The 72,089-nt window shown below is 35.8% G+C and overlaps 1 protein-coding gene across 3 annotated transcripts; it reads right to left on the bottom strand.

Moving 5' to 3' along the window:
- Positions 1-12,163: 12,163 nt before the first annotated feature.
- Positions 12,164-71,523, bottom strand: MTF2 (metal response element binding transcription factor 2). Of its 3 annotated transcripts, XM_034653922.1 has the most exons (16): positions 71,248-71,523; positions 39,193-39,209; positions 39,011-39,112; positions 38,806-38,887; positions 34,868-34,963; positions 34,531-34,631; positions 33,991-34,139; positions 31,367-31,462; positions 30,175-30,243; positions 29,233-29,356; positions 22,227-22,294; positions 20,530-20,700; positions 16,507-16,612; positions 16,334-16,386; positions 16,118-16,222; positions 12,164-14,594 (listed from the first exon to the last, which is right to left on the bottom strand). In XM_034653922.1, exons 5-16 carry the CDS (start codon positions 34,941-34,943, stop codon positions 14,237-14,239), a joined length of 1,476 nt encoding a protein of 491 aa, XP_034509813.1. In that variant the 5' UTR covers positions 34,944-34,963; positions 38,806-38,887; positions 39,011-39,112; positions 39,193-39,209; positions 71,248-71,523; the 3' UTR covers positions 12,164-14,236. The 3 variants fall into 3 exon arrangements, with proteins under 3 accessions (XP_034509813.1, XP_011221612.1, XP_034509814.1); XM_011223310.3 differs by having other exon boundaries at positions 39,011-39,209; positions 71,248-71,521; XM_034653923.1 differs by lacking the exons at positions 39,011-39,112; positions 39,193-39,209; positions 71,248-71,523 and having other exon boundaries at positions 38,802-38,887.
- Between the last annotated feature and the right edge of the window lie 566 nt (positions 71,524-72,089).

Below are 72,089 nucleotides of genomic sequence, written 5' to 3'. Positions count from 1 at the left end.
ACTAAGATAACATTTTTGTATCAACAAAAAATTTTTAAAAAGTTACCTAATGCTGGCAAGGATGCAAGAAAAATTAGATCACTTATACATTGTGGGTAGGATATAAAATGGTAGTCACTGGAAAATATTTTAGCAGTTTCTTATAAAATTAAACATGCACTTACCATGCAACCCAGCACTTATACTCTTGGGACACTTATCCCCGAGAAATAAAAGTGTGCACGTAAAAAGCTATACAGAAGTTACATGTAACAGCTTCGTATCTAACTGCCTCAGACTAGAAATAACCCACATGCCCTTCAAAGAGTGAATGGTAAGGGGGTGCTTGGGTGGCTCAGTCAAACATCCGACTCTTGATTTCGGCTCAGGTCATGATCTCAAGGGTGTGAGATGGAGCCTCACATCAGGCTCATACACTGGGCATGGAGCCTGCTTAAGATTTTCTTTGCCCTGCCCCCCTAAAAAAACCCAAAAAGTGAATGGCTAAACTTTCATACATCCATACCACGTAATACTATGCAGCAACAAAAAGGAACTATGGATACATGTAATAATTTGGATGGACCTCAAGGAATTTTTGTGGGGGAGGGATCTTAAAAGGTTACATACTATATGATTCTTTTTATGTAATATTCTTAAAATAACAAAATTAGATGGAAAACAGATTAGTGATCGCCAGGTGTTAGGAATGGAAGGAAGAAAGGGAAAGTGGCAGCCTTGTGATGAAACAATCATGTATCTTGTGTTAGTTGCACAAATCTATGTATAAAATTACATGTAACTAAACACACAAATGAATGCTTGTAAAATTGGTGAAATCAAACTCTGGATTATACCAACATCAATTTTCTGGATTTGATATTGTACTATATATGCAAGATGTTACCATTGAAGGAAACGGAGGAGTACACAGGGACTCCCTGCATGTCTGTGTTTGTGTGTGTGTGTTTTGCAACCTGTGAATACGTATTCCAAAATTAAAATTTGAAACAAAATGGCACAGATGGATATTATACCTGAAACAGACATTATTAGTGTGTTGGTATATATCTGTACATATTTCTGAATGAAGCCAGGAACGAGTGATATAATTTAACTCCTTTTAAATAAAATAAAAATATTCTAAGTTAAAAACAGATTGACATTTCAGGTGTTACTTCAATCCTTCAGAATTATTAGTAGAAAGGGGAAACACTATATATTTCAGGAAGCTTAAGGAATTGAACTTGATTTTTTTACATGAAATATGAAAGAAAAGTCAACCTTTTTCTTCTGGAATTCTATATTCTAAAACAGTGTCCAGAGGTTATACTACAATGAAGTGGTTATCAGAATACCGCCAGGGGAAAACCGCATCTACTTCCCAATGTTGCAGAATCAGCATTCAGTGAATCTCAACAGAGAAGCTTGCCTTTACTTTTTCAAATGCTGACTTTTCAGTGGGCAATCCAGGTATACAGGTATATAATGAAAATCTTGAACAGAGAATGACTGATTCCTTCACCCATAAAAGTAACAAAGTCTTTTTGCCATAAAGGATCTTAGAATTAAGGCATATGTGGCAGATACAACTGAGAAGCAACTTACTGAATATAATATAAGCTACTGTAAATTCTTAAATGCCAAAGGGGCATAAATTTAAAAACGTGCTAGCAATTACTACTCCACTATCCCTTAGACATACAGCAAAGGAGAAAGGATGAACAAAGACCAGTCTGTAAGACAGAGAAACTGGGAAAGTTTAAAAAACATTATGCAAATGGCCCATATATTATCAAGGAGAGTGTTTCCTTTTTGGCACCCAAGGGAAGATCAGAATGCAATACTTTTATATCTTCAAAGCATCTAATACAAGTTGCAATTATAACAATATTCTAGGGCAAGGTTTAATACTTTAAAATAAGAAAAATTTGAGCATTACTATGTCTAGTACTTTGGACACAAAGCAAAAAATCTGCCCATCGAACTGACAGAAACGGGAGAAAGACTAGTATTCAGGACTCATCACTCATTTTTCTAAGTCAGCTTTGTCATTCATTGCTCCAGGAATTTAGCCAGATCCCTCAAACTTAGGTTGTGTCCTCCTTACGTGCTCTCTACACGTCTGTTTCAAAGCACTGACCACAATGTATCACAATTAACGTATACAAACCCTCTACTAGACTCTAATCTCTTTAGGCAGAGAATATGTCTATTCTATCCACCACACGCAGCACAAGACCTAAAACACAGTATTTGCTAATGTAAAGATGAGGCCCACTGTTTTATTAAGTGAAATGTGAAGTTTCAAAACATGAATGATCTTTTAGTAAAAATAAAAAGTTTACAAGTTTAAGGCTATATTTGTATATCATTATCTCTGAACTGTAGAATGGAAGATTTTCAGAGTTTTGTGTTGTATGAATTTTTTATTAAAGTATTTGTATATCATAGTTAGAAAATAGTAAAGCTTTTCCTTTTAGGAAAAAAAAGATTGATAAAAGATTTCCTCCCTTGTTTTTCTCATCTACCACCTCCAATGCCCTTTTCTTCTAAACCACAGCTTCCTTCTCTTAGGACTGCTTCACTGATTCTCCCTTTTGGTGCCAGATGAGAAACAATTTGGGGTTAAGCAGAAAAGCAATATGTTAGGGGCGCCTGGGTGGCTCAGTCGTTAAGCGTCTGCCTTCGGCTCAGGGCGTGATCCCGGCGTTCTGGGACCGAGCCCCACATCAGGCTCCTCTGCTATGAGCCTGCTTCTTCCTCCCATTCCCCCTGCTTGTGTTCCCCCTCTCGCTGGCTGTCTCTCTCTAATTAGTAAATAAAATCTTTTAAAAAAAGAAAAGAAAAGAAAAGAAAAGCAATATGTTAGAAACATTAGCATTATTTCCTCCAAGTCAGGCTTAGGAAAAGGAGTACACTTCACCCCAGGTGAGAATAATTTCTATAATAAGAAAATGCAGAACTGGACGCTACTGCAGGTTACTTATAGAAGGGATGAATTGGGGCGCCTGGGTGGCTAGGTCAGTTAAGAGTCTGCCTTCAGTTCAGGTCATGATCCCAATGATCCCAGGGTCCTGGGGTCGAGCCCTTTGTTGAGCTACCTGCAGGGAGCCTGCTTCTCCCTCTCCCTTTGTGTGCTCTCTGAAATAAACAAATAAATAAATAAATAGGATGAATTACTTGTTAATTGTAATATTTAGTTAGTTTTCAAGGTTCCCAATACCTGGCTATAGCAAAATGCTTGTCATTTTCTAAACCTAAATTTATACTTTTTTTTTTTTTTAAGATTTCATTCATTTATTTGACACAGAGACAGCCAGTGAGAGCGACAGCCAGTGAGAGAGAGACAAGCGGGGAGTGGAAGAGGAAGAAGCAGGCTCCCAGCACAGGAGCCTGATGTGGGGCTCGATCCCAGAACGCCGGGATCACACCCTGAGCCGAAGGTAGACGCTTAATGACTGAGCCACCCAGGTGCCCCCTAAATTCATACTTCTTAATACCAAACACAAAATAGTGTAATTTTTCAATGAGGTCAGATTCAGTAATTACCTGAAATATTCTAATGCTTTTTTAGTGTTAGCCAAGAAAACCACCTGACACTTTACTATCACTATGAATATCTTAAGTGTTATCATTATTATTTCTTTCCAGGACAGTCTTTTCCTCATTCATTTTAAAAATCAAACTATCTGCACATTATTTTCAATATTCTTCTCAGAAATTATTTCCAATTATGATTTTTATTACAACTTGCTTTTTTATGCACCACCACTTTGGAACACAAAACAGACTTCTGAATCCACATTATAGTGTCTTCCTAGAAAGCCCCACAAGTATTCTCTTGGAAACACCTCCAAGTGCTTTTGCTTCAGAATAAAACACAAGTTTCCCAGGATAAATACAGGTATTACTTGCTTTTGTTCAGCTAACACCATAAATTTGCTCTAAACTATTTCTCTATGATAGTACCAAAGACAGAAAACCCTCATATTTTTATTGAAAATTTTCTACACATCTGCCACAGTACCACTACGAAGAAACTTACTCAAGTTTTAGGTCTTTGATTAATGAATGGTGATGAGCAAATTTTTAATAATAAAGAACATAAACTTCTGGGCAATGCCCAGCAGAAGCAGCAGCGATTAACTGCTATTCTTGCTCGGTAACATGGTCCTACTCCATCCACTTCTTTACTTCTTCCATTACTGTCAAGCATGAACTTTTTATTCCAACCAAGCCTATCTTCCGTCTTTACTGTTCTCTAAGTAGGCCCGCTCTTCTTCTGCTCCACTTAATATCACTAGCTTCCCAGGTTCTCAAAACTTAAAAGACCTCTTACCTGCTCAGTCATCAAGTACTGTCAGCTCAGCTCCCTAATCACTCTCATATTCCCAACACTCCCACTGCTTCCACTACCTCAAATTTACCTACATGTAAATCTAGGTTTGGCACTCACACCATTTCTAAGTGATCCTACATGCCAGCGCCAAAGTAATCTCAAAACACACTAAAGCATGGCCAGTCCTACCACAGCAGGCCCATCAGAATCCTGATCTTTTCCAGCCTCACCCACCTCACATCCCAACAGTTTTGAGTAGGCTTAATGACCTTGCTTCTCCTGCACTCTGCAATGCCCGCTCCCTTCTCTACAGGTTCATACCATTCATGTTCCAGTTTAAACCCCTTCAGTGAGTCTTTCCTAATAATTCTTTTCTCTCAAATGTCCTCGAGAGCCAGGCCCCAGGAAAAAAGTTAACCTCTCCCTTCTCAAATCCTCTTGCCACTCTGACCCCTTTAAATAGCTGAACATAAACATTCTTATCTTCCCAGCAAAGAGAACACTAAGGGATGAAGGCAACTCCATTTCACATTTTCCTCCTAGTAGCCTCTTGGAATTAAACAGACACCAAAATACCAAGTGAAGTGTTCAGTGTCAACTCCAGGACTATTCTTCCTCTATTCCTTCAGTTTGAACTGAGCTTTTCTCTCCCTTAGCCAGTATATTTAAGCTAACCCACTCTTCAAGGTACAACCTAACAATTACTGCAGTCCAAAACAATCTCATTTCTCTGATGATATATATAGCACCTATTTGGATACCTGTAGTCATGTTTTCCAATGTTTATTCTCATGTTTATGACCTACCTCCACAAACTGTGCCATTCTCTGTACCTCTTGAACTTCCCCTTAACCAAAGTCCATCTCTGAACTTATTTATACTGTTTCTTATCCTATTTTTGCCACTCAAAAGCTGATCCTCCTTCAAATGGAAATCCAAATGACATTCTGTTCAATAAGTCTTTCTCTAATGCCTCTCCAGGGTCCTATGGAACTCTGACAAATATTCCATAGTACTTACCACATTTCAACTTAAATTTAGCTGTATTTATGTCTGTGCCCTTCATAACTTAAGAATTCAGACCAGGGCTCCCAGTATTTGATCTCTCTCCACAGCAACTTGTAGGTATTCCAAGAATGACTGTTACATTTGAATAAACAGCACAAAATGGTTTGAAACACCATTTTTAGGAACTGAAACATACCAACACACACACATCCTGTAATAATACTGAAGTGGGTTGAATTGTATCTCCCCCCTCCCCAACCAATGTCCAAGTCCTAACTCAAGTACCTGTGAATAGACCTTATTTAGAAATAGGGTCTTTGCAGATGTAATTAAGTTAAAGATCTTGAGATGATATCATCCTGGCTTTAGGATGGGCCCTTAGTTCAATGACTGCTATCTTTATAAAGAAGAGAGATTTGACAGAGGGTAAAGCTATCAAATTAAAGGCAGGAAAGGAAGTGGTGTATCTATAGCCTAAGATTGCTACCAGAAGGAATCAACCTTGCCATCACCTTGATTTCAGACTTCTAGCCTCTAGAACTGTGACAGACAAATTGCTGTTGTTTTATGCTACCAAGTTTGTGGTAAATTGTTAAGGCAGCCCTAGGAAACTAATACAAACACCTCAGTAGAATAGCATTTTAAACATCCAGAAAAATAAACTTTGTTCAAAGATAAGAACAATAATGAGGTTCTTAGGAAACAGATTTGAGTTTTATTTTACTAAAACTATATTTTGCCTAAATTTATTAAACGAATTTTATTTTATAAATAAGTAGTGGCTTATCTTAAACTGAGCTCAGTGCTGGAGGGCCTGGGTGGCTCAGTCATTAAGTGTCTGCCTTCAGCTCAGGGCGTGATCCCAGAGCCCTGGGATCAAGCCCCGCATTGGGCTTCTCTGCTGGGAGCCTGCTTCTTCCTCTCCCACTCCCCCTGCTGTGTTCCCTCTCTCGCTGGCCCTCTCTCTCTGTCAAATAAATAAATAAAATCTAAAAAAAAAAACACAAAAAACCTGAGTTCAGTGCAACCTCTCAATATCAAATGTCCTGTGTTAAGGATACAATTTTAAAAGATGTAAAACCAAAGTTATACTCCTAATACGCTGTAATTAAAAAAATCATGCTGTTTCTAAAGCAAATAATCATGATGAATAGATGAAGTTCTATTTTATCATGGTATTTTCACTGCAATATAAATCTTAATTTTCTTAATAGTGAAGGTTCATATTTTCAACCTAATCTGGTATTAGGTATGGATCAGTATTTTGTTTATTCTCTATTAAAGTTTAACCCAGCACTTCCCTTTTAACTCTTATGCCACATTTTGAAGTTATCCAACTTTTACTTTTTTAAGTCAGTGTGCTTAAGGTACACAAAATTAATTTCAGTGAGCCTAAACCAACTATAAAGCCCTCAGATTCCAGATATACGTATGACTGGGTATTTTGCTAATTTTGCTTATCTAAGACACTGGCATCTTCCATTAGCAGATAAAATCTATTATAATAATATGGCTGACAGCATATACATTTTGTCTAGGAAGGGCCCCCAAATAAATGTAAACTGTATTTTAAAGAGCATGAGCCTTTATATTAAGTACTACTTTCTAAGTACAAACTTAGTTTTAAAATATTTTCAAACTTTTGAAAATCATTTAAAAAATAATTTTAAAAAAATCAAGAGTTTAGTCCTACTGAAATGTTTTAAATTATACCTTCCACATAAAAAGAGTAACAAGCACAGGTAACTTAAAATTTTACACATTTTCCTGACTTTACCAAGTTCATAAAATAAACCAAATTTAGTCTTTCTTCCCACAGGTCCTGTCCCTGTGCTTTAATAAACCACCCTTCTGCACCAAAAACAAACAAAAATAAATAAATTTAGCTGACAAACATTAGTTTACGTGAATTTGGTAAAACAACTATTATCTTAGAAATTATGATCCTCAGAAGCTTGACATTTTAACTGCAGTGATTTCAGCACTTGAAGTACTAAAAAGCTAAATTACTAATATCAATTCTTGCACTCATTTAACCTAGAAAGTCATGGAAATTAGTAATTACTATTCTAATTGAAATACCATCTCCTCTCTGTTCCTTTAAGCTACTTTAAGACCACTACGTATGTGCATATAATAAATCCATGTCAATTTGCTATTCTTATATGACAAGTCCACACCGGACAAGACATGATTTTCTCTTTTCCATAATGCAAAGATGGCATAAGCCACTGAATCTAACACCTTATTGGAGAGGAAAAGCCACCTGGCTCAACTATGAGCCATGGAGGCACAGTTTTGGTTCCTCTGCTCTGTTTTATCACCAAATCTCTTCCAGAATCCAAGAGTAGATTTATAACTGGTCCAATATTTTTTTGTATTGCAATTTTGCTTTTATCTTATTCCACTTACTAGTTAATAGAAAACAATGGTGCTACGTTTTCCAAGAAGTTTTTGCTATTTTAAGGTAATCTGAAGACCGACTGAAGAGGCACAAAATAACCTACTCTAGCCTACATTACAGTCTGATCTCACTCAGCTGTCAGATTTCTAAATATCTCAACCACTTACACATTCTAAAACAAGAAGCAAGAAAAACAAAATGAGAAATTCTTCTGAGTAATGAGTATTTTAAAAGCCGGCTACTTTTACAAAGGAAATCACTCTTGAAAACTCACTCAAGAATCTAAAAAAAAGGGGGGTGCCTGGGTGGCTCAGTCATTAGGCATCTGCCTTCGGCTTAGGTCATGATCCCAGGGTCCTGGGATAGAGCCTGTGTCAGGATCCCTGCTCAGTGGGAAGCCTACTTCTCCCTCTGCCTCTCCCTCTGCTTGTGTTCCCTCTCTTGGTACATTTCTCTCTGTCAAATAAAATCTTTAAAAAAAAAATCAAAACTTGGGTAAAATGAAGTTTAAAATTTTATTTACATGATTATCTCTTCGTTCCAGAAAACCTTGCTTAATTTTATTTCCATTCTATAGCAAATTAATGTTTAGAAGCTAGGTGGGAGAAAGCAAGGGGAGAAAGCTACTCAATGCACTGTAAATAAATGTGGTTTATTAACATGGGCACTGCCACAGAAGATATGTGTGAAGCAGAAAGTATAATATAAAAGCGCTACCTAGCCTAAGTCATTAAGAATAATGACTACCCACATATAGACTGCTGAGAGTACCACCATATTATATAAAATATAAAATATAATATAAAATAAATAAATGTTCACAATCTCCCAGTAATTAGGAAAAGGTTAACATGCTAAAGATAGGTCTTAAAAACATGAAGTACTTAATACAGTCTAGAAAAATCTTCAATAAAGTGGCATTTTAAATATTTCTGGTCTCATTTTATGGCTTAAAAGTTGCTTAAAGGGGGCACCTGGGTGGCTCAGTCAGTTAAGCATCTGCCTTCAGCTCAGATCATGATTCCAGGCTCCTGGGATCCAGCCAGCTCCCTGATCAATGGAGAGCCTGCCTCTCCCTCTCCCTGCTGCTCCCCCCCTTGTGCCCTCTGTTAAATAAATAATATCTTTTTTAAAAAGTTGCTTAAAGAACATACTATGTTTTATAAAGAGGTATCAAGAATGAGTTTCTAATGACAAAATTCTTCACTGAAAACTTTATATCCAAAGATAATAACATAGAAAGTCTAAAATACCAGGTTATGCAAAATTATAATACAAAGAAAAAGACAGACCTGTTATAGATCTGCTCTTGGATTCTGGAAGGGATTTGGTAATAAAAGAATACAGGAACCAAACTGTGCCTCCACAAATCTTAGATGAGCTAATAGGCTTTCTTTCCAAAACCCTATCCAATATGCTTCATCCTCAAGGAAAAGTTTAACTTCACAGATACCTAAGCAAGCTTTATATATTTTGCAAAGGGGACCCAAATTCTCACAAAATCTTGTTTTTAAGATTTTAATTTATTTAAGAGAGAGAGAGAGAGAGAGAGCAAGTGAGCACGGGGTGGGGGGCGGACAGGGAGAGAGGGAATCTCAAGCAGACTCCACACTAAGTGCAGAGCCTGACGACGCAGGGCTTGATCTCAAGCTTGATGTCATGACCCTGAGATCCCAACCTGAGCTGAAATTGAGTCAGATGCTTAACCAACTGAGCCACCTAGGCGCCTCACAAAATCTTGTTTTTGTTTCAAACTCTGTATAGGCAAAATTCCTTTACAGTCCACCAATAGTATTAAAGATAAAATATGTAAGAGGTCAATTAACGGCCAAAACAATATTAATCATAATCCTTCACTAAGCATATATTTATACTAGATGTTATTAACATTTAACTTAAATTTACAACCTCATTTTGAGTAAAGTTTAATGCAATTTATTTACTTACATAAATTGTTATGTATTGAAAACTACATATGCAAATTATTAATTTATAGAAACACACTCTAATAGTAACGTAATTAAATTTTAAAGACTTTCAAAACATTTGAAAAACTTGATTTCTTAAAAGAATTGTTTTTGGTGAGCTTACTTTTAACTTCTGCTTGATATGAAAAACTTATTTTTAATTAGCTGCTAGATATTCATTCAGATATTAACATTTTTTTCCCCAGCACTTGACATAATTAATGATGGGTTAAATAACTTGGTAGAATTCAATAACAAATGTAAGCTAGTTTTATTTAATTCCTAAGCCTAGGCCACACACAAAAGCGCTAAGATTCAGTTATCTGTTTTGTAGCACCGATCTCGCATATATGTTGTTCCATGAACTCAATGTCACTGCTATTCCTGTGATATGCAAGAAAACCCAATGAAAGTAATTAAATACTAAGGAATAAGATTTTTGTTGGGTAGAGTTGAGCTCTGGAGGGCCACAAACCATTATCTAAGACTTTTTCTGCCTTCTGCTCCCCATCAACCAATCTGTGTCTGTTTTCAAACTCTATCATCCTTACGTGAAAGCACAGAAAGAAAAAGAGAGAAAAGATTGAATATCTTTTGGTAAATATGAGGAACAAAAATTAGACTAATGATTTTAAACAAGATATAATTTTGTTTTATCCACTAAGTACATTTTATCATCTATGAAGATTTTGTTCATTTGTTTTTTTGCTTAAATCCAGTGGAATTTTCTTGAACGAGATATCACATTCCTTGAAGATGCTGCAAAAGTGAGGAACTTTTATTACTAAGCATATAGTTTCAATACTCATCATCTCTAACAAAGAGAAAATGCAAGGGGAGCAAGCAAAGAGGGATTTTTTTTTTGGGTAGAAGTGAGGGAAGGGGAGAAAACCAGAGTGAGCTGGTTTATTTGCAGTCTTATTCTAATTTTATTTTATTTATTTTTTTAAAGATTTTATTTATTTATTTGACAGAGAGACAGCCAGTGAGAGAGGGAACACAAGCAGGGGGAGTAGGAGAGGAAGAAGCAGGCTCATAGCGGAAAAGCCTGATGTGGAGCTTGATACCATAACGCCAGGATCACGCCCTGAGCCGAAGGCAGACGCTTAACCGCTGTGCCACCCAGGCGCCCCTGCAGTCTTATTCTAATTTTAAACACAAAGACAGTATAATATTTTGATCTAGCTATTGCTCCAAGACATTGTGATATAACTTAAAAATTACAAATATTGTACTTACTCCCATTTTATTTGTTGATATTCAGAGAGCCAGTTTGCTTTCACAGCTTCTCTCATCTCTGAATTTTTATCAGTCTGACATCTGGTTTCTTAACTGCTACTAATTAGAAGAGAATCCATGACTAGATAAAACTCTCACTTAACTGTCAAGTTTTTATTTTCCTGAGGAAAGAAGATGACTGATCAATTGCCACAGAAAAAACCAAAGGAAACTTTTGAGAGTGGGTATTTGTAGAAGTACTCAAATATAAAGAGGAAAACTTCCCCACGTTACACAGAGGTTTTGTTTTGTTTTGTTTTTTAACTATTTCCCAAAGTTGCATGGACATCTTCCTTTGCCATCACACCCTCATTCAAACAACTCTATAACCACATTATACAAGTCTACTATAACTATGCAAGTCAGATCGTGCTCCAACCAAAACTTAATAGTACCTGGTAGAAACTCAACCAAGTAGTCCAAAAGAATTAGTTATACCCCCAACACGGATAACAGAAATCTTCTGAATATATACACAATAGAAACCAATATGTACAGTTGGACATAACTTGCAAAATATAAGGGGAGAGGTACCCTCAACTCACATATCAGTGTACATTCACTTGTTAAACATTTAGTAACAAAAGATGACTAGCAAGATCTGACTTCTTCACTCCTACATTAGAATTTATAGAATAACTCTAATACGCTCATATTTTCATCTATCTAGGTCATACAAGAATCCATATTTATCATTTATTATTAGGAAATTTATAAAAATGCATTTGTTTTTAATAAAAACGTAATTAAAACAAGTAAGTCATACTATTTTTACATCTTTTCCTTTTGTAGTCTAGGGGCAAAGCTTTTAAGGAAAAAAAACTAAAATCTTTTGATGTGAACCTGACACCTCCTACATAAGCAAAAAGAAAAAAACAGTTGAAAAGTCTGAATTTTTTTGAATTTTGGGGACAAGGCAGATAGAGAGAGATACATTATCTTTCAAGTAGGAAGTGTACGAGCTGACTAACAGTTTATTTTTTAAAGGATCATTTTAGATGAACATGCAGTAATTATTAATATTATTTGAGGGACAAGCAGAAAATGAAAGCCAAGTTTCATAAAGATTAATTCAAGTGAACATATTTACAATGGAATTGGAAAATCCTTAGCTCCCTGGCTAAAGAAAAGCAGTCATCTACTGCATCAGTGTGTATTTTCAAGCAAATACAGAAGCAAAACTCATTAGCTCTTTAAAAAATACACACATTTAATGTTGGTCTGTTTTAATTCTAAGTAAAGCAATTCCAAAAATACAAACTGAACATCAGAGCCATGTGGAACCACCATGATAAAATAAAACAGACATTCACAATAATTACGTCTAAAGACAGTTCAGCTTAATAAATCATCTTCCAGGTATACTAAAGAAAGAGTTACTAAAATACTGCTGGTGTTCAGTTAGAATTAAAGGACTTTGGGGAAAATGAAATAATATGATACAGGTGGCGTGAATAAGGTTACACGGGATTTACATTTTCCATTACCCCTAGATATAAACAAACATTCAAAATCAACACAAACTCTGTGTGTTATTCAAAATATTGCAGCTGCAGGAAAGGCAACTTTAAATTAATAGCTAGGGGAAAATCAAGTTTTGGTGGAGGTAAACAGAAGTGACAGTTCTTAATTTGCACTTTTGTAAAGCTCATTTATACCTGGCCAACCAGGAACCAAATGCAGGACAACGAAGTTCTCTGCTTCTTTTGGCTATAATGTGACAAGAAAAGGTCATCTTTTGAAGATGTTTAAAGAAATAAAGCAACTTTCTTTATAAACAGTCAAATAATCAATCAATGGAATAAATAAGTACTAACCCACATTTTTACCGCTCTGTAACCGCTACACTTTACATATTTTTCATTTTGGTGGCAAATTCCCCAATTTTTAGGCAAAATCCACCAATCACTTTTAAGTAAAATGAAAGCCACCAAAATAAGAATATTCTTCTGTTTACTCTTTGGCTAAAAAAGAAAACAAACAAACAAAACAAAACAAAAAGAAACAGAAGACGACTCTAACACTGGTGATAAAAGAAACTGTTTTTTTACATGTAAAATAAAGTTATCAATTTAAATCTTGGTACATTTTATAAAAACAAGAGGTAATGTTGTAATAAAACAGCAGTAGCCTTGTCAGGCAACATACTGTTTGTCAACCCTGTGCAATAAAATACTTTGTTCATACTACACTTATTCAACATGACTAACAGTTACTACAGACATTTCAGGAATCTTCACGGGACTCCTATAGACTTACTGTTAAAACTGAGAGACATTTACAATCATAATGTGCCATGAAAACTTGAAAACGTTACTTCTAGCAGGAGATAATGTTCATATTATTTGAATTGGTTTTAGGTACTGAACAGCTGAGTTACAAGGACTGAAAGTGAAAAGCATTCTAAAAGCCCATGAACACTGTTGTTCACACCCTTCTTCAGAACACACTAAACTTTAAACTCGTTTGACACATTTCTCTTCATACATAGCAAGCAACAGCACCCAATAAAAGCCTGAGAAGAAATGCTGCTGTGTAAATACTGCAACTATTCCTGAAAAAAGAATTATGGGATATATACTCCAAAGCTGCCCATTCCCATAATTTGTATTGCATAGGTCACATAATCACACACATATATATACACATTTGTGTATATATATGCACATGCAAAGAATATATTAAGACGACAATGAAGTCTAGTCACAGAGCAATTTACAGGCTCAATATATTTTTTACACTTTGCTTGAAAGAAAATTTCAATATTTTACAGTCTTTTAGTAGGCATTATATACACTGCACTTTATGAAATCTGAAAGGTATTGAAATAAATTTTCTCCAACATTTTGGTAACAAAACAAACAACGTTTCTCCAAATACTTGTGCTATCTACATGATCTGTTTGATCTGATAACCACTAATCACAAAAACTGACTCAATGGAATAATTAGAAAAATTATCTAACACCATGCATGGATTTGAATCATTTTTAATATCCTATCCTAGAAACATTCTACAAATCTTAAGATTTAAAAAATTAAGTCTCTGTTCTGATTTTTAAAAGATATATTTTTATGACAATATCCATAACATCGACAGGTACACGTTAAGGCTAGTATCATCTCCTTTTGTGGATTTTTTTGACTTTTTTTTTTTTTTTAAGAAAGATAGTAAAAGCCAGACTCCTTTATCCTTTAGGGCTTTGAACTGTACCTACAGAAAATGAGAGTGCAGTGAACATAATGTTCAGTCCTACAGTCAGGATGCAGTTGCTCCTTCCCATTCCACAAGATACTGCACCTTTCCATCAAGTGTCACCCGACGAGCCAATACTCGGTATTTTTCACCACATGCTATTCTACCTGCAGCACCAAAATAACTGGTAATGGAGTTTTTTAGATGATTGAGTTGCAACTCCTGATCTGCTAAGTTATTCAAAATCTCTGTGTTGAGTTCATCAAATTGGTAATCTTCTTTGCCTTCATCATCTTTTACAATTTCTGAGTTCTGAGTCTGGAGTGCTCTTCTTGGAAGACGACCCCTTCTCCTCCGTAAATGTGGTATTGCAGCAGGCCAAGATCTTCCTGTACGAGTTCTTTTTCTGGAGTCAGATAATCTATAGAACAAGAAAGGCCATAATTGTCTACTGAGTTTATAAAGCATCCTTTGCCCAAACAGTATGTTCTCAGATTTTTTTCTATCACTCTACTGTATATACCCTTGCTGACATAAAAATCAGCCAAACCAAAACAATACATGCTATTTTTATAAATGGATTATCACTCGCCTTCGTTAGATTCCATCACCTTCTTGGGGCTGACCTTTGAAGAGCTTTTCTTCCTTAACAATGTACTATTAAGCTTAAAAGAATCAGAGGAAGTTTTTAATTACGAGGCCAATGAGACAAATTCTTACCAAGAAGAGGCCCTATTCATTAGTCAGATATTGTCAACAGTCTTATCATTAAAAAGAAGACAGTTCATTCACTCATTCAATGCAGTAAATACTTAATAAGCACCTATTCTATAAACAACATTGTTCAATGTGCTTAAATAGATGGTAGAGCTAGAATAAATGTTCTTTCATTACCAGTTCTAGGCCTAGTGAAGTAATGTAACGAACTGGAATAAGCATAAACTAGAAATCAGGATACTCTGACTCTAGCTCTGTCATATTGGCCAAATTCAAATCTTGTATCCTCTGTATTCTCTTCTGTGAAGAGATTAAGTGAAGGGGTTGAACTGGATCATCTCTGAGGTCCTTTTCAGCTCAGGAATTCAATGATTTTATAATCTTATTACAAGGGGAGAATACAGCATAACAGCTAATTTACAATCACACTGCTCAACTCAACATCCCAGCTCTGTTAATAAACATGCTAGTCTGGGCTTGTTTCTTAAAACCCTCTTAAGTTTCAGTTTATCTTTAAAATGAGAATTACAGGACGTACAACTCAAAAGATTGTTTTAAGAATTAAATAAGACAATGTATGTAGGAAGATTAACAAAATGCTTGGGTAAGGGGCCAAAAACAGTTCACATTATTATTCACAATTCATTTAAAAATGAGCTACATTTTAAGCTTTTTAATATTCTGAATTTTATATGATTTACATGAGCAGTTTCTGAATTGTGAACAAAAATTAAACTAAGGGAAGTATAAAACTTGCAAGCTCATAGTTCTGACCCCAAGTAAACTATCTTTTCATACCTGATATAGCATGCTTTAAGAAAGGTATCCTTCTGAAAAATCAGGTTAACTAAAATATTAGAGGAGAAGTCTGCTACTGATAGAAATCTCGAGTTTAAGATCCTTTTAGTAACAAAAGGATGTGCATGACTGATTCAGATATTTTAAAAAGTCTTCCTAAAGCAAGGCATACCTAAATATTATAAGCATTAAAAGGTCTCAAGGAAAAGAACACAGCCTATAAACACCAGTATACTTTTTTTCTATGCACACAGCAAAATTTCCTGATGAATATTAACAACCTAAGGAATCTACATATAGATTGCTTCTCGAACACTGAAAGGCATACTTATATCACTTTCGATTGCTAAAAATTTATTTTATCATTACTTTACAAAGAAAAATTATCTATAAGAAAATTAATAAAGAATAAGAATATAAAATATCTACCCATAATGCCTGGAAATGCTAGACGAGGTAGTTTCTTTTGCACTGGAAGCACCCGTGAAATCCACATCTGAGGTATTGGATGAATGTGCAGTTCCCTCAGTTCTCCTGAGACAAAAAAATTTAAATGGTATAACGACTATATTACATAACAATAGAAATACTCATTTCCCCCCAAAAGAAAATTCCTAGGATAGGAGAAAATAACTTTCTATTTACCCTATAGAACAAGGTAAATCCAAGGTAGGATTTTCTGAAATTGATTCCTTATCCTGGAAAATAAAAAATAACATTTAAAGCATGGTTCTAAAGTAAATGGAAAAGATGTTCATTTCTCAGTTAACTTCAAGCATCCTTCCTCTCTGAGAACATATACCAACACATCCCCTTACCAAAGGTGGCTCAGCAGTTTTCTGAATCATTTTTCTTGTATATGGGCCAGGTGGACGACCTACAGATTTTTTCTTTCCTTTTTTTTCTATGCCATTGCTTACTTCCCTGAAACATAAAACCATTATGTATTTAATCTCTGCATTAAGAAAATAAAAAGACAATGGATAATATACACTCTACTTACGTAATAATTAGGTTATACTTATATTTTTATATTAATGGTAATATAAAAACAAAAAAATTAAACATAAGTTGAATCTACAAGTTTAGTCAAGTGTATAGATAATACATTCTAAATTATACATTTCTTGACTTAATATTTACGTATGAAAGATTTAAGAAAAAAAGTACTCTCTTTACTACAATTCTGAAAAATATATAGCACCTAAAAGTTAAAAAGGAAAAACAAAACAGACTACTATATTGGATGGAAGATTTCAAAACTCCCAGAAGTTCAATTATTTAGTTTAGGTTCCTATGTGGGTACTTGGGAGGTATTTCAAGAATTTATAACTAGAAGTGATTACGAATTTAGTAGTTACCCACGTGGAGCCAGGAAATATCTATATTAAAATATAGTAGTTAAAAACACAGGTTGTCTTTAGAAATGAATACATATACATATATATATATATATATATATATATGTCCTTGAATGATGTTTATCAGAAAGAGAATGAAACCCAGCATGGCAGAGTGTAGAGGAAGGAATTCTTCATATGGGGCAGGGAGTCATTCAAAAGGCACAATTTAGAAAGATCTAGAAAACCGTTTTTGAGACATAAAAGCAAATATCAAGCAATAGGAAGGGGGAAAAAAGCAACAGTCAAGGACATCTCTAATTAATAGAAGGGAAGAAGAAAAGGGCAAATATCAACATATAGAACATCTACTTCATTTATTCAATAAACATTATCTACCATAGAAAAGGGGTATCAGAAAATAGGGATACAAAGATCTTCCCTGTGCTAAGGGGTTCACAGTATAGTCAGAATTTGACAAAGGTGTATACAAGCAGACTAATACAAAGGGTTCAGTGCTATAAAAAAGTTACTCAGGAAAATTTAATTAAAACATGGAAAAGGAGGAATAATACTATATAATAGGTTGGAAAGAGGTGAATGGAGAAAACTAGAAGACAACTACTCCAGACACCAAACTAAAGTTGGGAATGTACAAGGAAGGAGAAAGTCAGGGAACTAGAGGAACAAAGCTTAACTAGAACTATAATCAAAAGTCTCAAGGATAAGGTAGATGGGGTATACATTTTTTTTGAAAGATAATGAACATTTATAGAGGACTCTTGGACTAAAGACTCAGATTAAAAGGACCAATTCATACACAGGAGCCAGAAAGAATAGAGAATGCCTTTAAAGAAAGTTGAAGCATTTCCTAGTGGCATCAAATGAAAACCTGATAGCTAACACAGATGGAGTCTTATTAATATCATGACAGGAATGAGAAAATTTATGTAAAACTTTTTTCTAATTCATAATATGGGCAACTGATAGCAAAGGATTAATGATAAAATCTGAAAGTGCTAAGAATAAGTATCCTTTCCTTTAGAGAAAAAAAAGTTGAAAGCAGTATCTCCTTTATTACAAACTCAAATGGATATGAAACACTGTGTAATTACCTTTTCTTACTCTCTAAGATGACTATCTCATACCTTTTATTTGCTCCCTAAATTTCCCTCTCTGCACAACCCTTTCAGCCATCTTTACACCTCAGTATCTCACTGAGAAAATAGAAGCTATCAAGCAATAACTTCAGACATCTTCCAAATGCCAAATCTATAATAGAACTAGCATCTGTACCCATTTTCACTCAATTTCAACAAAAGGGTATAAGTCCTCCTATCAAGCCATTCCCATATTTACGTTCTAAATTCCTTCCCTTTTAGTTTCTCAAGGACTTTACAGTATCTTCAATTACCTTCCCTCTCTCCTATACCAATCTCTTCTCCACTGGATTATTCCTACTAGCACATAGAAACAGGTTCCAACTAATTTTCCATCTATTAAAAAACCATCACTTGAGCACTTCCTTCCCCTCTTCAGCTTCCATTTGTCTACCACTCTTCACAGTAAAACTACTCTGGAGCGTTGGTGACACATGCCCTCCCTTTCTACTTTCTCCCTTCTCATTCAGAATTCTTAAAGATTATTTCCTATTTTCCCCTTTTCCTTTATTATCATCATTATTTTGAATCTGCCTATGTCCTTTATTTGTAGAAAAAGCCCAGTTTTGACATGTTAATTGAGCACTGCTGTATTCAATCATACTTTAACCCACTTCAATCTGACTTCTATCCTTACCTCTCCAAAACAAACAAACAAAAAAAACCCTGTTTTTTGTTAAGGTCACTAATAACAGAATGTTATCTTATGCAACATTTTTCTCTCATCTTAAATCCATCTCTCAGCAGCATTCAATACTGTTTAAAATGTTCACCTTTCTTGAAACACTCCCCTTCTCTAGGTTTTCAAGACACCAAACTTTCCTGGCTTCCTCCTATCTCACTGATCATTCTTTTTAGCCTCCTTTGTTTATTTCACCTCTTCCAAATCTCGGAATGATAACAGAGCATTATTCTGGGCCACAGTACCCCACCCCCACCCTGGCTCTTGCTTCCTAGGTAATTTCATTTATTTTCACGGCCTTATAATTCAGCTTCCAAATTTGTATCATGTGCCCTGACCTCTCCTGAGCTCCTGACTTATAGACCCAGCTGTCTATATCTAACATCATCATCACTTTGATATCCCTTGTAAAAATCTCAAACTCAATTCGTATGAGACGGAAGAATGCTTCACTCACCTTGCCAAAATCTGTTCTTTCAGGTCTTGATAATAGACATCACCACCCACCAGTTGCTCAAGCCAGAAATCTGGGCATTATATAACTTCATTCCTCCCTTTCTTTCATAGATTTAATTCATTAGCAAAGCCAATAAATTTTGCCTCCAACAGAGGTCTTGACTCTATTTTCTTTCCATTTGACTGATACCACCTACCCAGGCAATCTCTCACCCAGACAATAAATTTTGCCTCCAACAGAGGTCTTGACTCTATTTTCTTTCCATGTGACTGATACCACCTACCCAGGCAATCTCTCACCCAGACAACTGCAGGAGTCTTTGCTTCTCTTGCTTCTATTCTTACCTCTATACCTATGCATTCTCCGAAGGGCATACAAAGATGTATTTCTGAAGGATAATTCGGTCTGCTTACATCTTTAAATAGCTCCCCATCACTCTTAAAAACAAACCGAACTCCTTAGAATACCTATATAACTCTACATAATCAAGCCCCACCCAAACTTTCCAACACCTGATGCTACTCTCTAGCCCTCATTCATACTTCACTAGTCTGTTAGTTCCTAGAATACGTCTCACAGCCTTCATACTTGTTATTTCCACCACCTGAAGTATTCTTCCTTTTGTTCTGCACATTGTTTGGTTAGTCTCATTCTTTGAGTTTCAGCTGAAATATCATCTTAAATAGGCCTTCCTTAAGCCTCCTTCTTAAAAGTAGACTGCTTCACCTTTATTCAAATAGTCTAAATCTATATGCTATGTCCTAGATGGCACTAGCATGACTTGTAATTATTTTGTTTATCACCTTTCTTCCCCCACTATCCTGTAAACCCCATCAGGGCAGAAAGAAAGTCTGTCTTGTTTGTTATTATATCCCCAGCACTTAGATGGTAAGGTGCTTGATAAATGGAATGAATAAATGGATCGATGGATGAATGAGAAATGAACAAATGAACAGGCCAGTACTTACACTGTCTGCTAACAAAATCAATAGTACTTATTCCTGGAAAGCCTAAGATCTAAAATAAATAAACATCTAACTTAAATTAACTCTTTGTACCTTGTCTAAGCAAGAAATTATAAACAGGAAAACAAATCAAAGTAACTGCCACTTGAACTTTCAAATATACTAATGAAACTAAATAACACATTTTTAGTTACAAATAAGCTAAAGAGAAAAACTAAGCCACAGATCAACTTTTACCTTGAATCAGATATAGGTTTGGATGCCTTTCTGCCTTTAATTTTAAATTCATGGGATGTTCCTTCAGGTTCTTTCTCTGCTTTGAAAGCCACATTTGGTGGCACAGGAGGAACACGAATTCGCAACCCAAACAAATGCTTCTTCTTCTTTATTTCTTTCCCAGACATAAACCTAAATTTTTAAAAAAATTAACTAAAAATTTAAAAACTGAACACATATACATGGCAGACCCTAACTCATAACTTTCAGATATAAATCCTTTATACATGAAAATCCACCCAATACTACAAAACTTGCTTTTCCCTTTGCTTTCCCTGATTCTTATCTGCTCCAGAGCCAATCCACAGTAGGATATAATAGGGGAGTAAGGAGGGAGGGATAGGATCAGAAGGGAGAAGAACACATGTCCACTTCTAACTTTTTAAAGGAAGAAGAGTAGAGTGGTGTCTTTTTAGTCTTAAAATGTGTTTTTTCATTATTTCAGTGTCATCTGTTTAAAAGACCTCAAAAAAGGTTTAGGAAAAGCAGAATTCTATGTCAGAGTGGATGTGTGAGGGGAGAAACCCTGGTCAGAAAGTAACAGGTGTTAGCAGGGGAAAAGAGGACCCAGTATGAGAGGTCCAAAAAATAAAAGGAGTGTCTAGTGTCAGATCTAGAATTGGAAATAATGTGGAACAGAGTAAAGTTATTTCGGCGTGTGTTTAGGTCTCTGAAAAATGTTCTCCATAACTGTTTCCCAAAGTCATCAAGCTCTTTATTCCAAAACACCCCACCCACCTTAGTTCTACCAGACCCTGCCCAACCTTAAAAACCACACTACCAAATGCTTGGAATATTCTTCCACTCTTATGCAGGTTTGAGAAAGGGGAGCTCCCATTTCTATCATAACAGGAATAGATGTATTTCCGGTACCCTAAAGTAGATTACAGAATTCACATCCTATAAAGTATTTTTACCAGCACAGGAACTACTCAGGCACTTTATGGCTTTCTGAACTGGCCTAAACATCTAGCTAGCCATTAGTAATCTAACATTTTTAAGGAGGGAAAGCTGTCCAGTTCAAAAGAAGCAACTTGTTACAAATAAAAATTTTATAAAATAGCTTAATGGTTGGTTAGAGCCAGCCTATACACTTAAAAAATTTATTTCTATTGCAACTTTTATATATTTTTAAGAAATGTAGATATGCTGCTTTTTTAAAAAGGAAAGCCCTATACAAGAATATATCAAACAATAATCAATTATGAAAACCTTAGTACTAATACTACTTTTCTGTAACTGTTAACAATAACTAATCTTAAAACCATAGAAGATCTCGTGACCATTTTAAAACCAATATTCTCTACAGTATTTTCCACTATCGTGTGTATTTTCCCAAAAGCTAAGATTTTATTTTCAGGAGACTATATTATAAAAACAAGTCATTACTGAATATGATTTTCAACTGAACAGGCCAAATTCCCCTGAGATATTGGTATGCCTGCCTCCCATCCACCATTCCCAGAGGATTGCTCTTCCCTTCTCCAACTCTTGAGAATCACTGTTTTACTCTGACTGAAAAAGAACAGGACATTAAAAAGCTTAAAATGGTTTGTACTAGTTCTAAACACCAATCCCACAATCCTTAAACAATGCCATTATTCCTTATACTTACTAAATGTCTCCCTCATAGGGATACACAAAATAAATCAACTTACATGGTCTTGTAATCATTTAATGCCTCCAGAACATGCTCATATCTTTCAGATTTTGGTGTGTCTGCCAGCTGTGAAGTATCAAGAAACAATTTAACGCACTATAATTTCATCAATTAGTAATATACAGGTGCTAGACAGAGGCAATGTGATGCAGAAGAAAAGTGTACTGACTGGTAGTCAGAATATATCAGTTCTAATTCCAGTTCCTCACTGACAAGCTGCATGATCTAAGGCTTGTTTTCTTATCTATAGAAAGGGGAGTAAAAATCCTCCTCTAATTACTGTACTAGTAATTATGTGAATCAAATGGTATGTCTGAAAGAACTGTAAACTGTAAAACACTATAAGAATGAGATTTTGTTAGTCATTAAATTTATTTTAACTCTATAATCTGAGGAACTAATATATTACAATGACTTCAATTAATCATATATTGGTTCGAGTAGTTATTAGGAAAGGATATAAGAAGTAATGAGAAACATAAAATTTTATTTTCCAATACTTCTAATATTAGCAGAAACCAATAATCCTTATAACTTTGAAAAATTCTGTGAAACTGGGGGCGGAGGGGGTTCCTTTCATAAAAGTTATAGACGTTAGCCAGCCCGAAAACTCAAAATGTCTCAGTTTTTTTATCATCACAAATCATTTTAAAATCTAAATATTCAATTCTAGAAAATATCATTTTGCTTCAAAAGGGCCTCCTTAAGAGTCATTTCTGCCTCCTCTTCCAAGTTTAAAGACTGGGGCCCAATAGCAAAAAACTCTAAATTTTTATAAAAGGACCATTCTCAGTTAAAGCCACAAAAACTTTAAAAAAAAATCCAGAATATCATAGCTGACTTTCAAGAGTACCACCAGTATGCTCTTTACCATTGAAACTTCCAAACCTCAGAACTGCTTCAAGTAAAAAGAGTAAACAAATCTTCCAAAAAGTATGTTGGAGGTAGAAGAGACTTAAGAGTCATCTACTCCAACACTCTTCATTCTACAGATTAGTTAACAGATATAAAGGTTAAATGAAATGCTCAAATTCACATGGCTGATTAGTCAGAGAGCTAGAATTTGAACCCAAGTGACAATAAGTCCATTCATTCAACATTCACTAAGAGCCCACACTGTGCTAATGCACTGGGTCTTTCAGAAAATACAAAAAGAAACGGGACAGTCTGGTGCTCAAGCCTCTATACCATACCACTACCTCTTACTGTAATTTCGGCAGTGTTCAATGACAGGGAATTTCTATTACAGAAGAAATAACAGAATCAGACCTTAATGCTTGAAAGACATGTAATTCAAGGTTCCATCAATACTTCAATCTCTTTTGTAGTACTGATAGGCATTCAGCCTTGGTTTAAATATTACCAATGATGAAAGCTGATGAGGCACCCACTGAGGGAGCCCATTTCATAGGTGGACAAAACCTTCCCTCCTGGAACTCTTCTAGTCCTCTTTTACAAGACAGTTCTTCAAATATTTGATAGCAGCTACCATGTCTAAGTATAAAATTATGGCTAAGTTTAAGATTAGGTTGAAAGTTTTTAGCAACCACATTACATAATTATTTCATATTTAGCTGTGGCTAACTAATTCATTCCACTCTTCCTCATCCCCCACCTCCCCACCCCAACTCCAAAATCTTATCAGATAAATTGATCAAATCAAGTATTCACTATCATACACTGCTTCTTCTGAACTGGATGGATGTATATTTAAGCCTAAAAGAAGAACTCTGTAACTGTTGTTAATTTGTTTTGTTTTCAGGTCAGTGTTTGAGATAATCCTTTCTCTTGATTCTAATTTAGGGGTAAACACAAAGACAGAAACCTGTGGCTCTCCATTAGAATCTCCCTCAAAAGTATTTCCAAGGCACTGAATGCTTTTGTTTCTATTATTCAACTGGTTATATACCCATTTTTTTTTTTAAGATCTTATTTATTTGACAGAGAGACAGCCAGCCAGATAGGGAACACAAGCAGGGGGAGTAGGAGAGGAAGAAGCAGGCTTCCAGCGGAGAAGCCTGACGTGGGGCTCGATCCCATAACGCCAGAATCACGCCCTGAGCCAAAGGCAGGCGCTCAACGACTGTGCTACCCAGGAGCCCCTATATACCAATTTTTTACTTTTGATTTTAATCAGTTCAAATTTCAGTATCTAATATAAAATTCAGTTACACTATGTCTATACTATGCCCATAGCATTTGACATACCAGTGTGGCTAATCATATCAAAAAAAGAAATAGGGTATTTAATATGATTTATTCTAATAAAATAGTGTTTTTCCTTATTGCTTTTTAAAGCTTCACACACGATGTATCTGAAAAACTGTGCTCTACAATTTTGCTGACAATCAATAAAACTAATTTCTTAAATCTATTCCTCTTTTACTTTTTGAAAAGCACAATGAACTCTCTTCTTTTTTTGATACTTGCTCTGTACGGTTCCTCAGAAATTTTATCCGTAAGCTCCTTCAGCACTCCAAAACTATTTTGCAGAGAACTATATGGCCCTTGGCCATTATGGGGCCAAGGGATCCCCTTCTGTATTTTGAAGATTCTAAGTACAGATATTATAGTTTAAATCAAATAATCTGTACTAAAAGAGCATCATATTCTAAGTCTGCCATCTGACCATGAGGTTTATATTATATATTGCTAACATAATAACCATTTTTGTTCCTCCCACCACAGACACTAATCTCACATTATTGTGCTTTTACTTTTAGGATTTTAAGTTTCTGTATACACAAAATGCTATTAGGTATAGTTATAACTCTTCCCTTCAATAAAATACATCAACATTGAATTACTAATATTGAATTCCATGACGCCTAGGCTTAAGTACACAAAACAGGTTAAGCAATTTGTTTGCCAAACCTATACGCTGTATGTTGATAAGAAACACTCAAAGCCTCAAATATTGTTGTTAATCATATTTCTTATAATTTTCATTTAAAAATATTACACCACCTCTATTACACATTTTTTCTCTAGCCAAAACATTGTATCTGCTATAGTATTTCATTTAAATGTTATGCCTTCCTCCCTACATCCTTCAAAAGGTAGTACACAATACACTACTCTGCTATGAATCTTTGGGGGTTAAAATTTAAGACCACCGTTAACAGAAAAGTAGGTTGCCTTATAGAACTAGGATTTCAGATCACGTTAGGAATTAAGGACAAATGATAATAAGCAGATTCTGAAGTATGAATATCTCTTTTTAACTCTGTAAAGCAATCCTCATTCCTCATTCTGAATAAAAACCTTAAGTAACCTTTATTTGGGATCTCAAATATTGCATTACATATTTTTACTTTCTCAAAAAAATTACAAAACAATGGTTTCTCAAATACCTACATTCAGTCTATATAAGGCACAAAGTCTCAAATATATAAAAGAAAGTAAACAAAAATCACATAAGAAAACCAGATATAGAACTATCATTATGTTCCAATATGTTCTAAAAGTTTGAGCTTGGGGCCCCTGGGTGGCTTAGTCGTTAAGCGTCTGCCTTCGGCTCAGGTCATGATCCCAGGGTCCTGGGATCGAGCCCCGCATCAGGCTCCCCGCTCAGCGGGAAGCCTGCTTCTCCCTCTCCCTCTGCCCCTGCTTGTGTTACCTCTCTCTGTCAAATAAATAAATAAAGTCTTTAAAACTAAATAAAGTTTCAGCTTCTCTTCACAATCCTGAAATAACCAACTAAGAAAAAAAATATGATAAATGTTAAATTTACCTTTCAGTATGAAAGGATATACTCTCCAAAAGAACTCATAGCATTTCCTTTATATATATTTTTAAAAAAAAGCACAAAACACTAAACAGATATCATTGATTCAATTAAGATTGCTCCAAGTAACTAGAAACTGAAATAAGTATTTATGGGGCTTCCAAAATAACACAGAAATACCATTAAATTTTGGCCAGTGTTATCATATATAAAATTTAGTCCTAATTCAGCTCAGAAAATAAATGTAAGTGCCTCCCTATGACTAGTGTGTCCATATATATTCCTAAACCAAAAGCCATAAAACTCTCAATCAACTTCTCAAGTCACCATAACATTTTTTTGCTTTACCCACATGGAGGAAAGAAACTTCACACTTAAGAGACAGTGAAATCACAACTATTTTTGTTTTATTTCATTTCTGAAGAGAAACTTCTAGAGCAAGTGCCTATGTCATATAATCAATAATATATATAGTAAGAACCAAAATGATTCTTAAGTATTCACCCAATAACCAACATACTCAACATACAATTATTTCCCATGTTTTAAAAGTAATTAAAGCTATCTTATAAAAAGATTTTTAACACAAAAATATTTATAAACAAAAAGGAAGTTTTGTAAACCTAAATTAGGATTAGGTTTGCAAATTGACAAAACTCAATTTGCAATTCAATTTCAGTTAACCAAAGATATACTATTTTAATAATCTGGAATAATCCATTATTTGTATTATCTTTGTTTCTATTATCACAAACATTTAAAAGTAAACTAAGTGAAGATGTTACATATAAATGTTACAAATAAATGTTACAGGCTGGCATAAATTTTATGGTCTCTTTACTATTAAAATTTCACTCTCAAAATCAATTATAATGACAGTATAAAGATATAAAAGATTAATACAGAGAATTAAAAGCTGAACTTCCATCTGTAAATATCTGAGGATGGAATGACTAATCTAAGTCTGAGTATTTTCTTTAAAGCAGAGAAAAAGCAATGAGAAATGATTAGAAAGTCACTTGTTCTGATAATAAATTTGATGGCTCCAAAAAACAGAAACACTCCTCAGAAAAGTAAAACTCTCACTATAAAGTTTTATTAGAGTATAATGTTCTTCTTAATTTTTAAATTAAAAAAAAATTCCATACTGGCAAAGAATAAGAAATTGAGTTGAATGAAAGCTACAGAAAATGAAAACATGTATCTACTAATAAATTTTTTGGTATGTATCATAAGTACAGTTAGAACAAGATACCTGAGATTCATAAACTGAATTCATTTCTTAGAAACAGACTAATTGTCTAAACTAATAGTCTAATTGTGATTTTTGTTTTCTATTTTCAACCTCTTGAACAAAATCTAAATATCATTTTTTATTTTAATAAAAGATGGCATTTTAACTTGAGCTTTTACACTTGTGCCCACTGTCTACATGAAGTAACTAATACAGAATTTAATTATGCAAAGCATAAAATGTACTAAGAATAGAGATGTATCTGCATACAAAGTGCTGAAGGAACCTTGGCTCTAAAGAAAGCATTTTAAAAGAATATGTAAGTATTAAATATTAAGATGACTATAATGAACACTATAGCCACTAGTGCCTTACACTTACTTTTTTTACACTTATTTTTTATTACTAATCAGTTTATTAAAATTTATCAACTTTGTAAGTCACTTGTTTACTCTCAGATTTCATCCAGAAAAAGCATGTAACAGAAGAGTGTTGTGTTCCAACTTCTAACGCTCAAAACATCTTAGCTCAATTGGTTTTAATAATATCTTTGATTTAAAAAATCTAAGTATCTTGCAAGTGTTTGTTTTATATTTTACACAGCTGATCTACCACAAACAAGTTTTATATTTTACACAGCTGATCTACCACAAACAAGTTTTAAATGCATTATGTTCTCCGTGATGCCCCATAAAACCCCCAGAACAACCTAAAAAAACCAATATCCTATTTAACATGAAACTTTTTTTTTTTTTTTAAGATTTTATTTATTTGACAGAGAGAGACAGCCAGCGAGAGAGGGAACACAGCAGGGGGAGTGGGAGAGGAAGAAGCAGGCTCCTAGCAGAGGAGCCTGATGTGGGGCTCGATCCCATAACGCCGGGATCACGCCCTGAGCCAAAGGCAAACGCTTAACGACTGCGCCACCCAGGAGCCCCAACATGAACCTTTTATATACTGCCCCATGTCTAAAAGCTACAAAAGCAGAAATTCTTCCTAAACTTCACTTTAGTTTATACAACTTTTACCTCTTCAAAAAGCAAGATGTGACTAAAATTCACACATCTAATTCCACATATTATAAAACAAAATTTTTATTTAAGCGAAGAGTAGTTAGGGGTGCCTGGATGGCTCAGTCGGTTAAGCATCTTAACTCTTGATTTCAGCTCAGGTCATGATCTCAGGTTGGTGAGACAGAGACCCAGAGTCGGGGCTCGGTGATGGGCATGGAGCCTGTTTAAGATTCTCTCCCCCTATCCCTTTGCCCCTCCCAAGCACGCCTACTTTCTCTAAAGGAAAAACAAAACAAAAAACAAAACATTAAGCTAAGAGTAATTAATATGTATACTGTAATAATTCAAAATAAATACTAAAAACAAGTTACCTATTAAAGTTATTTTAGTTACTTTCTTTATGCTTGTCTATTACAGTTTCAAAATCTTCAATGAACATGCATTAACTTTTATATTGCTTTTTTTAAAAGACTGTAAACCAGCATGAGTGGTTAGACTTCGCAAATGAAAAGCAAAATGAGATGTAGGAATGAGGGGGATAATCTCCAACTAGTATAGCTTTACTCCCTAACTCATTATTCTAACACTACTACTGGGTACACCCCCATTCCTGGAAGTCAAAGATATATATATAAGGGAGTACCAACAAGAGAGGACAGAAGAGTGTTGGTTATATTTCTTATATTTATAAAAACTTAGAAAAACAGGAGGAGGAACCATAAGACATGCAATAATAAGGATTTCAATAAGGATTTCTCCCTCCATTCTATCTTTATAATTCTCACTTCAGAAAATAGAAGAATCAAGTTATTTATTTCCTCCTTTTGCATTTTTCCCTGAGTCAAAAGGCAATAAACAGGAGGATGAGAGGGCTAGTCCTGATATCATCAAAGTTACTTCTCCTTGAACTAAAAATAAAATTCTACTTTAGATGTGTGACTTAGACATGTATCTTAGTTGCTTTAAACAGAAAAAAACAAAACAAAAAGGACATCAAGTAGCTAATGAAGTTAGCTCTAAGACCACTTACCTCTCCAGGATGCAATCTATCCCAGTTTTCATTAATGTACGTCATAAGCTCAAGTTCAGAATCAAAGTATTTCTTCTTGTGAATAACACTTAGGTTGTAAAGGCATAGGTGTGCTATATCTACCCTGGAATCCAAAAATAATCACAATATACAAAAACAATATTTTTGGTTATTGTTAAGAAATCACATTTAAAAAAATAAAAACAGCAATTAAAAAATCCAAAGTGAAGTATTTAGGTGAGCAGAGGGTCAACAGCATAAGTCATATTCATAATATAATAAATCATTACATATGAAAATAATTGGAAAACACTAAATATTTGCCTATACTGAGTAGTAAATATAAACCAAAATGTATTTGAGTAATTTCTTAAAATACATTCAAAGAGGAATTAAGAAAAAATAACTTCTAAAAATTTTGCATTTTACCTACATATAAGCCATAGAATAGATCATATTTTAACAGACTTTATCTGATTCATGAGTTAAATCTTATCTTTCCTAAAATACATAAAGCATTTAATAAAAATTTCTAAGTACTTACTATAAGCATTTTATCAGAAATCTCCCAAAATTCAGCACACTTCCCATGCCCAAGAATTACACTAAAGCAGAAACCAGCATATTTGGTATAAGACCTCTCTCTTCTACTGTATGCTATTCTGAAGGCCCAAAAGAATTAAAAACATGAATAAGAATTTTGAAAATCTAAAAGATATGTGAAGCTACATTTTATGCATTAGAAAATAAATGGCCTTACTATTTCAGCAATAAAACTAGGTAATCTTTAGTGAAATGACATCAGGTTTCAGGAGAAATAAAGTGAGGCATAAAGAAAAGCAAACTTTTATTTAAACCAAGTTAACATATACAGAACATTTCATCCTGTAGGTTTAAGAATATGGCCCTTTATTGCTCCTTAACAGAAATGTCCATACTTACCACTGTAATGGTAGACGTTTGAGGTATTCTGGTCCAGAACTGCAGACAGAGCAAATAAATGTATAAAACCTAAAGAAAAAAGAAAAGTTACATATTGAGTAATCAAAGGTATACATAAATTATTCAACAATTAAAATTAATATTCAGCAAGTACATATCCTACAACAGATGAGTGATACACAAAGCAAAATATAATTTGAATTATGACACTGTGATTTAAAGTTTTTCAGTAACAACAAATAATGAAATAGTTCATGGATGGGGAGCAAAGGCAATTTTTTTTTACTCATTAGACATTCAGAGTTCACACATATTCATACACAGGTATAGTTTACTAATGGCTTGTGTGTACCATGAATTGTGATGGCAGCCCCCGTGCACAGTGTTATATTCAATGCTCTAAGCAATCTGGTAAAATAAAAGGAGATAAAATGATCTTCCTAAATTCTGAAAGACAAGAAGCAACATAACCCAACATTTAAACCCAGGTTTTTTTATGCCAAGTTCAGTGTTGTTTCACTTTTCTTCCTAGAGCTCTCTGCTATTTCACATTCTCCTAATCCAGAAAGCCCATTAGGTCTGCTTTTGTAAATTCTTTAGATCAATGAAGGTGTAATTTTGTATTAAGGTTCTGTGGCCTTTCCCAATTTTCTGTCACAGGATCCCTTTGAGGTTCTTAAAAGGAAGGTACCAATGGCAATAGTTTAGAGCATCATGTGGCAATAGAAGCAAATATAATCACTGATCAAATACTTAAAAGTGTTCTGGAGTAACATATAAAAGCACAAATGTTATGTGTATTTTAAAATTATGCATAATTTAGGGGCGCCTGGGTGGCACAGCGGTTAAGCGTCTGCCTTCAGCTCAGGGCGTGATCCCGGCGTTATGGGATCGAGCCCCACATCAGGCTCTTCTGCTATGAGCCTGCTTCTTCCTCTCCCACTCCCCCTGCTTGTGTTCCCTCTCTCGCTGGCTGTCTCTATCTCTGTCAAATAAATAAATAAAATCTTTAAAAAAAAAAAAAAAATTATGCATAATTTAAGTCTATCATTCGATATTTTCCCTCTAAGGTGACTCCTTCACAATTCATTGTTGTAATTACATTTAGAAATCTGAAACTGCAAACATAACTACAGTATAAAAGCTAAAAAAAAATATATATCAATTGGTAAAGTTCAAGTGCCCTTCTTACCTGTCTCCAAATAGCATTGGCTTTTGAAGGCATTGCACACAAGCCTCGTGAAACCACTGCTTACATTTGCAGCATTGTAGCATCTTTAAATACCAGCTATAAGAAAAAAAGTTAAGATTAAAATTACTACCTTTGGAGGTAAAGGTTTTTTTAAAAAAGCAAAACAAAACCAAGTGGCATTATCAAAATACAGTTATGATTACACTATGACATTTCTGCTATATTTAACATCAAATTTTTTCTTTCCCAAAAAGATTACTGATGATCTCATCCCTTCTTTCTTATTCACAAGAACTTATAAAGCCTGGTTCCTAGACTAGTTAAGAATCTCTGTCAAAGAACAAACCTAGGATTTTTTTTCACATCGACTCTCTACTAATCTCCCCCAAAAGGAGAATAGTTTCAGAGGTTACTGATGCATACAGTTGTTCGCCCAATATACCCTAATAGTCACAGGCAGCTTTGTATCTTCACTGTGTTTCCATTATTCTTGTCCATTATAATGAAAAGGAATGGAGAATACCAACTTCATATATAAATTTGGTTAACATAATTATAAATCTAATCAAAGATTTTATTAGATGTAAACGCTTTGTAACAGATTTTATTCTTTTTCAGAGAGCTGAAGAAGCTAAAATTGAATCTCTACCTAAGGATATCCTCTCTTTTTAGCTAGTACATGGTTTTGATATATTGATATCCTTATTTGCCACCCAAATAATGCCTTTTCCTCCAATAATTATTTAGCTCAAAAAGTCAGTCCCCCATTAAGCCATATATAGGCAAAGACAAGAAGACTGATATTAAGTAAGGTTATTCATTCAACAAAAGACTAATAAATACGAATTATGTTCCGGGTACTTAGCTAGGTCCTCTGCTAAAGTTAGAGTGGCTAACAACATCAAATACAGTTCTCCTGGTCATAACACTTAAAGAACAATGAATGATCTACTTCATAAAATGTCTATGATGGTTTCCACCTATTTTGAGTAATAACTTTAAACCAAATGCTAAGTATAAATGAGTAAGGAAAAGATCACTCTCTATGCTTACTCACTGTATCTCTTTTGTAAGTGATTAAAGAAACTAGACAAATGTTTCTTAAATCTGCAGGTGACCAAAAACTAAGAATTGTTATAAAAAATGTTAAATCACAAATAAAAAATTCCATTAATTAGAGATTATTCAGAATAAAGAACTAAAAATTCATTTATCCATATATTCATTTATTTGTGTTTCATCACTGAACAACTTACGTCCCAGTCACGGTAAACTTTACAGACATTTTCTGTACATGCATTTGAACAAATAATATGTTAATGCCAATGACTGTCATTTAATGACATTTAATGACAATGACTATCCCAACATCTCCTGAACAGCACCCCTGTCGGGGCACCTAGGTAGCTCAGTCGGGAAGCATCTGACTTTGGCTCAGGTCATGATCTCAAGGTCCTCCGACTGAGCTCCGAGGCTGGCTCCCCACTTGGCAGTACGTCTGCTTGTCCCTCTCCCTTTGCACCTCCCCCTGGCTCATGCTCTTTCTCTCTTTCTCAAATAAATAAAATCTTTAAAAAATAAACAAATAGCACCCTTGTCTTAAGAGAAACACTGAGGGACGCCTGGGTGGCTCAGCTGGTGAAGCATCTGCCTTCAGCTCAGGTCATGAACCTGGGTTCCTGGGATTGAGCCCCACGTCGGGCTCCCTGCTCAGTAGGGAGTCTCCTTCTCCCTCTCTCTCTCTGCCTCTCCTATGGCTTGTCCCCCCCACCTCAAATAAATCAATAAAACCTCTAAAAAAAAAAAAAGAGAGAGAGAGAAACATGGAGTCTGAGGAAGGAGGACACAAGAAACCAATAATTCCAATTTAAAGAGTGAAATATGATTCACTAGCATTTTTTTAAATGTAGTACAAATACATGATGTACAACTTGGCTAAATATGAACTTACACACAAAAAAAAATTTGGACGTATTAGTTGACCACCACAAACCCAAAATGAGCAAAAAAACCATAAGGGGACAACCCAAGAAAAGTAATAAATAGAATCCTTCCTTGCAACAACAGAAACATAACAGCCCAATTATATCGTGAGACTACTCCTGGAATTTTCTAATTTTCTAATCATTTTCTAACCATAACACCATATTTCAAGAGTAACTTTCAAAACCTGGACAGCAACAAAGACAGAGGTTAGAAGTCATGTCACAAAGTATGTTTAATGGTAATGGAGATTTCAACCTGGAAAAAAACACTATTGGTATGAGTCATGGCAGTGAGAAATAGGATTGTTGGATTGAATTATTTTAAGAGTTACCTTCTAAGAGAGATAAGATATATCTGTTTAGTTCAAAAGAGCAGAACTAGGACCAGTGATCAGAAGTTAAAGGTAAATTTCTAAACATTCTTTGTTAGAACTCTAATTCACTTATTTAGCTAACATCTAATGATACAGATGAATATAATTACGGCCTCAAATTTTCTCCCCTAATTTTCTTTATTGACCTTTTCAAGCGTTTACAATTCACTATCATTATCATTCCCACATCACAAGCGATAATAAAAATAAAGAAGATAATGTAAACAAAAATCACTTAAAGGGCATGAAATAACTATTTACTTACTCTCCAGGGCCTCCACAATAGCAATAACATTGCTGGACATTGGTTTTATGACCTGCATCCCATTCAAGGTCTGCCACACTATAGGGTAATGTCTGCTTCATGACTTGCAATGCTTTGGCATTTGGTCCTTTCTTAAGCGCACCACCCCTCTATATTAGAGGGAAAAAGTTATTTAAACGAATGAAGGATAAAATTTTAAATACAATTCTTTAACATAAAAATGCTTCTGAAACTTCATAAGAAATTTCCATTCTAAATTTCTTACCATATCACAAACTGTTTGACTAATAATAATCTTTATTTATTTTGTTGTCTTTCAAATTATTGCCCCAATTCCAAGACCACTCACTATCAGAAAATAAGTGCAAGGATAGCTGCAAGTCACTTAAGCATCATTAATCAAACAATAAGCCTCACCTCTTTCTACCCAGCACTGATTGCTCATTTCAGTCACATAAACTTTCAACGTACACAATCATTACGTTGAGAGCGCCTTACAAATTCCATTTAGGGCTTTAGCCCAAAACACTTAAAAGATACCTTTGTTGTTGTTGCAAAAACACACTGTCGACAGAGCCATTTTTCATCTGAATCAATCACACTGGAATCAATATGAGGTGTGTGACACAACTGATGATATCCTTAATATCAAAAAAAGCATAAAGCAAATTCTATTTTATTAATAAATACTGCAACACAATTTCAAGAAGGCATTTTAGTACTCTTCTCCTACATTAATATATTTACAGTTGATGAATAAATTTATGACAACAGCTTCAAGTTACCAATGCAAAGTATTTTTAATCATTAATCTTCAACAGGAGCATTAAGTATGTAATAAAACTTTCCCACAAGGTTAAAAGAAATCAATGTTTACCTTGGCCACACTTATCACATATAACCATTTCATTGGGAGCTTCTGAATACTCTTCTTGACATATTGTACAGACCATTTCCCCACTTCCAGTGGCTCCTAAAATGTTTAAAATACACATTAAAAGACAGCCATAACAAAGAAGTATTTCATATACCAAAACTACTTATTTGACTCAGTGGGCTGCCCATATTGGCAATGTTTATTCACTGAATCATAATGATTTCTTCTCAAGGCAAAGGACTATCCACAAAATGCTATCTCTATGTTCCCTGTGTCCTTCCCACCTTTAACTTAAGATACCTAACTACCTACATTGATAATTTAACCTGTTTTTACAGCAGAGAGCATAATTTAAACTGCTCTCAGGCAAGATCCTTTATTATTCGCTTCTAACATTCCTACTCCCATGAAGGGCAAGGAAATGCGATGTTTTGTGAACATTCAGAACAACTCTTCAGAATACACATCTACCTATATACACGTATTCACTCACCCTATACTGTCTACCATTATGAGACTAAAGTAAAAGGGCAAAGAAGATATATCGATGACTTCTTTCTCTCTGGATTCAGTACATTTCTTTTTACTTACTGACTTATGAAAGAAGGTGAACCCCAATTACTTAATCTCCAGCTTCAGAAATCTGGAAATACGGTGTCCAAAAAAGTATCCTAACAAAACCTCAGTGCAAAAAAAGTTAAGGTGTTCCACAGTTATTAATTATATTCTTACCTTTATAGGTAAATTATTTCTTTAGGCATTTTTACTCTAAAAACAATTTTCTTCCATAAAATTTAGAATATGATTTTAACACTCTAACATCATTATTCCCAATATTCTCTTCTCCTCAATTTCATACACTACATGGTATATTCATTTGCCAACAATAATAAAAATGCACCATTCTGTGCTATCAGCCAAGTATTGTTAGGCTCTTGGCATATATTATTTTGTTTAATTCTACAACTTATTACATAAGTATCTTATTATTATAGAGAGGAATTGAGGCTCAGAAAGATAAAGTAACTAACTCAGGGACCCTCAGAAAGTATCAAGGCTAGGATTCAAATCCAGATATGCCAGAGTCCATATTCTCTCCACTCTGACATCCTTCCTTTCATCAATATTTTGTAGTATTTTTTTCTATCAAAAGTATTGCCCACACTGCTATTTTCTAAATTATAATTTCTAACAGCTGCATAATATTCTATCCAGTAGAAATAACCAAATTTACTTTATTACACCTCTACTCTTAGATAGTAAGTTACCAAGTTTTTTGTTTGTTCATTTTTTGCATTTTTCCTTGTTTATTTTGGTCTCTTGTCCTCTCTCCCTACCTCTCCCAGACTTTACTTCCTTGTACACTTGGAAGGAAATGGCCTCCATAGCTTCTGAGTTTATGGCTCCGGTCAGGAGAGCAACCAGATTGAGGCTGGCACCTCTCAGTCCAAATCAGCAATTCCCTGAAAAAGGACCTATGGCCCCAGGTTTTATCTTATATATATCACATTTTTTGCTGTTGTTAAAATAAAACTACAGTAACTATTTTCCACCTAGCACTTGTACTTTTGAATGATTTCTCTTGAATAAACCACTCAAACTGAGTATGCAGTATTGATTAAAGAATATAAAACATTAATTCAACTGTTAATATCCAAAATAAAAACTACCTTCACAGAAACATACTAACATGACTCCCTCTACATTTTTCCTTATTTACATAAACTTTTAAAAATAATCTTATTAGGGATGCCTGGGTGGCTCAGTCGGTTAAGCGTCTGCCTTTGGCTCAGGTAATGATTCCAAGGTCCTGGGATCAAGTCTCACATCCCTCTCCTTTCTCAGAGGGGAGCCTGTTTCTCCCTCTGCCTGCCACCCCCCCCTGCTTTGTGCTCTCTCTCTCTCTCTGACAAATAAATAAAATCTTTAAAAAAATAATCTTATTAGACAGATGAAACTAGTCCAATTTATTAAGTTATTATGATATATATCTATTACTAGCAGGTTTCTTATAGGAAGAAAATTACTACTCTCCACATTGAAATCTGCCATAATGCAATACTCGGTTTCACTTCCTCATTCTACAGCAACTCCAATTACATGTGCGCTATTTTCTAGGTGCTATAAAGAGTTAAGTAGGGGTGCCTGGGTGGTGCAGTCAGTTAAGCATCGGACTCTTGGTTTCGGCTCAGGTCATGATCTCAGGATCGTAGGATTGAGCTCTGCATCGGGCTCTGGGCTCAGGGCAGAGCCTGCTTGAGTGTCTCCCTCACCCTCTGCTCCTTCCCCCCATGCGTGTGCACGCTCTCTCTCCTCTTTCTCAAATAAATAAATAAATCTTTAAAAAAAAAAAGAGTTAAATAGCCAAGAAGCAATTCTTTTTTATTTCAGTTCTAATGATAATAAAAAAAAGTCAGTGACAAAAACAATCACGGACCACTGAACTGATATACTGAGTGGAACACATGTTGGACAGTACCCTTCACTTTCACAATTTTCTGTATGTACTACTGGCTTTCTTCTTCCTGTCTGGAAGGAAGGAAGGAATGTTTAGAGGGAAGAAGGAGGGAAGGAGACAGAAAAACAAATAGATCTATATTTAACCTGTAAGAACCTGAAAAGTTGAAAGGGACTCGTAACTCATAGGGGAACAGAAGCAGTATAACATGTTTCAGTCCTAAGACAAAGACCCATGTTTACAAACTAAGAAAGAAAAGATAATTCTATACGTGGGGTAACAAGATCTGCTCAATATAACTACTGTTGGAGATCTCCTATCCTTCTATCCCTTTTCTCATTGACTCCTCAATTTCAGATTCAAAACAAAATTTCAGAACTTTAAACTGATCAGTCCCAAGAACTATAAAAAGTTTCTCTTGAAAGACATTTTACTAGAGTAAGAGCTACTGAGTTCCCCACCTAAGCCCCAAGTACCAACTGTGTACAAAGTAATTAGAACATTCTAATTATTTTACCAAAACTTTCTTATTCTTTAAAAAAATTAAGAATGAAATCAAGAAATAGAACACAGTAGTAACATATCATAGAGTTCCACTTGGGATTCAAATTAAAAACCCAATCACTAAATACTTTAGAAAGGTATCCACTCTTTAGGGAAAGAAAATTTACATCTCCTTTCTATGAGATATGAAACACGGGTCTTAGTGCAGGCCTATTAACTCAATTAAAAAAAAAAAGTAGAGCTTTGGTGTGCAGCCAAAAGCCTCAGATTTTTAATATTTGTAATTTATAAATCACTTTTCATGAGAAATACCTAGAACAACACCTTTATTTAGAAGATTCAAAGGGCGTACAACTATTACAGAAATATTACAATAATAAAATAGAAAGCATTACAAAAAACATACCTATAAGCAAACCAAGGCATACCTGTATTCACTTTTACCTGCACACAAATATAGCCTCATTTTCCCATCTAAATATTAAAACCCCTAATTAAATGGTCATTTCAAATCATTCTTATTAATGAATACTTCTAGTACTCTAAGCCTGTTTAATAGGTCCTAATTTCCCCCAAAACATCTGGCAAATATTATGTTCTCAATAAATACTAGCTCTCTACATTACTTTTACCAATATAAGCAAGTAACAGTTAAGTTGAAGCCCAAAGTGTTACTCATATTAGTGTCTAAAAATTTTTTTTCAAAGTTATTAGATGGGCCCTAACAATAGTTCATAGACGTGCATCACTGATGGATCTGTTCTTTATCTCTACTGTAACAAGAATAATTCCTGTTCTTCCAGGGTCTATGACATAGATTATAACTCCTTGAGGACGAAGAAGAATGCATTTCCTCAAAAGTGATTCTGAGTTACCTCAAGATATTGTACTCAACAAAAAAAACACTACAAAATGATAGGCTAAAGAAAATCAAATTTTAGTGTAAATCATGTTCAAGAGAAATAGTAGCACCTGCCTGTTTGAATGTCCTTCCAGAGCACCCAGGATTTAGAACTGTCTTCAAATATGATGAAGCAGCTCTGTTTCAATATGTTTATCTGAAATACAGAGGAATATTTATGGTGATTTCTTTGTAAGTCAAAAACATGAAATGAAATTTAAATTCAAAATCATTAAAAGTTTACTGCAAAAAACAGCAAAAAAATATAAAGGTAACTTGCCTTTTTGATAGTTCCAAGATAAAACAAGCCATCTGACCATCTAGCTAGGACATCCTGACCCTCTTCAAATTTACATGCTGGTTTTTTGACTTTATGTCCATCCTGTAAAGACAGCTTGGTCAAGGATGTTGGGGTCTTTTGGTTTCGACGTAAAGGAGACCGCTTGTGGACCAGTGAATTACCTGCCCCTGTAGAGTCTCTGTTTAGGAAATAAAAGACAATATATAAGATTAACTTACTTGTAGAGCTTATTTATATACCAATGATATATTTTATATATTAATCAAAATTTTTTATTTATTAAAAACCTTAAATTGGGGGAAAATATAGTAGATACCTCAAATCACAAATACTCTCCAGGAACAAATAACTTTAAAAGAAAATGATAGCTGTTCTCAAAATTCATTCAGTGCCTACCCTTACTGAGACAAGGATTCATCAATCACTCTAAGATCACACATATTCAGGGCAGCTATTCTCAAAATAATAGTTCTAAGATGAAGTGGGTAAGCCATGGTCATGAGCAAAGGATGCCTTAAATCTCATGAATGTGTTTAGATAAACTAAAAGAAGTTACATGGCACAATTTCATATGCATAAAAAAAAAGAATAAAAATGATTATGCCACAAGTAGTAAAAACACACTAACCAGTGACTTTGGGGTAGTTGGGTATATTCAACTTATTGGAAGAGGAGTCATGACCTCCTTACAGAGAACCACTATTGAATTAAGTCTTGTTTATTGATGGGAATGTGTCCCAAGTCCCTCAAATATAAAGACCAGGAGTTTAAAAAAAATAGGAACCACCAATTTCACAAATCATACTCAAATGAGAGGTATAACATCATTTACATTTTTAAGCAAAAGACTCCAAAATTATGTATTTCAAAATTACATTATAATTTGTATCTTAGTAATTCCATAAACAGGATAGCATAACCACAGCATAACTACTACCAACTTTTTCTCAAAGGTAACAAAGCACTGTCTGTTTGGTTTCATTTCTTAACTTAGATGCTTTACTAATTAAACATACAATATATAAAACTAGATAATAATTCAAAAGTAGATAGTATAAAAGTTAAGTAAAAAAAAAACAAGTGGGGAAGGAAAAAAATGTTTCAATACCTAGGGAACTGGGACTCCTTAATTTCAATACCTAAGAATACAAAAATTCTAGGAAATTCTGTCATAAGCTTCAACATGAATGAACTTTGTGCTAAGACATTATGCAAAGCAAAAGAAGCCAGAAAAAAAGAACAAATATTATATAATCCCACTTATATGATGTAACTAGAGTATCAAATTCACAGAGAGGAGAGCAGAATGGTGGTTGCCTAGGGCCAGGAGGAGGTCGGCATGCAGAGTTAGTGTTTAAAGGGTAATAGAGTTTCAGCTTGAAAGACACACTACATTTTTTTTCAAATTTTTATTTAAATTCCAGTTAGTCAAAATAAACTCTAGTTAGTTAACATACAGTGTAATATTAGTTTCAGGTGCAGAATTTAGTGAATCATCACTTACATACAACACCACTTCACAACAAGTGCCCTCCTTAAAAACTATCATCTATTTAACCCATCCCCTCACCATCTCCCCTCCAGTAATGAAAGACATACTATATTGTAAAAATATCCAAAGGAATAATGACTGATATCTTCCCAAATTTGCTGAAAAACATTAATCTACACATCCAAGAAGCTCAACAAATTCCAAGTATGACAAATGGCAAAGTGATCTATACCCAGATTTACCACAATAAAAATGCTGAGAGAAAGAAGAATAACTCATCACATACAAGGAAACCCCAATAAGATTAACTTCTCATTAAAAAGAATGAAGGCCAGAAGGCAGTGAGATCCTATATTCCAAGTGCTGAAAGAAAAAAAACTGTCAACCTAGAATCTTATATCCAGCAAAATTGCCTTTCAAAAATGAAAGCAAAATAAAGATAATCAAGGATAAACAAAACTGAGAGAATTTGTTCCTAGCGCAGCCACCTTACAAGAAATAATAAAGGAAGTTCTTAATAAGGTTGAAAGCCAGTAATCCAAAGTAGAAATACAAATCAACACACACACAAAACAACACTGGTAAAGGTAACTAAGTAATTACAAAGTATAAATGCATATTTCTTCTAACTTAAATATATAGAACAATATGTGTATAATTAAATTATAAGGCCTATAACATATTTGACAATAACAGCACAAAGGAGGTAGTGGGAACAAAACTGTATTAAAGTAAAGAAAAGACACCAGATAGTTACATCAACCCATAGGAACAAATGAAAAACACCAAAATGGTAAATAAGAAAGTAAATGTAAGTGAAGCATGTCACTTCAAGGAAATATCTGCCAAATACCCAGGTTAGTCACTGTTTCAAGTAAAATTGGTATTCCATGAAAAAGCTGCTACTTCAGTTGACAACTCAATGACATAAATGTCCTATCTATACTTCCTATTTCATCAAACATGACATTAAAAATCTAAAATTCAGGGGCGCCTAGGTGGCTCAGTCGGTTAAGCATCTGCCTTCAGCTCAGGCCCTGATCTTGGGGTCCTGGGATCGCATCCCACATCCAGCTACCTGCTCAGCAGGGAGGCTGCTACTCCTTCTGCCCCTCCCCCTGCTCATGTTCTCTCTCTCAGATAAATAAAATTTGTAAAAAATATATAACTCAAAGTTAAAATTTAGTAAAAGCAATTTTTATTGTTTCATCAAGAATGTCCTTAAGTGAAATAGGGTTTTCTGTGTGTGCGTGCATTTTGGTGGGGTTTTTTTGTTTTTGTTTTTTTGGGTTTTTTTTTTTTACTGAGTGCTCAACAATGAAGAATACTGCCTTGTTTCATGCTAAGGCGCACAGCAGTTTGACCAAACATTGTTTTCAAGCCATCTGCACAGATATCAATACAATGAGAAAGGCAAATAACATCTAAGTATTATGAAAATAATTTTGACCTTTCAGACTCCTACAAGGATCCGTGGATCACACTGTGAGAACCACGCTCTAAATAAAGGAATATATGTTGCCATATATCTAAATAAAGGGAATATGCCTGCCACAGACAGCTGTGAGGAAAGGCATTTAGTATGATAAGGGGTTAAAAGCCTGACAAGATCAGTGCTAGAGAGAAGTAAAAATGGAGAATGAATCTACCATTAATTTTACCAACAGAGGAGTGCTCAATGCCAGGAGAACCTTCTTTATCCAGACACGAGAACAATTTAATGCCCTCAAATCACAATATTAAAATGATTCTATCAGCAAGCACTTTCTGGAAAACTATAAATCCAGGGGTCACTTGAGGGATTTTGCTTTCCTTAGTTAAAGAAACTAACCAAAGCCTGAGTAATGTAATTAATTACAGATGAAAAATGACTTCAACAGAATGCCAAGGTGGCTACTGGGACCTAGAATCTTCCAACTCTAGACTGGTAAATGTACAAAAATCAATATTCCAAACATTCCCAGATTGGTTTTATGTATATATAAAAATATATATTTTGGGGGGCGCCTGGGTGGCTCAGTCGTTAAGCTTCTGCCTTTGGCTCAGGGCGTGATCCCGGCGTTCTGGGATGGAGCCCTGCATCAGGCTTCTCCACTGGGAGCCTGCTTCTTCCTCTCCCACTCCCCCTGCTTGTGTTCCCTCTCTCGCTGGCTGTCTCTCTGTCAAACAATTAAATAAAATCTTTAAATTAAAAAATATATATATATATTCACCAAATTCTCTTTTTCACGATGGTCTCCCATTGTACTCTCTTAAAATGATGTAAGGATCTTTGAGGGAAAAGAGAAAACTAAAATTTCCTTGATTCCTTGTGCTCCCTGCTCCCTTCCACCACTCCTCCTCCTTCTTTCCTCCCCTTCACAGCCTAACCTTTGGAGGAAATTTATACACTCTTAACTCTCTCTACTATAGTCTTCCCCATTTATTCTTCAGTCTACTGCAACACATATCATCATTCCCTCACCCAAACACTCCACCAAAACCAGGGAATGTGTCTGTCTTACTTTTATTCACAGTTGTATCCTCGATGCTCTGCATAAGGCATGATACATAAAACGGAGAAAGATTATATGGAATTTATATAAAGTTCAAGCTCAATTCAATAAAAATCTACATTTAAAGAATAAATTACTTCTAAAAACGACTGCATGCACAAATAATCTCAGTTCTGTTCTGAATAAGCTATAGAATCTAATTCACATACAACAAATACACACCAATCTTATTGACATAAACATGAAGAACATAAATCATATATAAAACTGCATTAATAAACAGGTACTTATAAACAGCATTTCCTTTTAAACTTTTCTGCCTGAAGAAACTTTACAAAACATAAAGCAAGAAAGTAAAGCAAATGATCCATAATAGCATTACTCAAACATAACCAAGATAAACACTGTACATTTATCCCCGCCCAAGGTAATTTCCCCCATTAATGTCACTGATTACTTCCCTCCTCTCTAGAATGTGACCTTTATTAGGAGCCAGGTTAGTTTTTCTAATTTTAGAATTTATTATTTCCCTCTGATTAAAGGTAAACATAGATGGTAAAATAAATAACACAAAGAGTGAAAAGTGAAAATTCCCCAGGCTACTTTCTCCCACAAAAGAACTGTTAATCTTCTGACTTTTCTTATGTACATACCACATACACAGACAAAATTCATATAAATGTTTTAATGTAAACAGTGGAATATTATATATACTGTTCTATAACTTTTCTCACGCAATAATGTATCTTGGACAATGTAATATCCATTTATATAAGTATAAAAGTATGTAAGATAATGTTTTCTTCAAATGCTAAGCTACTTTCCAACTACTACCCAAATGAGAAACATTTACTATATTTTACTATTACAAGCAATATAAAGCTCATCCTTTTACATTGTATTTTTTTAGGCAATCCTGCTACTACATGAGATAAATTCATAAAGAATAATTACTATAACAAAGAATATGCATATTTTTCCTTTTTGCTGTAGAAAATTACAAACATGCAAAAGCAGACTAAACAAGTATAACAAACCATTGGATATTCACCATCCAGTTTCAATTATCATCTCATGGCCAATACTATTTCATTTAAACACCCCAATCCCCAACCTGTATTATGTATATATTTTAACTGACAATGTCAAATGAAATCTCCAAAAAAGGAGTCTCCCTGACACTACCAGATCGGCACTTCAAGGCCCATTCCTTCACCAACCGTATTTATCCTTTTGCTATTTGACAGACCACACACACATACACACACACAATATTTCTATCTACAGTTCTATTATTATTAGAGAAGGATTTTTTCCACAGCTTTGTTAATTTGTATGTCTTCTGGAAACAGCAGATATTCTCTGCCTTTTTTTTAAGCTGAAATGTTCATCTTTTTCATAATGGCTTAAGAGCACTTCATATATTATGAATGATAACATTTTGTTATACATGTTGGAAATATTTTTCCCAGCTCACACACTATATAAGTGCCATGACAGACTTTCTGATAGGGGGATCAGTACTTGTGGGTGTTCAGTTGACTCTGGTCCATAGCTACAAAGCTGTACCTCTCTCATCTTGCATCCAGGCTAGGCTGCCTTGCCTATTTAAGAAGTCAGACCAGAGAAAATTTAAAAGGAAACCCAAAACAAATAAAAGAGTTGGTTTGCATGCCCTTTTCTTAAACTGTGTATTCCCAATCTGTTGTTGGGTTATGTAAGGTGCTCACGTTCTTCCCAACACCCATTAAATCTCCAGTCCATACGTTTTCATTTTACATGGTGTTAAGAGTGTCTTTAATATTGTTGCTGCTCTCAAATGGAGTTAAGGTTAAATTTCATTCTATTTAGCAGATAATCATTAGTGTATAAATTTAGTGCAGTTCCAATTAATTGAAGCAGGATTTGTTGAGGTCAAACTTTTTATAAAATGTGTAAAATAATTAAAATAAAATAAAAATCCACAGGATAGTTAAGTCAACTTCTAAAAGGAAGAAGAAAGAAAGAGGGGAACACTCACCCTACCAAATACTGACATAGTCCAGAGAAAAACTGTTCTGTACAGGTAAGGAACCCACAATAAGATTATTACAACAGAATAGGTATCTCCAAAACAGTTTCATTTAAGGGAAGTGGATATATGATTAAAGTAACACCACAAATCAGTACAGAAAGGACATATTATGGGGCACCTGGGTGGCTCAGTCATTAAGCGTCTGCCTTTGGCTCAGGTCATTGATCCCAGGGTCCTGGGATCGAGCCCCACATCGGGCTCCCTGCTCAGCGGGAAGCCTGCTTCTCCCTCTCCCAGTCCCCCTGCTTGTGTTCCCTCTCTGGCTGGCTGGCTCTCTGTCAAATAAATAAATAAATAAATAAAATCTTAAAAAAAAAAAAAAAGGACATATTATTTAGTAAATAGTATTGGGGGAAATGATTCACTTAAATAGAGGAGAAGCTGTACTCCTAATTCACAATACACAAAAAGGTGAATTATAGATGGATTAAAGACATAAAAATAAATGTAAAACTTGAAACATAACTAGAAAATATAGATTATTAGGACAACTGATGAATTATTGAACTTTACATCTGAAACTAATCATATACTGTATGTTAGCTAATTGAATTTTTAAAAAGATGCTTTCTACACACACACACACACACACACAAAGAATATTGTTATGATCCTGGAAGCAGAGCATACATACCACAAGGAAAGATCCTGCAAATGTGTTGTTGAAAGCAGAACAAAATTGATAGCACAACTATCATTTATGCAAACTGAAAACATACATATTTAATACCATATATTTTACAAGGATATATACAAGGACACAGATTAAATATTTTCAAGTGGGTATAAGACAATTGGTAAGTGAGAGTAGAGATCTGACTGAGAATTGGGGAAACTGGACATGTCCTGACCAGAGACTTGTGATGATGTAGTATACTTTTTCTATTACTAACATCTGACTCGACTACATCGGCTCCTCATACCACACAATACAGATTAACAAAGTAGCAGGAATCAAGTTATATTTCCAGAATGGTCACAATCATGATCACTACTTGCTATCTGCTTTTACTATTTGACAACACACACATAAAGAATATTTCCATCTAAAAAATTTTTAAAAATTCTATCTATAATATTCTATTTAGAGAGGCATTTCTTCACTGCTACTGATATCCATCTTGAGAGGATTGCCTGGACAAAGTTTCCTCCCTCGAAACCAAATTGAAGACCAGGAGTTCAAGCTACTACTTTCTTGGCTTACTACTGCCACAATAGATAAGACCCTAATTAAAGAACTTGGGAATTAGATGCATAATTCAAATAGTGTGGTCTTTTTTCTTTCCCAATTTATTCCCCTAGCTAACAAGAAAACTATCTGAATACTACATGGGAGACCACAGGCAGTTAATTTCACCTGTCTGCAACAATCTCTAAGGACTACTATGAGGGCAATATTAAAAAATGTGGGTTGGGGCACCTGGGTGGCACAGCGGTTAAGCGTCTGCCTTTGGCTCAGGGCGTGATCCTGGCGTTATGGGATCGAGCCCCACATCAGGCTCTTCCGCTATGAGCCTGCTTCTTCCTCTCCCACTCCCCCTGCTTGTGTTCCCCTGTCTCGCTGGCTGTCTCTATCTCTGTCAAATAAATAAATAAAATCTTTAAAAAAAAAATGTGGGTTAAGGACTTGATAGAGTTTAATTTCTCAATAAATGGCAGAAGAAATATGAAGAAATTCAACTTTCAGGTTAATTATTTTTCCTTCAATAAATATTTAACGAGTATCTGTTCTAGGCTGGTGAATAAGAGGTCCCTATCTTCAGGGCCCAAGATTTTGATAGGAAAGACTCGGCTAGACCTTCCCCTTCTTAAGGCTCTTTTCCTGATTCAACCCCACCCACCAAGGTCAGGTTAGATGCTCTCTTCATATGTGCTAGTTTTCCCATCAATATACTTCTCACACTCTGTTCCATTTGCCTACTTACTTATCTTCACCTACTCCCCACTCCCTAAACAGTTTTTATTCTGAGAGGGAAGATAATTGTCCCATTTTGTTTATACCACTCCTTCCCCAGAACCTAGCCTAGTGCCCAGAATGTATTAGGAACACAATAAATAATCAGTAAACTACCAGTAGTAACTGGTAATTTAATTAAAGGCAATCTCTAAAGAGCCAAATGCCACTACCCCAACATAGGACTCATCTCCCCAGTAGGAACTTTCATCCCTCTGCTTCTGAGTTTCCCTCCTCTTCTCTGATAACCCAATCAGCCATGATTGATCCACCACAACCATTTCTCTAGTACCCCTGCTACTATTCTTCAACCCATGAAGTTCCACTTGGCAGCAAAGGAAGTAAAGGAAGGAAAATCTAGTCTCACTTTGCACTGCCACCCCTCACTGGAGCACTCCTCTCACTCTGACTCACCCCAATCCAAAAAGCCAAATGAGTATGCAATCGCAGGAAATGACAGGTACTGCTGTGAAAGAGAAAAAAATACCGATTCTGCTGCTCTCTTAATCTTTTATCTGCCACATGTCCCGACCAATCACATCTTTTAAAAAGCAAAAGCTGCCATTTTCCCCAGGCTCTTTCCCACAATTTCTTCCCTTCTGTTGGAAAAGTAGTACATGTGTGGGTGAATCACATGTGAATGATATAATGTAACCTAACAACAGTGCCACTTTTGGCAGAATTTTTCACAAAGACATAAATTCATGAACCATGCAGGGCCTAAGTAGGGCCCAGGTATAAGCAGAAGGCAATCTACTGAAGCTTGGGCCTGCACCAAAGCTATGGGGAAAGAATTCTCTTTTATCTCTTGCAGAAGGTATAAGTAAAATGAAGTTTGGGGCTGGCTGAATTCTTTCTGGTTGAGGTTTCCTTGAAAGTAGAACATCAAAGGGGACCCGGGTCAGACTGAGAGAACAGAAATCATAAAGCAGACAGCTTAATGACTGGCTTTACTTTAATCCTTAGTTTTAGAAATTACAAAAACATTACAATGCATACTTTTAAAAATTCAAGTAGATAGAAAGGTTTAAAACAAAATGCAATAGCTGCCCATCCATCCCTTCCCACATCCCAATACTGCTCTCCAGAGGTTGGTGCTTTCTTAACTCTTTCAGCTATTTATTCTGGGAGGTAACCCCAAAGTTCTCAATAATGTGCATGTGCTTATATTTCTCTTTTTAACTGATCTATTCCACATGTGACTTATAAAAATCATAACAACTCCCAACCTCTACAATCTTACTGAACTAATTTCATTAAATCAATAATGTGCTTTAATTAAAACTGTAAATATTAATCACTGCAAAGCTAAAAGGCACACTCTCATTAAACCTTTCTTATTCACTTTTTATTTTTCCTGGAATTGCTTACTAATGTGTTATTTCCTCTGTTTCAAACTGTCAAGAATATGAGCACCTGGGTGACTCAATCAGCTAAGCATCTGCCTTCGGCTCAGGTCATGATCTCAGGGTCCTGGGATCAAGCCCCGCGTCAAGCTTCCTGCTCAGCTTCTCCCTCTCCCTCTGCCCCTTTCTCTGCTCAACCTCTCTCTCTCTCAAATAAATAAAATCTTCAAATTGTCAAGAATAATTTCAAACCTTTCTTTCCTCCACAGGTAGCCCTTATTTCTATAACTCTCCATGTTTCTGCACCACTCTGCACTGATTACTTTCTAGGCCTTTTCATCGTCAAAGTTTCTCTTATCACTCTATTTTCCTGATTACATATTCTTTTGCTGTACCAAGGGCTTGAAATTAAAGGATGTATACATGTACATTTTTTTAAAGATTTATTTAATTTTAGAGAGAGTGAGCACCTGAGAGCAAGCACAGGGGGGTGGGGTGCAGAGAGAAAAGGCGAGACAGTCTTAAGCAGACTCCGCACTGAGTGTGTAGCCTAATACGGGGCTCAATCCCACAACCCTGAGCTCGTGACCTGAGCCGAAATCAACAGTCGTACACTTAACCTACTGTGCCACTCAGGGACCTCTACATGTACATTTTCTGAGTCTTTATATATTTAAACCTATTTCAATCCTAAACTCACAACAGACTGTTTCCTGGATACAGAATTTGATGTTGAAAATATCTTCCCTAAGAAGTTTGATGATATTCCTATTTATCCCATTTTACACTCAGAATTGATGATGATAAATCTGACACTTCAGTTTATGTATTTATTAAGAAATGATGGGGCGCCTGGGTGGCAGCGGTTAAGCGTCTGCCTTCAGCTCAGGGCGTGATCCCGACGTTACGGGATCGAGCCCCACATCAGGCTCCTCTACTATGAGCCTGCTTCTTCCTCTCCCACTCCCCCTGCTTGTGTTCCCTCTCTCGCTAGCTGTCTCTATCTCTGTCAAATAAATAAATAAAAATCTTAAAAAAAAAAAAAAAAAGAAATGAATAAGTCACAGAGATAAAAGGTACAGAATAGGGAATATAGTCATGATATTGTATTAGCAGTGTACAGTGACAGCTACACTTGTGGTGAGCACAGCATAATGTACAGAGTTGTGGAATCACTGCTGTACACCCAAAACTAATGTAATATTGTGTGTCAACTACAGGTCAATTAAAAAAAACATAAAACCATAAAATAAAATCAGAAATGAAAAAGGAGACATTAAAACTGATACCACAGAAATACATAGGATTACTACAATTATAAACCAATAAACTGGACAACTTAAAGAAATAAATTCCTAGAAACATACAACCTACCAAAACTGAATCATGAAGAAATAGAAAATCTAAACATACCAATTACCAGTAAGAAGATTAAATCAGTAATCAAAAAACTCCCAAAAAACAAAAGTCCAAAACCAGAAATCTTCAGTGGTAAATCCTACCAAGCATTCAAAGAAGAATCTTCTCAAGCTCTTCCAAAAAATATGAAAAAGAGAACACTTCCAAACACATTTACAAGGTCAGTATTACCCCGATACTAAAACCTGACAAGGATGCCACAAAAGAAGAAAACTACAGGGTAATATTCTTGATGAATACTGATGCAAAAATCATCAACAAAATATTAGTAAGCTGAATTCAATCATACATTAAAAGAATCATACACCATGATTATGTGGGATTTATTCCACAGATACAGGATGCTTCAACATCCACAAAAATCAATGTGATACACCATATTAACAAAAAGAGGACAAAACTCATATAATCACCACAACAGATGGAGAAAAAGCATTTGACAAAAGTCAAAATTCATTTATAATAAAACTCTCACAAAGTGGGTATAGAGGGAACACACCTCAACATAATAAAGACCATATAGGACAAACCCACAGCTAACATCATACTCAGCAGTGAAAAGCTGAAAACTTTTCCTCTAAGATCAGGAACAAGACAAGGATGCCCTCTTTCACCTATCTTCTTCAACACAGTATTGCAAGCAACAGCAGCAACAATTAGGCCAAAGAAAGAAATGCCATCATCCAAATTAGGAAGAAGTAAACCCGTCACTATTTGCAGATGACATGATATTATAATAGAAAATCCCTAAGACTACACCAAAAAACTGTTAGGACTAATAAATGAATTCAGTAAAGGTGCAGGATACAAAGTTAATATATGAAAATCTGTTGTATTTCTATACACTAATTACAAACTATCAGAAAGCAAAATTAATTCCATTTACAATGGCACTTAAAAAAAAAAAATTCCTAGGAATAAATTTAACCGAAGAGGTGAAATATCTGTACACTAAAAACTGTAAGGCATCGATGAAGGCAAGTGAAGAACACACACAAATAAATATAGTTCATACACATGGACTGGAAGAATACTGTTAAAATGTCCATACTAACCAAAGCAATCTACATACACATTCAATACAACCCCTATCAGAATTCCAATGGTATTCTTCACAGAAAAAGAATAATCCTAAAACTTGTTTGGAACCACAAAAAGCCAGAATAGCCAAAGCAATCTTGAGAAAAAGAAGAACCAAGTTGGAGACATTACACTTCCTGATTTCAAACTGTATTACAAAACTACAGTAATCAAAACAGTATGGTACTGGCATAAAAAGAGACACATTCGTCAATGGAACAGAACAGAGCTCAGAAATAAATCCACGCATATTTGGTCAACTAATTTAAGACAAAGGAACCAAGACTACATCATGGGGGAAAGACAGTCTCTTCAATAAATGGGACTGGATAAACTGGACAGCCACATGAAAAAGAATGGATTTGGACCACTATCTTATACCATTCACAAAAATTAACTTAAAAATGGATTAAAAATATGAACATAACACCTGAAACCACAAAACTTCTAGAAGAAACCAGAGGCAGTAAGCTCCTTGATATCACTCCTGACGATGATTTTTTTCGGATCTGACACTAAAAGCAAAGGCAACAAAAGCAAAAATAAACAAATGGAACTAAATCAAAACTAAGCTTCTGCCCAGCAAAGGAAACCATCAACAAAATGAAAAGGCAACCTACCGAATGGGAGAAAATATTTTGAAATCATGTATTTGATAAGGGGTTAATAACCAAAATATGGGGGCGCCTAGGTGGCTCAGTAGGTTGTGTCTGCCTTCAGCTCAGGTCATCCTGGGATCCTGAGATAGACTAAGCTGCAGGTCAGCTCTCTGCTCAGCGGGGAGCCTGCTTCTCCCTGTCCCTCTGCCCCTTTCCCCTGCTTATCCTCTCTCTTGGCTCTGCTCTCTCTCAAATAAAATCTTTTTAAAAAATGTTAAAAACTCATACAACTCAATAACAACAAAATCTGATTAAATGAGCAGAGGGGGGCGCCTGGGTGGCGCAGTCGTTAAGTGTCTGCCTTCGGCTCAGGGCGTGATCCCAGCGTTCTGGGATCGAGCCCCACACATCAGGCTCATCCGCTAGGAGCCTGCTTCTTCCTCTCCCACTCCCGCTGCTTGTGTTCCCTCTCTTACTGGCTGTCTCTCTCTGCCAAATAAATAAATAAAATCTTTAAAAAAAAAAAAAAAAGAAAGAAAGAAAGAAAAAGAAATGAGCAGAGGATCTGAACTGACATTTCTCCAAAGATATACAGATGGCCAACAGGTATATAAAAAGATGTTCAACATCACTAATAATCACAGAAATGCAAATCAAAACCACAATGAGATATCACCTTATACCCGTTAAAATGGCTATTATTGGGGCACCTGGGTGGCTGTCTGCCTTCGGCTCAGGGCGTGATCCCGGCGTTCTGGGATCGAGCCCCACATCAGGCTCTTCTGCTATGAGCCTGCTTCTTCCTCTCCCACTCCTGCTTGTGTTCCCTCTCTCACTGGCTGTCTCTATCTCTTTCAAATTAAAAAAAAAAAAAAATCTAAAAAAATAAAATAAAATAAAAAATAAAATGGCTACTATCAAAAAGACAAGAAATAACAAGCAATGGCAAGGATGTACAGAAAAGGGATCTTTTGTGCACTGTTGCTAGGAACTTAAATTAGTGCAGCCACTATGGAAAACAGTACGGAGGGTCCTCAAAAAATTAAAAATAGAGCTACCATACAATCCAGCAATTCCACTTCTGAATATTTATCCAAAGAAAACAAAAACACTAAATAAAGATATATACATCCTCATGTTCATTGCAGCATTATTTACAATAACCAAGATACGGAATCAAACTAGGTGTCCATCAATGGATAAATGGATGAAGACAATTTAGTGTGTATGTGTGCGTGTAGTGTATATATACATATATGTGTGTAGTGTATATATATATATGTGTATATACACTACACACAATCGAATATTATTTAGCCATAAAAAAGAATGAAATCTTGCCATCTCTGACAATATGAATGGACTTTGAGGGCATTACACTAGATGAAATAAATCAGATAGAAAAAGACAAATACCGTATAGTCTCACTTTATATGTGGAATCTAATAAAACTATAACAATAAAAAAACCAAAGCTCATAGAGAAAACAGATGGGTGGTTGCCAGAGGTGAGGAACGGGAATGGGTTAAATGGGTGAAAGAAAAATACAAACTTATAAAATAAATAAATCACAGGGATGTAATGTACACCATAGTGACTATAGTTAATCATACTGTATTGCATATTTTAAAGTTGCTAAGAGTAAATCCTTTTTTTTTTAAGATTTTATTTATTTATTCGACAGAGATAGAGACAGCCAGCGAGAGAGGGAACACAAGCAGGGGGAGTGGGAGAGGAAGAAGCAGGCTCATAGCGGAGGAGCCTGATGTGGGGCCCGATCCCACAACGCCGGGATCACACCCTGAGCGGAAGGCAGACGCCTAACCGCTGTGCCACCCAGGCGCCCCTGCTAAGAGTAAATCTTAAAAGTTCTTATAGCAAGGGGAAAAAAATACTGTAACTACGTATGTTGATAGATGTTAACTAAACTCATGGTGGTGATTATTTTGCAATTTATACATATATCAAATCATTATATTGTATACCCGAAACTAAGTAATGTTATGTGTCAATTATAGCTCAATGTTAAAAAGGAAAAAAAAAAGGCACTGTAGTGAATACAGAGTCACATCAGCGACTGAAATAAGAAAAATCCTAGATGTCATTTTTATTTCATTAGTTGGATGTAAAAAGTGGAGCACAGATTCTAGAGGAAAAAAAAAAAAAAAGACGGAAAGTTAATAAATTAGCCGTCTCATGTTGCAGAGGGAGGAGAGAAGTAAAAGAAAAATTAAAAAAACAAATCAATGAAAGAAAAGCATACAACAGAGAAAACCAATGACACTAAAATTGGTCCACTGAAAAGACTGATAAAACTGACAAATATCTGGGAAGACGAATCAGGAAATCTAGGAAGTAGTTGGATAAAAAGACGCACAGCTCAGGAAGAAAATCAGGTTTGGAAGTAAATAAAGACTTGAAGTCAGGAAAATAGTGATGGTATCTGGAGCCCCGGATAGAAATGAGAAGAGAAATGGGATAAAAACTTTAATAAAAGAGCAAAGTGAAGATTCTCTGCTCCTTTTCATGCTAAAACAAAGAGAAAAGAAAAACTTAAAACACATTTCATCTTCAGTCATACTTAGAGTATACAAGAAACTCCAAATCACAATACACGAAAATGGAAAGCAGCTGAAAGAATAATCAACACTGGTAAAACGGGGAAGAAGATTAAACTTAAGGACCCAGCAAAAAAAGTGACAAGAAGCAACCCACTTGTCCCACAGAACCCCAAAAGACTGAAGAACTGGTGGCACCAGACTCAAAAGACAGAGGTCAGGGGCGCCTGGGTGGCTCAGTCGTTAAGCGGTTGCCTTCCTCTCAGGGTGTGATCCCAGGAGCCTGGGATCTAGCCCCACATCGGGCTCCCTGCCCCGCTGGGAGCCTGCTTCTTCCTCTCCCACTCCCCCTCCTTGTGTTCCCTCTCTCAAAAGACAGAGGTCAGTTGAGCTCAAAGAATAGAGTAATATGTGGAAGGCTGTGTAAAAGGACAGTGGGATCCCTATTCACATCTTCTATCTGTATATCCTATCAGGAGACGGAAAGTTTATTCAAAGAACTGAATCAAGGGAAACAAACATAAAGCAAAGAGAACAGGTGAAGTTCCTACTGAAAATGGCGTAAGTTTTCTTTATAAATATATAAGCCAATACATGAAAATGAATAAATTTTTAAAAAATATTTTTCAACACCTAATGAATAAATGGACCTAGGTATTGAGTACCAGTGGCTTCTAAAAGCACAAGAGAAACAACCACTGTATGCTTCTTGGTGAGAACACACCACCCCTATGAAGTAGTCAGGCCAAGAAAAAAAAAAAGGCAAGCAATCTCGAATAATAAGCTTCTACATCTAGCCACCAATTTATGGAAAATGCAGAAAAATGATATTCAATAGCACAATGGGGAGGTAATCGGCAAAACCCAAGCTGGGAAATTTATATGTCAAATGATCTGGTTTCTTCCACAAATAATCTGCACCTAAAAAAAGGGTTGGGGGGAGTTACGAAGATTTAGAACATTTATTTTTAAAAGATGCTCAACATCCCTAATCAGGGAAATGCAAATCAAAACCACAATGAGATATAACCTTAGCATCTGTCAAAATGGCTAAAAAATTGAAAAAGAAAAAAAAACAACAAACAAAAAAAAGTGTTGGGAAGAACGTGGAGAAAAGGAGCCCTCGCGCACTGTTGGTGGGAACATAAACTGGTACAGCCACTGTGCAAACAGTATGGAGGTTCCTCAAAAAACTAAAAATAGAAATACCATATGATCCAGTAATTCAACTATTGAGTATTTACTCAAAGAAAGCAAAAACACTAATGCAAAGATATATATATATATATATATGCCTATGTTTATTGCAACATTATTTATAATAGGAAGATATGGAAGCAACCCCTATCCATCAATAAATGAATCAATAAAAATGTGGCATATACATACACAATGGAATATTACACAGCCATAAAGGTGAGATTTTGCCACCTGAGACACCATAGATGGACCCCCAAGGTATCTTGCTAAATAAGTCAAACAGAAAAAGACAAATACCATATGATTTCACTCATAAGTGGGGAGAGAGGGAGGAAAAGAGGGAGGGAAGGAAGAAGAACAGACCTGGGTTTCTGGGGGGACTCAGTTGGTTAAGTCTCCAATTCTTGATTTTGGCTCAGGTCATGATCTCAGGGGTGTGAGTGAGATTGAGTCCCACCTCCAGCTCCATGCCGGGCGTGGAGTCTGCTTAAGATTCTCTCTCTCCCGGGACCTGGGTGGCTCAGTTGGTTACGCGTCTGACTCTTGGTTTTGGCTTAGTTCATGATCTCAGGATCCTGAGACTGAACCCCACACATCTGGCTCCGTGCACACGGAGTCTGCTGGAGATTTCTCTCCCTCTCCTTCTCCTTCCCCCTTTGCCCCTCCCCCGCTCAAAAGAAAAAAAAAGGAATCAGACCTATTAATACTGAGAAAAAACAAACAGTTGCCAGAGGGGAAGGGTGGGGGTTGGGCAAAATGGATGAAGGGGAGTGGGAGATACAGGCTTCCAGTTACGGAATAAATAAGTCGTGGGAATAAAAGGCACAGCATAAGGACTGCAGTCAATGATACTGTAATAGCAATAGATCAGGACAGACAGTAGCTACACTTGTGGTAAACATACCATAAAGTATAAACGTGTGGAATCACAAGTCTATGAAGATTTATCACCCAAACACATTTTCTTTGGGCTTAACAGAAGATATCAAAGAGAAGCATTAAACCCAAAAGTCAGACATGAGGGGAACCTGGGTGCCTCAGTTGGTTAAGCATCTCCCTTCGGCTCAGGTCATGATCTCAGGGTCCTGGGATCGAGCCCCACGTCAGGCTCTCTGCTCAGTGGGGAGTCGGCTTTTCCCTCTCTGCTCTCCCTCTCTCTTTTTCTCTCAAATAAATATATAAAATCTTAAAAAAAAATAAAATAAAAAAGGCAGAAATGAGATGCAAAGGCATCAACACAGGGAAGATACAAAGAATTCCCAGGGTGATTATGAAGTTGAGCCCCAAGACTAAATCTGTGCAGTAAGGTCTAGAGAACAAGTCCAGATTAGAGAAGAACTCCAGAAGAGCTCCAGGAAAGTATCTCTAAGAAAAATAAATGTAACTGATAAATTATAGGACAGATGGACACTGGAAAATTACACTGCAAGACATTTTTACAGAACAGTAGAAAGATGTGTGAAGATGTCAATGTTCAAAGAAAACTAAGCACATTCTATTTTTTAATGAGGCATATTTTAAATCTGGTTGTGTAAGAAAGAAATGTAATCCCAGAAATAATAGCTAAAAATAGCTAACAATGTTTAGCTATTCTAAGAATTCTGCATGTAATAACTCATTTAACCCTCACCCATTACTTTGCCATATCAATATTCTATCAATATATCAATGTTTATGTAATCATACAAGGGAAATTTTTTGTATAAGCATATTAAAAGAATAGAAGGGGGGGCGCCCAGGTGGCACAGAGGTTAAGTGTCTGCCTTCCACTCAGGGTGTGTTCCCGGCGTTGTGGGATGGAGCCCCACATCAGGCTCCTCCGCTATGAGCCTGCTTCTTCCTCTCCCACTCCCCCTGATTGTGTTCCCTCTCTGGCTGTCTCTATCACTGTCAAATAAATAAAAAAAACTTAAAAAAAAAAAAAAAGAATAGAAGGGGCTATCAGAGAAATTCCTCATCTAACATTATTGAAAAAAGTCCAAACTTGATGCATCAAACAACGGAATGTTTACTTAGAAATATAAAGAGACAGCTAAGAGTTAAAAGCAGTTGCCTCTAAGAAAGGTAGAGGGAACATATATAAAAAAATCACATCTTTTTAGAATTTTATAACTAGAGCTCGATGTTTCACCCTTAGAAAGTGTATTTTATTTTAAAAAATTAACTACTTACTAAGTGAAAAGGTGCTCTAATACCAAATAAACTAGGGGGCTTTTTCACAGAACTATCTTAGAAGCTTTGATATGTTAAGACAAACTTTACAGTTTACCCCTAACATTAGACCACGAGAACTCCCCACTCCCTCACCGAATCAGCTCAAGAAACTACAGTTTTAAAGCAGTGGTTCTCAAATGTAATCAAGTTCACAAACCAGTGCCAATCTACAGCAAAGTAAGAAAAACAAAGACAATATATTTAGTTAAAATTAATCAACTTAAGTTATTTCGTATTTTGAGAGCATACCCTTCTTACACTCTTAATACCTTTTCTTTAGTGAAACGAAGGTAGGTAAGTGACAGTTTTTAAAAACATTCTTACTTTCCAAAATAAAAAGCTGGCAACCCTATGTCAGTATACTATCTCCATTCTGCCAAAGACAGTTAATGGTTCACGAAAGTCAAATCAGAGAATCTTTGGAAAACTCTTACTGGAATGACAGGCAAACAAATCCTCTGAGGGAAGAAGTCACCACAGAAATAAAAGAGATAACCCAGAAAAAGAGTATCATAAGAAAAACAAGGAACGACAACTAAGAAAAAAGAGGTAGCAGTATGTACCTAACAGGTTAATAAGTAAAATGAGTAATATAAACTGTTTACTGAAGTTAACAATTCCAAAGTCACTTACGACCACAGAGTTCAAATGCCAGACCACACGGGGCTTAGAAGCAAAGACTAACATGCTCAGTTCAGCTTACTTTTTCTAAAATTTTAGCTTCTTAATAAGAAAGTCAAAGGAGGTTTTGGGGTGGGAAATATCTGAACATTAATACAAGCTGTTGCTATAAGAATGAAGAATTGTTGAAACTAAAGGAAAAATAACCATAAGCATCATAATCTAAGAAACCTACTCTTATTTGCATATAGTGATGATTGAATCTTCTGTGTAACATTTATATGAAATGCTGAATCAAACAATATTTTAGATGTACTACCTAAATGACTCCATGTACACAAATGGGATTTGCATTTCAAATTACAACTGAAAGAAAATGTTTTGCTTATCACTAGATCTCTCAAACTTTTCTTAGTGTCTGCCACAAAGTAGGTACTTAGTAATTACCTCTTGAATTAGTGAAAGCCTATACTTAATACACATACTAGTAAATAAGTCTTACACCCATCAAGCAAACATGAATGCACATATTCTACTATGAATCCTATGAATACATATATTCTACTACTCAGCTCCAAATTTGTTCATGTATTTAAATACAGAAATAAAAAGCCAAAAAGTCTTCTAAAATTGTACTTAATTTCATCTCACTTGAAGATTGAAACTAAAAGCAGAGGCAAACTAGCAGAGTCTCTACCCGGACCTCAAGTTCAGCCTGAGACCTCTAGAATTAAAAATAGTTTAGCCACCTAACAGGTCAGACAGTGACAAAGATGTTTACACTTTCAGCAAGTGTGGCTTAAGCTCTCTTCATGAAATTACATAAAAGATATCTAAATATCTTAGAATTTATGATAAAATTTCAGTTTTATAGAACATTTCTGTATATTTAGGCTTTTGCAACAAGTATATAGTATTTTTGTGATCACAAAAATTTTTATGAACTATAAGAAAAAGATTATAACTTTTTAAAAAGATTTTATTTGTTTGAGAGGATCAAGAGAGCATGAGCAGGAAGGAGGGGCAGAGGGGAAAGAGAGAAACAGACTGCCCCCTGAGCCAGGAGCCTACCATGGGGCTCCATCCCAGGACCCTGGTCATGACATGAGCGGAAGGCATACACTTAACCAACTGAGCCACCCAGGTGCCCCAAAAAATATTTTAACTTTTAAAGAATTATAAATAACACTGTTACATATAACATATCAAGTATTTTCAGAATGGCAAAGAAATACCATTTAGAGACAGTATTAGACTTCAAGAATGTATTGGATTAAAAATATAACTGGTTAGGGGTGCCTGGGTGGCTCAGTCATTAAGCGTCTGCCTTCAGCTCAGGGCATGATACCAGAGCCCTGGGATCGAGCCCCGCATCGGGCTTCTCCGTTGGGAGCCTGCTTCTTCCTCTCCCACTCCCCCTGCTTGTGTTCCCTCTCTCGCTGGCTGTCTCTCTCTCTGTCAAATAAATAAATAAAATATTTAAAAAATAAAAATAAATAAAAATAAAAACATAACTGGTTAAGCCTATACAACACAATATCCACAGTCACCTAAACTATTTGTGTAAATGGAAAACAGAATGTCCCCACAATGAGAATTTAATACTAGCTAATAATATTAGTTTGTAGATTCTTGATGATATATTAGTTGTGAGTGACTAGTTATCTTGTACATGTGATGGATAGCAAGTAACTACAGATTAAAAACACCAAAACCAACAATACCAATAATATACATAAAAACCATAAATAACTGCAAATATTCATGTCTATAACTGCTAAGGCTGATTACAATACATATGTGAAACTACACTAACAATTCAGGAGAAAATGAACTAAATGGAAAGTTCAAAATTTTCATTATAATCCTGCAGAATTTGGTCCTAAGACCAGGGAGGAAGAAATAATAAAACTTAGGTATCCTTACTTCGAGCCACTAACGCTGCCCCACGGTTTAAAGTTCCAATTCCTAAAAGTATGAAATGGATCTTGGGTAGCAGAGCAGACAGATTAAAAGGGATTGAAAATAACATCACCTTACTACACAGTGTTTAACTTTCTCAAGAGCATTCACATCTCAATTTCTCCTAATAAAAATGTCAGAAGATAGGAAGCAGAGAACATTATTCCCTTTAACCAATAAGAAATATGTAACTCAAAAGTAAAATCACTCCATTGAAGTTCTAAAAATTCAGGTAATGCTTGATTACATCCCCAAACTCTTGACTCTTAATATATGGTAAACTCTAGCAAGCCACATTGTCTTTTAGACAAAGTTATTCCTGGCATTTGTCATTTGGGATCTCAATCACGAACTGGTCAAAAAAAACAGTGGTAAGGCCAAAAACACTGTCAGACTTAACTAATGGTGAAATGAGATTCATTGACATTATCAAGCCTCTGGCCCATTGTATATTTAGCCACAAGGCTTTTACTGGCCTAATTTAAGTCTACCAATAATAAAAGGCATTTCTAAAGATGATTCAACTTGGTTAAGTTTCCTAGGATAGGAAAAGCTGGCTGTCCCGATTTTGACATCTGACACAAAAACTCAAGGACATCTGTCTCTATTTTTTCAAAGTTCTGCATTTAAGAGTCTCATGCAGATAAATACTAAAGGACTTTAAAAATAGTTCAAACAAAACTAAAACATTAAAATATTTACTAGGCTGGACATGGATGGAGCTAGAGAGTATAATACTAAGCAAAGTAAGTCAAGTCAGAGAAAGACAAATACCATGTGAATTCACTCAATTGTGAAATTTAAGAAACACATAAAGGAGAAAGGGGAAAAAAAAGAAAGAGACCAAGAAAGAGGCTATTAATTATACAGAACAAACTGATGGTTACCAGAAGGGAGTGGGTGGGACGATCAGTTAAATAGGTGACGGGGATTAAAGAGTGCACTAATCCGGGCACCTGGGTGGCTCAGATGGTTAAGCGTCTGCCTTAGGCTCAGATCATGATCCCAGAAACCTGGGATCAAGCCCCCCATCAGTGGGCTCCCTGCTCAGCGGGGAGCCTGCTTCTCTCTCTCCCTCTACTTCCTCCTACCTGCGCTCTCTCGCTGTCAAATAAATAAATAAAATCTTTATTAAAAAAAGTGCACTTATCGTGATGAGTACTAGGTGATACACGAAATTACTGAATCACTATATCGTACATCTGAAACTAATATAATACTGTATGTTAACTATACTGGAATTAAAATTAAAACTTAATTAAAAACTTTTAATTAAAAATAAATTTTCCATAATGAATTTTTTTAAAAGATATTTTCTAGGCTGAAAAGGCTACAAATACAGCATCACATTAGTTTTTTCCTCCTGCAGGAGTTATTACATCTTTGCGTCTTAAGATCTAGCCATACAGGGTTCAATTCTTCAAAAACCAAGATCTTTCACCCAAGACATCCATACATACCGTTCCTACTACCAAATCTGTCCTCCCCACTCCTGCACTCTGCATAGCTGATTCTTCTAAGTAACTCTATTAAAGTAGCTGCACTCTACAGTATTCTCTCAGAGAACTCTTGTTCTTTAAAGTGCTTATTATAACCTGCAACTACATTTTTCTCCAATCTTTATTTTGAAAATTGCCAACTATAATCAGAAAAAAATATCTATATACTCTTCTTCACCTAGATTCACCAGTTAATGTTTCACAATTCTCTCTCTCACCCCCATACACATACATTTTTTTGCTGATCCATGTGAAAGTTGCAGACATCATAACACTTCACCTGTAAATATCAGCATGTACCCCCTGAATGAACTTTGTCCCATGCAGCCCTAAGACTATTATCATACCCAGCAAATTTAACATTAATATTATTGCCTAATGTACAGTCCAAATTCTCCAATTGACACAAAAATATTCTTTAAAGCTTTTTCAAAATCTAGGATCAAGTCAAAATTCACACACTGTATTCTGTCATGTCTCTTCCCTTTCCTTTAATCTCAACTGCATCCTTGTTTCATTTTAACAGGGTATTTTTTGAAGCCAACTATCTTCTGACTTCTAAGCTGAACGGTAACATGCTATACATTGTGGATTTGTCCTATTGTTTCCTCATGATTAAAGTCAGTTTAAACAGTTTTAGGAAAAAACACTACATTTATGATGCTGTGTGTTTACTTGTTTTGTGTGTGGGTGTGTGACTCCTTCAAAATACTTCATACTCCACAAAGGCAGTATAAACGCCTATGTTGTTCAACAATGTATTTCTAACACCTAAGACAATGTCCCACATAGGAAGTCCTCAATAATATTTGTTGAACAAATAAGAAAATGAATTCTCCATAGCATATAGTACCAAGTATTTTCTTCAAGAGGGGCAACCAAGAGATATTTGTTGATGTTAACTTATGTTTACGAGGTAATGTTGTTAGGATCCAAAACTATATTATGAGAATGTTTTGAAATTTAATATAAATCTATTTTCAGTAATAGATAAGTGCTTTTGTTTTGTTTCAAGTTTTTATTTAAATTTTAGTTAGTTAACAGAACAGTATATTAGTTTCTAGAATTTAGTGATTCATCACTTACATTAACACCCAGTGCTCATCACAGCAAGTGCCCCCCATCTCTCCCCCCTCAGTTTGTTCTCTATAGCTAAGAGTCTGTTTTATGGTATGTCTCTCTCATTTTTTTTCTATGTTCACCTGTTTTGTTTCCTAAATTCCTCATATGAGTGAAATCATGTGGTATTTGTCTTTCACTGACGGACTTATTTTGCTTAGCATAATACACTCCAGCTCCATTCACATCATTACAAATGGCAGGATTTCATTCTTTCCTATGGCTGAGTAATTATTCCATCGTGTGTGTGTGCATGTGTGTGTGTATACCACCTCTTTATCCATTCATCAGTTGATGGACATTTGGGCTCTTTCCATAATTTGGGTCTTGTTGATGTTGTTATAAACACCAGAGTGGATGTGTCCCTTTGAATCAGTGTTTTTGTATCCTTTGGGTAAATACCTAGTGGTGCAAATGCTGGATCTTCAGGTAGTTCTATTTTCAGCTTTTTGAGGAACCTTCATACTGTTTTCCAGAGTTGCTGCATCAGTTTGCATTCCCACCAGCAGTGTAAGAGGGTTCCCCTTTCTCTGCATCCTTGCCAACATCTGCTGTTTTCTGGACTGTTAATTTTAGTCATTCTGACGGGTGTGAGGCGCTATTTCATTGCAATTTTGATTTGTATTTCCCGGATGATGATGTTGAGCATCTTTTCATGTGTCTGTTAGCCATCTGTATTCCTTCTTTGGAAAAATGTCTATTCATGTCCTCTGTCCATTTCTCAACTGGATTATTGTTTTTTTGGTATTGAGTTCAATAAGTTCTTTATACATTTTGGATACCAACCCTTCATTAGATATTTCATTTGCAAATATCTTGTCCCATTCCGAACGTTGCCCTTTAGTTTTGCTGTTTTCCTGTAGGTAAGTGCTCTTAACCATTGCATAAAATGCTATCTACCTAATGGAGAATTTGCAAATTGCTATCAAAAAGTCCTCAGATAGTCAACAGAGGGGTTCAAGCACTCATGAAAGATTAATGTTGAGGACAGGAGGAAATGACACTGTCTCTCCTCAGTGAAAATTGGTTTATTTTGTTCTTGTACATTTAGGGCATCTTAGTATTAAAAAACTATTCTAAAAAACAAAAACACAAACACCTCTCCTAGGAATAATAAAGTGGTACATGTGCCAGCCACTCCTCAGAAAGCTGAAAGTTCAAAATGATTAAGATCTAGTCTCCTGACCTCTGGGAAATTGAAATCAGAAGTCAACACATATTTTTCAAAAAGCTTAGATGTTATCCTGAGACATACATGCAAAGTTATTAATGCACAACAAAAAGTTCTTTTAAAAAAAATCATTTTTGTTACGTACAAACCTTCAGAAGGAGGAACATGGTAGAAGGTCTGTTGGGTCATTCAACTTCTTCACACAAAAGGGAGGGTCTTATTTCAAAGAAAACAAAAGCTACAAACATGAAATTCCTCAACTTTCTCCCCACTCATCCTTCCCCTAAACCTACCCACAAAAGCATGTACCTAATTCACTTCTGTAAAGAGGACATGCCTCTTCTCTCCAATATTAGAGAGTAATCTCACTTTATCAATTACCTCCTTTATTTATTTTAAATCTTAACTTTTCTTGATGCAAACCTGCCATAACCAAAATCAAATCAAAAACAAAAACAGTCCTTACAAATTATTTCTTCATTTTTCTCATTCCTTCACCAATAAACTTAAAAAAGTACATTCCACTTAATCCATTACAAATTGACTGTCCTGATTACTGTTAACAATTGTTATCAAAGACCTCCAAATCACCAAATACTAGATAGACAATGTTCTAATTTCAGTTCTCACCATACTTCATCTTTGTGTAATAACTGATAGTCATGACCTTTTTCTTGAAATTCACTTTCTTTGGTTTCTGAAATACCTAACACCTTCTCCCACCTTTCTGATGCTTCCATACTGATTCTTCATCCTCTGCCAACACTTTAATATTGGGAATTGTCTAGGGTTCCCTTCTTTTGCCCCACACATTCTGCTTGTCTTAAATAGTCACGTTCTCCTAATGCTTCCCTTAATTTTTTTAAAAAGGTTTTATTTTTTTGTGTGAGAGTGAGATAGAGCATAAGCAGGGGAGAAGGAAAAGCAGACTCCCCGCTGAGCAGGTGGCCAACACGGGACTCAATCCCAGGACTCTGGGATCATCACTGGAGCCTAAAACAGACGTTCAACCGACTGCGCCAACCAGGTGCCCTGCTTCACTTAATTTTTATCTGTTATCAATGTCTACATCTCCAGCCCCATCCTGTCTTACAAGCTTCAGACCCTTACTGCCAACTGCGCACTAGATATCTCAAACCTGGATTCTCCCAGAACCCTAACAAAACTGACATTTTCTTCAAATTCCTCCCCTTTTTCCAGCTAATGCCACTACTAAGTTAATGTCATTACTGTCTCACAAGTTCTTAATCTAGAAGTGTTATTTGATTCTTCCCTCTTCCCTGACCCTCCAAATATTCACGAAGTCCTAATTATTCCTTAAAGATCACCTCTCAAAAATCCTACAACCACTGCCTTATTTCAGGTCATTATCAGCTCAGCTCTTGCCTGCACTATTAACATATACTTCCCTAATTGATCTTCCTGCTACCAACCCATCCTTTAATTAATGCACTTTCAATGTGCAGTATGGAAAACCTGTTTTAATTACTCCTTTGCCTAAAAAGTTCCAATTGGTTGGTCCTACTGCCTAGAGAAGTCATTAACTAAAGGACAATTTTCACATTTTAACTCTTTGAAATGTAGGTCTGTGTTATAACTGGTGATATCTTATAATCCACCCACTAGCCAAGCAGCATGAGCAAAGTACTCCTCATTGCCAATGCATATGAATACACTAAGAGCACCAGCATCAAAACATAGAGAATTGGTGTTCACAGCCAATGGGAACGAAATATTAAAGAAAATACTGAGGCATCTTGTATCCCTACAGAAACCAAATGGTTGTGAGAGAAGGTGGGGTACATAGTAAACCAGACATGTTCAACTGGTTTCCCAAAGTGAGAATCAAGAGTAGACCTGCTATAGTTAACAATAAATCTGCAATAGAGCCCAGCACCAATTTTTATATAATTACTTTATTTTTTTTTAAGATTTTATTTATTTATTTGACAGAGACAGCCCAGCGAGAGAGGGAACACAAGCAGGGGGAGTGGGAGAGGAAGAAGCAGGCTCCCAGCAGAGGAGCCTGATGTGGGGCTTGATCCCAGGACTCCAGGATCACGCCCTGAGCCGAAGGCAGGCGCTTAACGACTGAGCCACCCAGGCGCCCCTAATAATTACTTTAATTCTCATAGAGATTAGCTTAAGAAATACTGTCACCAATACTCAAGATGACACAAAATTGACACTGTGAGGAAACTGTGCTACAAAACTGAAAAAATGATTCAGGATACACACACACACACACACACACACACACACACACCAAAACTGAAAAAATGATTCAGGATACACACACACACACACACACACACAAACCCTACTAGAATAAACCAGATCAGCAAAGTTGCAGAACACAAGATTAATATACAACAGTCAAATACATTTCTATATGCTACCAATGAATAACCTGAAAATGAAATTAAGTGAAAAAATTCCATTTGTAACAGCGCCAAAAAAAAGAACAAAATACTTAGGAATAAATTTAACAACAACAAAAAGATATAAGGCGTGTACAATGAAAACTACATAACAAAGAGAAAGCAATTAAATAAAACCTACATAACTGGAAAGAAGATATCCCACGTTTCTGGATGTTAATATTTTTAAGATGGCAGTATTTCCCAAGTCGATCTACAGATTCATTACAATATCTATCAAAATCCCAGCTGCGCCTTTTTTGCAAAAATTAACAGACTGCCCCTAAAATTCATATAGAAGAACAAGAAACCCAGAATATCCAACAAGAAAACCAAAGGACTCATACTTCCCCATTTCAAAAGTTAATACAAAGGAACAATAATCGAGACATTATTATGCAGGCATAAGGACACACAAATGGAATAAAGTTGAGAATTTAGAAACAAATCCTTACATTTATGTTCAGCTGATCTTTGAAAAGACTGTCAAAACAGTTCAATAGGGAAGAAGAGTCTTTTTAACAAATGGTTCAGGGCTGTTGGTATTCACACCTAAAAAAACGAAGCTGGACACCTACCTCACACCACATACAAAAATAAACTCAAAATGGGTCACATACTAAATGTCTATAATTCTTAGAGAAAAAAATAGGAGTAAATCTGTGTCACCCTGTGTTAGGCAACATTTTCTTAGATATGACATCAAAAGCACAAGCCCCTCATGGGCATCCTGCTCAGCGGGGAGCCTGCTTCTCCCTCTCCCTCTGCCAGCTGCTCCCCCTGCTTATGCTGTCAAATAAATAAACAAAATCCTTAAAAAAAAAAAAAAAAAAAAACAAGCAAAACAAGAAAAAGGATAGACTTATCAAAATCAAAGAATTTGTGCTTCAAAGGACATCATCAAGTGAAAAAACAACCCAAAGAACAGGAGTCAATAATTGCAAACCACACATCTGATAAGGGACCTATATCCAAACCACATAAAGAATGCTTACAACTCAACAGCGAAAGCATAAACAATCCAATTTTTTAAATAGGCAAAGGACCTGAACAGACAGTTCTCCAAAGAGGGTATACAAAAGGCCAATAACTACATGGAAGAGATGCTCAACATCATTAGTCATCAGGGTAATGCAAATCAAAACCACAATGATATACCACGGCACACCCACTAGGATGCTTATAACCAAAAAGATGGACAAGTATTGGTAAGGATGTAGAGAAAGTGGAACCCTCATAGTTGCTGGTGAGACTGTAAAAAGGTGCAGGCTCTTTGGAAAACAGTTTGACAGTTTCTCGAAATGTTAAACATAGAGATGTCATCTGACCCAGCAATTCCACTCCTAGATATGTATCCAAGAGAAATGAACCACATGTCCACACAAATCCTGTAAATAAACATTCACTGCAAATAAAAAACTATTAACAGCAAAAAGGAGAAACAACCAAATGCCCATCAACTGATGAATGGATTAACAAAATGAAATATATATCCATACAATGAAACGTATTTTGGCCATAAAAATGATACATGCTATAACATGAACATACCTGAAAACATTATGCTAACTGAAAGAAGCCAGACACAAAAGGCCATATATTATATGGTTCTATTAATGTGAATGTCCAGGACAGGCAAAATATAAACACAGAAGGTTAATTAGTGGTTGCCAGGGGTAGTTGGAGGGAATAATGGAAAGTGACTGCTAACGGTTACAGATTTTCATTTTGGGCTGATGAAAATGTTCTGAAATTAGGTAATGGTGATGGCTGCACAACTTTGTGAATATACTAAAATTGCACCTTAAAAGGGTACAAACATGTGAGTTATATACATATAAATATGATATATGCATCACCTCATTGAAGTTATTATTTTAAAAGTATATATTTAATATATGTAAATTTTACCTAGAAAAGCTTTTTAAAATAATAAAAACAATGGGGAGGCATGGGGAGTACATAGAGATATAGATGAAACAAGCAGGGATACAAAAAAGTTTATTATAATATTCTGTTCACTTTGTATATGTTTCTAAATTTCCCTTAATAAAAAGATTTTTTAACTGATTATTAAAAAAAACAAGTAATTTTTAAAAAAATAACAGAGTAAACTAACTTTCTTAACATCCATCCTTATTGTCTTTTGACAAAGGAAACAGAATCATATATTAAAAGATCAGAGAAGGGGAACCTGAGTGGCTCAGTTGGTTAAGCCTCTGTCTTGGCTCAGGTCATGATCACAGTCCTGATAGGGAGTCCTGAGTTGGGCTCCAGGCTCAGTGGGGAGTCTGTTTCTCCCTCTCCCCCTCAGGCATCTCTCCCCCTCGGCTCCCATGCAAATAAATAAATAAAATCTTTAAAATAATAATAATAAAAGATCAGAGAAGTTGCTACCTTCTTCATTCTTTTGCAGAGATATGACAGACCAGGTGTGAGGCAAAAATGAATACTTCATCTTAAAAATGTACGAAGAGAATTTCAATACTTAGTTCCAAGATAGTTCCTTACCCTTGGGTTCCTGTGGTTTCCATGGTTATCAGATGTGACAATTCCTAATAAATGGATGCAATAACCCCTAATGCTATGCTGTCTAACACAGTGGCCACTAGCTACATATGGCCACTTAAAACTTAGTTTTAATGAATTGAATTAAATTATAAATCCAGTTCTCAGTCAAACCAGCTACATGTCTAGTGTTCAACATCCACATGTGGCTATTAGCTACCATACTGGATAGAGCAGATACAGATCACTGCCATCAGTGCAGAAAGTTCCACTGAACAGCACTACACCAATACATAAAAATATCCACAGAGAAACTTCTACATTCTAATTTAGGGTTGTTATACTGCATTTTATTGCAATAAACAAATCCTGAAAAACAAGAAAAACAAAGCATAAAAATATCAACCAAAGAATATCATTCATGGAAGTTCAGACTAACTGAAACAGCAGTTAAATTTCACTTTCAGAACCACCCAGCTACAGATGTTGGCCATGACAACTCCTAAGGGGCAAATTTCCCTCTCTGTTAAAATAGATTATTACTATACCACCAGTTTCCTAAAGTCAGATATAAAGATCATACTGAAATAAGAATAAAACAAATTACCCTTCCAGTCAAGGATCTAATGAAAGGTATATTTATAAATCAATGACATCAAAGAATTTATGACCCATAGCAAAATACACAGAATAAAATCCCTTTCCAAACTGAGCTTAGAAGCAACTAGCATAATTAAAAAGATCATTAAATATATTTTGTTTCATCAAGAAAAAAAATTTAACCAGATGATTTCTATACTTCTAGTTCTAAAATTGTGTGTGCCTTTCATCCTGATTAGGTACAGATTTCCGTTAATGCTATTAACATGAATATGCAGCACCAGGAAACAGGTGCACTCATAATTCAAATATTTTAGAATATTTTTAGCACTTTAAAAAAAACTGAAGGTGAGCAAACTTAAAATGTGAATTTGAGTATGTTTTTATATTTAGGAACCTAAAAAAACAAAAAGAATTTCACCTTGTATTCCCTCTCAAGCTATCACTGCAAATGGCTGGAGTGTGAATAACATTGTAAATACCAAGAATGGAATGCTCTATGTTAAGAAATTTAAAATCAACTCTTTCCTTGCCAAAACTCCTGGGCACCTAAAAGCTGTTAGTCAAAATGGCTCCATGTTAAAGCATTTTCAAACCTTTGAAAAGGTCACTTAAGAACGCAAGTACATTTTACTTTACCCTCATAAAATACTTTCAGATTCAGTCTTTGCAATCTACTGCCCAAAACAAAAAAAAAAGGAATTCTCAAGACAGAATGAAAACATGGAAATTGAAACCAGCCTGTAGGCAAAGTATACAGAAGGGTCACATGGAATCAGTGTTGAAGGAGAAAGTTACTACTACCGGAGCATCTGGAGTCAAATTAAATCAGGCACTATTTACATATTCCTAGTTCTGTACTGACCTCACATGGTGCTTTCTGACGTTATACACAGGCCTACCTAGGTCTGCATATTTTTATTTGTAAATGGTTCTAACTTTAACCAGAGTTAAATGTTTTAAAGAACAGAATAACATTCCATATCCCTTTTTCCATTGTTCACGAACCCTCTCTGTTCGTCAAATCACCCCGATAAATCCATCTGTTCCCTCTAGTTGCTTCCAAAGAAAAATTCTAGCAACCAAAGACACCAGATTGTAAAACACACAGAGTTAAGAGTTCTGGCACTACCAAAATATGTTAAGAAATCTTGGCAAATTAGTTAAAATCCCTTGAACGGTAATTACCTCAGTTGTAAAAATGAATAATACATATATACATCCGAGGAGGGATGAGTTAGATTCATTGTGCGCTCCAAATATAAGGTGTCTCTCTCCCACCTCACACTTTCCCTCTCCCTTCTCCCGTTTAAAGCCTTCAGGGTTTGCTTCCTGGCTCCACTTAGTGCTTCCCTTATCCTCGTACTCCATCCTGCCCTTCTACTCCAGCCCCTCACCCCAATTCCATACAATTCCACCACTCTCTGGTTCCATGCTACTTCCCTTTGCGCCCCCTAAGGTCCCAGGCAGCCCCTTCATTCAGCTCCCCACGTCTCCCCCAGTCCGCATTTCCTAACGGCTCCTCCCCTCCCTTCCCCACCCCCTCATCACCAGGTTCATCCTGCCCCTCCAACCGTCTCCCGCCCCCAGGTTCCTTCCTGCCCCTCCAAAAACAGCTTCCCCGTCTCAACGTTTCATCTTGGTCCTCCAACCGACTTCCTCAATGCCTTGCTCGCTCCCTATTTTCTCCAACACCTAAATGACTACTCCATTCTACCCATTCTTTTCAACATATGCATGAATGCAAGGGACCCACATACACACACTGGAGATCCCACCCCCACTTCGATCCTCCATCTTTCCCTTTTATACTTGCTTCCTTTCTTCCTTGTCTCCACCCCCCCCTCCTCCGGAAGAGCCTGGTTCCCAGGCCAAGGTCTCTCACCTCATTCGGTCACTTCAGTGGTGCCAACCGCTTCATACAGGAAAAAACAACCAATCACGTCCCCTTGGGCGCTTCCCCTGCGAGTCCAAGCACTTACTGGGCACCCGCCCCACCGGGCATCCCGCACATGCACACGCACAAACCGAGGTCCTGGGGACGAGGGTTGAGAATAGAGTGAGCTTTTAGACCGGCCTCAAACACAGCCCACTTAGCTACAGCCCTTCGCCATTTTGGTTTCCCGCGGACTGCCGGTGCATTCTGGGAACGCGGAGCGACTCCGGTGCCGAATGGCAGCTCTCCAGGGCTGCGAGGGGGCGGGGACTGTGCAGCGAGCGCGGAAGAACACCGCGCTGTGCGTCTCTGGCCGAAGATGAACAAAGAAGGACTCTTTAACGTAGCGGTGGGGCTAAGTCCTTCCGCCGCCGGCGCTAACACAATAGTGATCTCTGCGCTCCTGGTCGTGGGTTGTGTTACTGCTGTTTCTCTTATAAAGGAAAGCGTCGTGTCCAGTGTGCTCTGTGCATATTTTGTTTCCCGGAAAAATGCGACAGCGCTCTCTACATCTTGTCTTGCCGATTTCCCTTCATTACCTTACGTAAAGCACGTTTCTTCTATCTTCACTCTGAGGTCTGCTGTTGGAATTTCCTTCAGCGAGGAGACCCTGGATGTCAGAATTAAATTTTGCTCTGCGATTATTGTTCAGTCCCAAATTCCTTATCAGGAGCTCCTTGCATAGAAGATTTTCGGACATTTTTTTTTTCTTGACAGTGAAAGGTTTTTCTGTGTATCTGCTTTGCAATCATTCCTAACTGTGATGAAATCTGAGAATAATCCCGTGCAAG

Source organism: Ailuropoda melanoleuca, chromosome 2, assembly GCF_002007445.2.
Source record: "Ailuropoda melanoleuca isolate Jingjing chromosome 2, ASM200744v2, whole genome shotgun sequence".
In the NCBI taxonomy this organism is placed as follows: Eukaryota; Metazoa; Chordata; class Mammalia; order Carnivora; family Ursidae; genus Ailuropoda; species Ailuropoda melanoleuca.
This window is presented reverse-complemented; position numbering and strand designations above follow the sequence as displayed.

Coding starts and splice junctions, on each gene's coding strand:
- MTF2 (XM_011223310.3), bottom strand. Junction 34,632..34,867: donor ATGTGATAAGTGTGGCCAAG/GTAAACATTGAT, acceptor TTTGATATTAAG/GATATCATCAGTTGTGTCAC. Junction 16,223..16,333: donor GATTTACCTTGTTCTATAGG/GTAAATAGAAAG, acceptor TTTTTGTCTCAG/GAGAACTGAGGGAACTGCAC.